We start from the raw sequence: 71282 nt of genomic DNA, 5'->3' as shown, positions 1-71282 counted from the left end.
AAGGAATCCCTGTTCTTGTGTCCCCAGAAAAGGTCAGGATCTGGCCATAGTAGAGGGAAGGTATACCTGGGCAGGTGCTCAGAGGCTGCTCGCCTTATACCATCCTCAGTGTCATTACTGGCCAGGGTTCCCAGACTCTATCACTATGGGACCTCCTCCAGAGTGAAAGCAACTTGTTCAAAACAGGCATTTTAGCCTTTTCCTTCCTCTCAGACCCTGGTCCACTGAGTAACGATAAACTGAACCAGTGCCTTACCTCCACCTATGCTAATTCATGTCCCCTCCTAGTTTTACCAGAACTAGAAATATTTTCTATTAATCCCCAGAGCAACTTCAAACATTAAGCAGATTGATGACTACTTAAGAGGATTTGTCCTAACAAAGATTAAGAGCTTACCCAAAGAAAACCTCTTCGTGTCTTTCCACATTGCCACGGACACAGTTTTCCCAGGACTGAGTAGACCCAGCTTCAAGCCAGGAATTCGGGGCTCCCCTTTCCACTTTTAATCATGTTCCTGCTTAATTTCCTCTGTAGGCATTAGGAGGGGTTAAGACAAAGGAGAACATAGGATATCTGCGTAGAATTCCTTTTCTTATGGGGCTTGTTGTTTGACCTTGGCTGAATTATTTCACTTCTCATGGCCTCAAACACCCCAGTTATGACATGAGGAGTGTGGACTGAGGCTCTCCAAGATCCATTACACTAGTAGCTCTGAAAAAAACTGTGTCTTTTGTCCCAGGGAGTTCTCAGTCTCATGAGGGAAGGTGGTCTTTGTACAGACAGCTCCTAGAATGAGCCATGACCAGTGTATACTAAGACTCTGTTAATATTTGTTGAATGAATGAGGGCATAACTATTACCCTCAGAACATCATCGTTTTGAGCAGGCACAGCTCTGACACTCAGAAAGCTCCTAGGAGTTACAGAGCCAGGGGTGGGGGCACATAGCAGCCAGCAAGAGCTCCAGGTGTTGGGGCTGGAGTTGGGAGTGGGCGAGGGTGGGGGGATTCATCACTGAGGGCTCCAATGGATGGGCTTGGGCAGGCAGTAAGAAAAGGTTTCCGGGTTTTCAGGTGGGATGGTATAGAGTTGCATTAGGAAGGAGGAAATGGCCATGGCCAGAAGGCTGGGTGGAGTGGAAGGAAAGGTTATCCCAGAAGATGAATTAGCCCTTGAAAATCTCATAAGTAGGAGAGGGGTGAAGGTGTGGTTGGTGAAAGCAAAGCAGGTTTACCCAGATTAGCAACCAGTCATGAAGGAGTGGAGTTAGGGGAGTGTTAATTAATTCTGAATGTGTGTAGTTCAATAGAGTCAGGAGAAAAATGGGGGAAATAGATATAATGGTTCTGAATCCCCCAAACAAGGAGTCTACATTCAGTCAAGTTCATGATCTCTAGCATCTACCTTTACATTGCAGGCAATTTGTACCCACCGCAGCTCCACTGCTCCCCTTCCCTTTCCCACTTGTTCATATGCCCAAATGCATTCTATCCCACAGAATATGAGGAACAAACATCACAAGAAAGAAGAGAGCAGAAAGGTGGCAAGATCACAAAAGGTCTCAGATTTCCCTCTAGGGTTAACTCAAACCCTCCAGGAAGCCTGTGGCTCACCTCTGCCCCAACATAAGCCCTACACTTGGGTCTAAGGGGGAGGAAGGTGGCAGTGGAAATTAGGCCTAGGTGACATCACCATCAGACAGCCAGTGCCAAAGAATACTAAGTGGGTGGTTTTCATCACAAAAGCTGAGCCAACTAGTAATTGAGGGGAGTGGGGTGAATCATGTTCAACAGGTGAGGAAAGAAAACAGAGGGGCCTGGGGCAATTTTATTTTCTTAAGGCAGGGCTCAGTCACCTTATAAAAAGCCAGCTAGACATTGACTTGACACCATACCAGAGCAACCACAAAGCCTGATCTTCTCTGTGTACCAGGTGAGTCTCTGATTAGAACCAATGTGAAATTCTTGTTTATTGTTATCAGAAAGTAGACAGAGGCAAATGTGTAAGAGGGCTGATGAGGGGTATTAGAGAATGAGACTACTGGGATATTTTTATTTTAAATTAAAGTACAGTTTAGGTTTGAAGAGAACTTGGTAGGTGGTTAAGCCAGCCACCTCAGTGGACAACTGTGGAACTGGGGGACAGGGAAGGGCACAGACCTGTGAAAGATCCCACAGTGAGTTAAAAGCAGGCTTACAACTGCAGCTGAGGCCCAGAGCACTCTTGGAAACACTGTTGTCCTCTCTGTTTATGATACTCATTATAAAATTTTTAACTCATATGATAGACCTCTACTGAGCCTTTTATTGTATTTAAGGCACTATGCTAAGCACTTCAAGTAAATCATACCCATATTCATAGGAACTTACTCAGGAAACTCATAACCTAGCAGGGAAGATAATGCATGTACATACATAGATGAAACACAAAGTAGATAGTGACTGGTGTGAGGAGAAGGGACAGGGAAGGGCTGTGGCAATTCTGGGGAGCCACACTCACAGAAAGCTCTCGGTGGTGGCAATGATGTGCACCATGATGGAGGAGCATTTGGACAGCAGAGATGGGAAGAAAAGCATTTCAGAGGGGACCGTGTAAGCAAAGGCTAGAGTGTGGTTGCAGGAGCTTGGATTCATATAGAGTTATAAGTCACAGGTGGTTGTACTATGTAGTACTAGGAGTGAGTAAACTGCAGTCATTTCTAAGACATTGCCTTCCAAAAAACCTAATATGGGTACTTGTCAAAGAGGACTCTGACATTCTTGGGAAAAAAGGAAGCTGAACAATGAATCCCACTGAAATACAATGAACAAATTGCCTTTAAGCTTCTCCTCTGAAAAGGGCCCACAAATTGTCAAAGCATATTTTACTCTCAACTGTAGAAGGATAGCCAGAGCTCACTCCTGTGTAGGGATGAGGCTCACTCTTGTAAAGGGTCATGAAATTAAATTTATTTAGCATTGAATGTGGCTTTTTTCCTAGTTAATCCCTGTTTAAACCATCTGTTCTGATCTCTAGGCCCCGTCTTCTCTGAAATATGAGTTCCCACCAGCAGAAGCAGCCTTGCACCGCACCCCCCCAGCTCCAGCAGCAGCAAGTGAAACAGCCCTGCCAACCTCCACCCCAGGAACCATGTGTTCCCCAAACTAAGGAGCCATGCCACACCAAGGTTCCTGAGCCATGCCACACCAAGGTTCCTGAGCCATGCCACACCAAGGTGCCAGAGCCATGCCACACCAAGGTGCCAGAGCCGTGCCACACCAAGGTTCCTGAGCCATGCCACACCAAGGTTCCTGAGCCATGCCACACCAAGGTTCCTGAGCCATGCCACACCAAGGTGCCAGAGCCGTGCCACACCAAGGTTCCTGAGCCATGCCACACCAAGGTTCCTGAGCCATGCCACACCAAGGTTCTGGAGCCATGTCCTTCAACAGTAATTCCAGCACAAATTCAGCAGACCAAGCAAAAGTAATGTGGTCCACAGCCATGCCCTTGAGGAACCAACCACTGAATGCTGAATCCCCTCCCCTATTCTGCTTATCTGTTCCACTTATAATTAGCATGCTGTCATAACCCTCTGAGTCATAACCCCTCCCTCTTTACGCCCTCTAAAAAGTCCCTCACTTTCAGTCTGAAGAGCTTCTGAGCCCCTGAATAAGGCTGAAAGTCTCACTGGCTGAGCTAGTCTTCTAGCTGCTCAAGGCACATCTGAAGAGTGATTGGGGTGGGGATCAAGTGACTCTTCCCTGCTCTGCCCCCATTAAATCATTTTTAACTCCATAGCTGGCTATGTGCGTCATTGTCCGACTCATCTTTCTTCACTGTTCTCTCAACGCAAAGTAGGTACTGCACACAGCAGGACCGGTGATGAGGGCAGTTGTCAGGAAGTGCCTGACCCAGGCACTAAGGATGTGCAGATGTGTATGTGTGACTATTGTACCCACAGGGTGTTCCTGGGCTGCCAGTGGGAAGGCAGTCAAGGTCACCCAGAGCCTGTTACTTTGGGCAGCCTCAGCTGGAGCTGGACTTTCTTCTTACCCCTGAGTTAAGTCTTATCTAAATATAGATAGCACCTGCTTCAAGCTCTCTCTGACTCTGAGTCCTTGTTCCCAAATCACACTTATCTGTTCAGCTTGTTTATTTACTTTTTTCAAAGAAATAGTGCTTGTACATATTCCAACATGATCATCTGTTCTTCACTCATTCTCTCATCCTGATGATCTAACACATGAAAGCCAAGTACTTAATCACTCACATTCAGACACACACACACACAGGCAAATCCACAGACATTCACACCCACACACTCACCACAGAGACACACACAGGTAGACTCCTATACATCCCCCAAATCACACAACACACATAGGTACATTTAATCACTTTAATCAGTGTTTATTTCTCACTGAATGCCCAACAAGAAGACCTCAGTGCTTCATGGGAGCAGACTCAGCAGTGCCTGCCCCAGTACAAGCCTAAGAGGGGTGATCATTACCTGCTTTCTCATATAAACTTATACTAACAAGAAAAGGCATAGACATAACATGTTCACTCTCTCTCTCCCTCTTACTCTCCTTCTCCCCCCCTACACACACACACACACACACACACACACACACAACACAAGGTTCCTCTCAGAGTACAACATAAAATCAAATGCATCGTAAAGAAAAAACGTTTAGACAGGTTTCAGAGGAAGAGAGGTTAATGCAGGTAAGACAAAAAGTCAGCATAAAGTTGAGGGAGAGCATGTCATTAAGATATAAAATGTTAGAATGAAAGGTTTAGCCCTGGCTGGTGTAGCTCAGTGGATTGAGTGTGGGCCTGCAAACCAGAAGATTGCAGTTCTATTCCCAGTCAGGGCACATGCCTGGGTTTCAGGCCAGTTCCCAGCAGGGGACTCATGAGAGGCAACCATACATTGATATTTCTCTCCCTTTCTCCTTCCCCTTCCTTCTAAAGATAAATAAATAAAATCTTTTTTAAAAGAAAGGTTTAAAGAGCTCATTCGTGTTCCAAATCAACAAACTGATATCCAGAGGTCAACAGTTAGTACCTGCATGATGCACAAGCACTCAGATAAGTTTGGGAAGAATTCCAAGATGTTTGGAGAATATCAGACAAAAATTGCTCACCAAAGCTTTGCAATTTGATGAGTCATTATCAGACTGGCAAGAGAGAATGATGTCACTTGAGCCTGTGAGGTTTGCATACCTTCGGGTGATTTCAAACAACTACACAATGACATGATGGAAAATGTCACCAATACCTACAGGAGCATTCACTTTTAAAGGGGCTGACCACAATTGGGGACACTCACTGGTGACACACAGCTGGAAGGGTGTAAAGTCAAGGAATTATCTTAGGGGGAGTTAAGAAAAATAAATTGAAATCCTTAAACATTTGCATACACTCTTTGTTCCACTGGGAAATATGCATTCATGTATATAAATACTTATTTATAAGGAGAATCACTTCAACACAATATGGGAAAAAAGGATGAGAGGGAAATGAAATAAATTCCCCAAAAGAGAAAATCGATTGAACAAGTTATTGTGTAGTTATGTCATGGATTATACTGAAATCACAAAATAATAATATTTAGTCATGGGGAAATTATTCAGATAATGTTCAGACAGATCTTACAAAATATTATTCCATGTAACACATAGTCATATAATTATTTCTTTGTTGAAATGTATGTATATATGCATAAATCTTTTAAAATCTGACAGTAAATACAGCAAAACATGAAGAGTAGCTATATTTGGCTATAGAGTAAAAGGTATTATATATTTTATTCTTTGAACATTCCTATGTTTTAAACATTTTTCTACCATAAGTTGAAAGTACTTTTATTTATAACACTTCTTTCACATGTTTAAAAAAACTTAAGCAGTCCAAGATGTTGATGAGCTAGAGGAAACATTTTTTCCAGAAACTTCCTGAAGTCCTACAGCTGTTTCCAGGCCAGCAGCCCAAAAGGGAAAAGATGGGCAACAAAAGTCTTTTAAAAAAGAATGATATCCCATATAAAACTCAATTCAATTCTAAAACTTTTTGTCAAAAGTCCCCCAGAATGCCACTTCCTTCAGCCCACTCACAACAAAGGACTCCAGTCTTGCCCACTGCCTTTGAACCTGTGACCACAAGGTTACCTGGCAGAGGTGAGTTCTGCGTCCTGTCTGAGGTCCTCCTCTTCCCTCAGCTCTCTCCTATCCCATAAATATTCATGAATGCCATTTACCCAGCCAACAGTAGAGGGTAGGATAATGCTTCTGTATGAGGAATTTGAGGTACAAACTACACACAGCTGGTAAAGTGCATGTTTCCAGCTTGGGTGCAGATGTTACCTGTGCCAACAAAGAAATGCATATTTGGGTCTCTTTATGGGTAGTCAGACCTGGTTTCTCTGTCCCTGCACTACCATGAGTCTCCATGTGTTCTGAAGAGAACAGAGGATGATAGTAACCTGTTTAGATGAGAACTGTTCGATAAGGGAGTTCCCACTGGGCTGTAGGTGTTTCCTCCTATTTCTGACTCAGAACAATCTTTGGGCAAGGGGTCTATGCCAACCACTTTCCCAGCCAGCTTCCCATACCTCCCTACATAATGTACTCATTTCTCCATTATGTTGCTCCCCTATCCCTCTTTGCCATCTGTCCCTTGTCAGCTGTGTGTTTAGCAATCCCCCCGCACACCCCTGCCAGCCCCACACCTCTGCAGAACCAAATGCCTGCCAAGTGGTGAGAGCTTATTCGATGTTTGCTGAGATATTGAGTAGCCTATACCTTCATTAGATAATGCCTTGGATTTGAGGGGAATGTTCTAAACCTTGCCCTTTAACATAGAATTATAATTTTTGCTTAAAAGTTTACATTTTATCATTAGAAATAAATACTGTTAGTTTTCTATTGTTGTATAAGAAGTCAAAACAAACTTAATGTCTTAAAACAACATCTATTTATTATCTCATAGTTTGCATGGGTTTCAGATTCTGAAGCTCCTACATTTAAATTTAAATAGGCACATGTGGCTAGTGGCTACTCTATTGGACAGCCTAGTTCCAGAGCTTCCAAAGAGAGTCTTTAGTCAATTCCAAGTTTCCTACACTGTTCCATCCTACGATTTTTCTGTCCTAGACCTATGCACTGATTTTCATAAGTGGACAATTTTCTTTCTGTATCTCGTACAGAGTGTGTGTTTTATGGCATGTGCTACCCTGGATTTTCCCAAAACAGAGCCTTATGTGCAACTTATTTCTTTGGAGATATAATTTTAGAGAGGAAATATATGAGATAAAGGAGAAGTGAAACTAGGCAAAAGGAAACCTCTGTATGTTACAAAGAATATGTTATAAAGTAGTCAACTACCAAGGGCATTTCCCAGGCAATTTTTTTGTTTTGCATTTTCCTGATAATCATGTTAAGCAACTTTTTATATACCTGGTGGCCATTTGTAATTCTTGGAGAAATACCTATCAAAGCCCTTTAGTCTTTTTTCCAATCAGGTTATTCCTTATATTTCCTTCTTTTTAAAAAATTTTTATTTATTTATCTTTAGAAGGGAAGGGAAGGAGAGAAGGAGAGAAATATCAATGTATGGTTGCTTCTGGTGCATCCCCTGCTGGGAACTGGCCCCTGATGGGAACTGGCCTGCAACCCAGGAATGTGCCCTGATTGGGAATCGAAACTCGATCTTTTGGTTCACAGGCCTGTGCTCAATCCACTGAGCTACACCAGCCAGGGCTATTTCCTTCTTTTTATTCCCAATGAATTATAGGACTTTCTTATGTATTTTAGAAATTAACCCTTTAGAAGATTTCTTATTTTGAAAATTGACCCCTCATAAAAATGAAAATATTTTCTACCATTCTGTAGGCTGCCTTTTCAACCTGCTAATTGTTTCTTTTGTTGTGCAGAAGCATTTTAGTTTGGTGTAGTCTCACTTGACTATTTTTGCTTTGTTGCCTCTGCTTTTGATTTCATATATATGAAATCATTATCAAGACCAATACTACAAAGATTTTCCTCTGTATTTTTAAAGGACTTTTACATTTTCAGGTCTTAAATCTTTAATCTATTTTGAGCTTGTTTTTATATGGTGGATGGTAGAGGTTCAACTTTTTCTTTCTTTCTTTTTTTTGTTTTTTAGCATGTGGATATCCAGTTTTACCAACACCATCTGTTGAAGATACTATGCTTTCCCCATTATGTGTTCTTATTACCCTTGTCAAAGATTAGTTAACTGTATATGTATGGATTTATTTATAGGCTCTTTCTTCTGTTCCATTGGCCTATATGTCTGTCTTTATGGCAGTACCACATTGTTTTCATCATTATAGCTTTGTAATACAATCTGAAATCAGGATATGATGCCTCTAGCTTTGTTTTTCTTTCTCAAGGTTGTTTTGACTAACCTGGATCTTTTGTGGTTCTATACAGCAATTATTTTTAAAAAACAAAGAATAGGTATTGATAAGGTTATAGAGAAATTTGAACTCTTGTACACTGTCAAAGAGAATGCAAAATAGTACAGTAGCTATAAAGAAAGTGTGAAGATTCCTCAAAATTAAAATAGAACTATGAAAAGATCTAGCTTCTGGGAATATATTCAAAAGAATGAGGTTAGCAGCTCTAAGAAATACCAGCACGCCCATGTTTATTGTAGCACTACTTAAAATGGCCATGATGTGGACACAACACAAGTTGTGAATGAGTAGAGAAAATATGGTATATACACAATAGAATACTATTTGGTCTTTAAAAAGAAAGAAATCCTGCCATTTGCAACAATGTGGGTGAACCTAGAGAATATTATTCTGAGCAAAATAAGCTAATCACAGAAGGACAAATATTGTATTATTTCAATTTTAAAGGTATCTAAAATAATCAAATTCATAAAAGCAGAGAATACAGTAGTGGTTTCAATGGGTGAGGAGAGGTAGGAAGTCATTATTCAGTGGGCATAAAGTTTCAGTTTTATTAGATGAGTAAGTTCTAGAGATCAGTTCTACAACACAATGTTTATAGTTAAAAAATATGGTGTTGTGTGCTTAAATTTAAGGGAGTAGATTTCATGACAAGTTCTTACCACAGACAAACACACAGAAATTCTGGGAGATTTCGATGTCTATTTCTTTGATTATGGTAGTGGTATCATAGGTGTTTGTTTATGTCCAAACTCATCTAATTATACATATTAAATATGAAAAAATTGCATCTTAGAAAGGTTTTCACTGGGAATGAAAGAGAATATCATTACCTATCAGCTCATGTACTCCACTGGCAGAGTATGGCTGCTGAGCATTCACAATTCAAGCCTGCACTTCCACAAATGCCTTAAAAAGTCACACAGATGAACCATGCTGGAACCTAGGGCCAAGAAAGTAAAGTGCAAGGAAAAAATGTGAGAAAGGTCCATACAGTCATGACAAAAGAGTAAGACCCAGAAAATCTGGAGAATGTTTCAAAGTAGCCAGCATCATCTGCATTCAGAAATCAAGCAAGGCCCAGGTGCATGTTTGGCCATTGAGATGGGAAATAAGCAGCCTCTTGACACCAGGAAAGGGGCCAAGAGAGATCAAGGAACCTCTGCAAGTGACACTCTCTATCAGAAGCAATGTGACTCATGCTCTGTACTGGAGGTTAGTCTCTTTACTGCATGCACACTGGTGAACAAACCAAGCTTCTCTGAAGGGCAGAAAGAGCCTTAACACCCAGACACTGGGTATGCTTATCCGAACAAAAAGGAACAACAGGGTTGGGTAATATTAGAAGTCCTGGAGGCTGGTTCCAGAAAGGCTTCTATAAGAGTGCACAAGGTATCAGAATAGGGCAGGAGAAAGCCACTCAAAAGTAAGATGGAAAATGAGAAAAGAATTTTTTCTAGAACCAAAGTCCAGAATCAAGATAGAACACAAGAAACACCCGGATTTGTATAGAAGAGCAGGTACCTCAGAAGATAAGAATCCCAGGTGGACTAACAGACTCTGGTCAAATCTCCCTGGGTCAGGCAGTCAGGAGAGGTGATTTTGAAGAGGAGAGGGACATGGACCCAACCTGAGAGGAGAATAATGTGATTTCAGGAAAAAGAGCTTAGGCATGATGGTGGCACTGGCACCAACCCAGAGGGAGGAGACTAGTCAAACACCAGCAGAAAAGAAGATGGGTGGGAAAGGAAAATGATGACAAACCCTCACCCTCTTCTCAGATTATAACATGAAAACTGTCATAAGAAAGTGAGTCATCTTCAAGTACTTGCCTTACGATTACCAAAGCATTTTATAGACATTTCTCTAAAATAATGCTTTTCTCTATCTCTCTTCCCTTATTCCCTCCCTTTCTACTTCCCTCCCTGGCTTTTCCTCCCTTCCATCCTTCCTTCCTTTCATGAACCTACATCCACCAGAAATAACAATTGCCCTTTGACTGAGCACCTAACAGACAGGTGGATGCATAAGGTGCAACTAAAATTTTTAAGAACTGATGGAAGCAGCTCACAACAGTGGCCTTACCTGAGGCTTATGTTAATGGATGGTAACACAGAGGAAAGGCACTGGCAGGAGAGGAGTAATCCACATACTTGAGTTTTAAGATTGTTAGTATGTTATGAGGGCCACACCATGTAAAAAGTTGTGCATTGATGTTAATTCTGAGTTAGTGAATTCTGTTTTTCTTGATGGGAGGACATGGTGCTGTATGAAAAAAAAGAGAAAAACAGAGAGATGGGGGTGCCTATAAGATGTAATAACCTCAGGACTCTGCACCATGTTGAAAAGATCCAGTGAATCGTGACTCTTATTCACCAGTGACATCAGTATGCTATCCTGGATCTACATGGTGACTTTAGGCTCTCACCAAACTGAAAACAATTCATTTGCAAAGCAAGCATTTAAGCCTCTCCTTCCCTCTTCCAGACCTGAATATAAAAGAACTGGATTATCACATGATTCAATTCTTGTCACTTACTGAATAGTCACTTAACTGAAGATAGGTGATTCACTTACCGTTCTTCAGGGCATCCCAGAAGAACCAGTAGTGCCTATTATTCATCTCCACAGCCACTTAGAAAATTAAAACGCTCAACAGAATTAATCTGAGCTAAAGATTAGGGTACTGTCCAGGAAACATGCTTGTTTCTGGTTTCAGAGCCCAGAACTTCCTCCTGATTTACTCATCACCACCCAGGAATCCTACACTCCACAGCAAACTAAGGATCACCTGGGCTTGGCCCCACAAAGGATGGATAGTGGGGCCAAGCCCACATGACACTTTTGTCAAAGACTAAGTGCCCAAACATGTCAAGCCAGAGATTTTCATTACAAAAGCTAGAATAAAGATACAGTGGCCCCCAAACAATTGGACTTCCTTAAGGCAAGGCTCATATTCTGTATAAAAAGCTAGCTTGCCAGAGACTCTTCACAAGACCTGAAGGCCAGACAGCTTGGACTTTTCTCTGCACCAGGTGAGTCTCTCTACTTGTGATTTCTTAATATTTCTCTCATCCTATTTTCTTTCCTGGACTCTCTCCATCATGCTAAAATATATAAATATATAAACATATATATATAATATATAAATATATATATTTATATTAAATGCAATTGTGATTTGTGGTTAAGGTGACATTACAGATCTTTTTGACTCCCCCCTCAGATTGTAACTATGGAAAATGGTTTCTGTAATGACGACTTGCTCAGTTACAGGATAGGGACTACCAAGTCCAGAGTACATTTAGTGACTTTTATTACTTCTTCTAATCATTACTCAGAATTTGATATATTGAGGCACTGCACTGGCAATTTGTGTGTTCAAAACATAGGTTTTTCTTTGCTTCATGATGCCATCCATCAGAGATCTTAAAATGTGGGAGTAATTCGCAAGCATTATCCATGGGAAATGATTAAGAGAGAGGACAAGCCAGGTACTGTGCTGTGGCAAAGGAGGAAGGTGACTTGAATTTGGCGGAGAGTGCCTGGGAGGGGAGCCATGGTGGGTGAGCCTGTATGGAAGAAGAGAAAGGATGGAAAGCCTTCCAGAAAGCATGCACATGGAGAATGACGTGAACAGAGCACCAGAGGTGGACTCATGTGGGCTCAGGGCAAGTTCCCAAGCAGCTTTCCTATGAGAGCTATGTGGTGGACTTGAGAGAATAGAACCCACTTAAGTTTCTTTTCTTGAATGTACACAGGAATCAAAGAAGTTTCCATTAACCTTAAATTCAGAGAAACAGAAAGGAAAAGAAGACAGTTGGTCACATCTGTAGGGACATGAAATGAGATATATTTATCGTTAAGTTTGTCTTATTCCCTGTTTCAACAAACCTCCTGGTAAACTTTTCTGTCTCTAGGTCCAGCCTCCTTTGAAGCATGAGTTCCTACCAGCAGAAGCAACACAACATCCCACCTCCCCAGCTTCAGCAGCAGCAGGTGAAACAACCCCAACAGCCACCACATCAAGAACCATTTGTTCCCACTCCCAAAGAGCCATGCCACACCAAGGATCCACAGCCTGGCCACACCAAGGATCAACAACCTGGCCACAACAAGGTTCCTCAGCAGCCTGGCCACATCAAGGATCCTCAATATGACCACACCAAGGTTCCCGAGCCCGTTCACCCTCAGGTCCCTCAGCCTGGCCACCCCAAGCATCCACAGCCTGACCAAACCAAGGTTCCTCAACCTGGCCACACCAAGGATCAACAACCTGGTCACAACAAGGATCAACAACATGGCCAAACCAAGGATCCACAACCTGGCCACAGGAAGCTTCCAGAGCCAGTTCACCCTCAGGTCCCTCAGCCTGACCAGCCTAAGATCCCTGAGCCATATTCTCCAATAGTTATTCCAGGCCCATCCCAGCAGAAGACCAAGCATAATTAATATGGTAACAGCCATGCCCTTGAAGAGCCACCAAATGCTGAACACCTTCTTCCCTTCTGCTTCTGTGTTGTAATTATCTTGTCATCAGTATGTTCTCACCATCTATCAGAATCTCTCTCTTAACTGCATTTTAAAATATATTTTCTATGAGGCTTTTGCTGAACACTCTGAAGGGTCCTCTGAGCCTTTGAATTATGCTGAAGGCCTAAGTGGCTTTGCTGGTCCTAAGTTGCTCAGGTCTCATCTGAAGAGTTGATCTGATTGAGAAGAATGCCTGTTTCTGCTCTGCCACCATTAAATGAATTTAACACCACTTTTGACTACTTATGTCATTTGCTATATCTGTCCCTTCCTGGTCTGTCATGAGTAGAGCCTGTAATCAGAAAGCAGTTGGTGTAGACATCATTGATCTGTCCTGGTACTGTGTGCTTAATGAACGTGTGAGTGTGTGATTTCATGTGGGGCATCCTGAAAATGGCCATGGCTCTTGTGTAAGGGAACCCAGAGCCTGTCACTTTGGGCAGCCACACCTGGAGCAGGGCACTCCTCTGACACTGGGCTGAGTCATGCCTCAGTTCCATGGTGCCTGCTCCAAGCCACCTCTGATTCTAAGGGCCCTGTCCTCAAGGCTCCTGCTTAGTCCCATTAAAACATCACTGCTACACACTCGAACCTAATTATTCTGGTTTTCTTCATTCATTTCACCTTCCAGAAAACAAATACATATATTCACATGCTCATAGTGAAGCACATTCATTTAAGTTCACACACATTCTCCTAATTATCCACATAAGCCTTGCTCTCATTAGCCTCAGACAATGTTCTTTTTGCCTCCACCTATCCCGTACAACGAGGTCAGAAACTATCTTTACCAGAAAGAGGGTGAGGAGGATACACAGTGCCTTTCCTTGGAGAATCAGTAGTCTTTTCTGGGAGATACAGTATTCACATCCTTACACAAACATGTACATATACAGCCACAAGCAAACACTCCAAATAATGTCTCTCCCAAAATGAAACACAGAAGCCTGCCTATTCAGTGATTAGAAAACTGAGGTGAGTTTGAAGAAGAGATTAGAAGGAGGAATGTGTCATCCAAGTGAGGTGGGTAACCAGCAGTAACTGGCAGTTCACTGTCGTTTTTAGTTCAATGACAGTGAACAGGTTGTTGAGCTATAAAATGTCAGGGGTGTAATGAGAGTTAAATAGCACCTTGCATAGTCCCTGTGTTTCCAGATAAAAAACTGGTATTCAGAAAGGAGAAGAAGATGAAGTGAGATCAACCAGAAATTGTTTTCAAAAGACACCCAGAGCCCAGGTCTCCAGATTTCTAGATCATCATTTTCTCCTGAAGCTTGATGTTTTTTAATCCCCACCCAAGGACATTTTTTTATTGCTTTTGGAGGGAGAGAGAGGAAGGCAGAGAGTGTTTAGATAGAGATGATAGTTAGAGGAAGCATCGATGTGAGAGACAAACATCGATTAGTTTCCTTTCCTACATGCTTCAACTAGGGACTGAAATCTCAACCAAGACATGTGCCCCGAGTAGGAATCAAACCCATGACCTTTTGGTCTGTGAGATGATGCCCAACTAACTGAGCCACACAGGCCAGAGCACAGCTCGCTTTTGATTTCAAGAATGACCAGCAGGTTTGCACATCTTTGCTTGAGTGGGCCTTGGATTTTGGGGAGCTTTTTTCAAAATCAATGAAGCCAATATAAAATTTCAGAATGGCTACAGTGATTACTGGGAAGTGAACCTCCTCTCTTGGAAAGGTTCATGGTCCATAACACCATGCAGGTGTGGGGCAAGTGACAGGTAGTATCTGAGAGATGCACAAGCACTCCAAATAGAGTTGGCAAAAACTCAGAAATATTTGGACACTGTAAGACAGGAACTGTCCAACAGGTCATTATAAAGTGGTGAGTAGTTGTCAAACAGGTAGAAAGGAATGACTTGTCTTGGGTCTATATGGTGTGCACAGCTGAAGTGACTTCATATTACTGCATGTTGCAAGTGTAAAAGTGTCTAAAGGTTAACTCCAAGCCATTCACAATTATATAGACTGACTCTTAATGAGGAAATGGGCTCTTTACAACACAGACCCTATGAATATAGTTTAAACATCCTAAAGAAGAGTTTGGCAGGAAAGAATCAAAAGGTACAAAGTTCTACCTTACTCTTGAACCATCATCATATTGTACAAATTTATTTTTAGGAAATATTCATACATGTTTATGGATATTTTAGTTTTATTTATTTATTTTTCAATTTATTTTTGTTCGAGTACCATTGTCTCCATTTTTCTGTCACCACTTTCCCCCACCTCCCGCCCTCAATTCTTCTCCCCTTTCATTTTCTCCATGGGTCCTTTATATGTGTTTCGTGACAACCCTTTCCCTTCTTTTCCCCATTTCCCCTCTCCCCGTCCCTTTTGGTTACTGTCAACTGGTTCTTTATTCAATGTCTATGGTTATATTTTTCTTGCTTGTTGTTTTGTTGATTAGGTTCCACTTACAGGTGAGGTCACATGGTATTTGTCTTTCACTGCCTGACTTACTTCACTTAGCATAATGCTCTCTAGTTCCATCTAGGCTGTTGTGAAGGGTAGGAGCTCCTTCTTTCTTTCTACTGTGTAGTATTCTTTTGTGTAAATATACCATGGTTTTTTGACCCATTCATTTACTGATGGGCACCTAAGATGCATGCATACAAATATTTTCCACACAAGGATATTTGTTTCAGCATTGTATCCAATATCAAAGAATTGATAACACTTAAGTGCATATGAATAGACAGTAGGTTCAATAACTGATCAGATGTCTAAGTGTTAGGATAATACTGCAGCCATTAAAATGATTGTTGTAAGAGGAGGATGTCTTACTGGGAAATGTTGAGATTACACTATTACAAAAGGAGATACTAAACAATACAAGCAAAAGCATCTTTTTAATACTGTACGCATATATAAGGGTTTATAAAAAATATCATCACACTACACAAAGCAAACTGAAACTATGACTCTTTCTTCTGCTTATATATCAGTGTTCATTTTCTAAGAGCTCTCTCCCATGCCTCTCTTCTATTCGTAAATACCAACTCAAATTTTCAATAATCTGGTAGGGGCATTGGATATTGCAACTGTCCACACACACTCATAACCCAAGGGCCTCAAGTCCTGCCTACTGACTAGCTGAAGCCAATTAAGTAAGGGGTGAGTGAGGAGTTGTGTCCCATTCTTGCCTCGGTGCTTTGTCATGCCTCAGTTTCTCTCCTCCTCTGTGAGTTGGCAAATGCTCCCCCCACTGGGATAGCCACTTAGAAAGTTGGTACTGTTTCTGTGTAAAGAACTTCTATGCATAGTCTGGCAAACTTCAACCCACTTAACACTTCCAAAGCCTGAGTGTTCATATCAACTTGCGCTGATAAGTTAGTTTTTCTTTATGGTTCTTTCTTGTTTTCCATACCTTCATTTTCTGAAGACCTACCAGGAATGTGATTCCTGTAAAAAAAGTAATTTTTATTCCATAATTCCTCCATAATTTTACTCCATAATTCCTGTAAAAAAGTATTTTTACTTCAGATAGAAATTGACTCAGGGACATCCCTGTATCTTCATATTACTGACTTAGAAAATCGTCATGATTGGATGTTTAAATCAACCACTTTCATCCATTATTCTTTGCCAATTGTTAACATAATTTTCTCAATTCTCTCCCTTCTCTTCTTTCAGTTGTCTGTCATGCTCTATATTCTACACCCCTCCTTATAGCTGCTACACACACTTTCCTGGAACTCAGTGGCCTGCCTGGCCTTTGGGTCTTATTAGGTCCTCTTATTTAAGTCCTTGTTCCAATTATAAGTAATCATTGCCTATGAAAAATATAAAACGATAAAAATAATATGTACTAATGTTTTATACATTGCTTATAGTAAGATAGATGATTCTATGAAAAGTCCAAGATCTCAGTGGAATGGACAACAGAAGTTTAATTTATGCACCTATCATATTGAATTGAAATTGCCAAGCCTTTCTCTTCCACCCAGGCACTTGGGGACTCAGGATCTCTGCCATCTGTATTTCCATTGTCCTCCAGAGTCTCCCTGTACAGCAATGACATATGGACCTGGAAAGTTTGGGTAAAGAGAAGAAAATCTTGATTCTAATTAATTAGACCCAGAGGTCATCTGTATTGCTTCCAGCCATATTCTACTAGGCAAGTACAAATTACATGACCTCATCTCTTTAATGGCACTGTAAAGTATACTTGAAATTTTCTAAGAGAATAGATCATAAGTGTTCTCAACACATACACACACAAAGCTGAGATGGTGAAAGTGTATGTGACAATCACTTCACAATGTGTATGCATATCGAACCATCATATTGTACACATTAAATATATACAATTTTTATTCATCAATCATACCTCAATACACTGGAGGAAAATAAATAAATAATGCTGCCATTAAAAAAACAAAAATAGAAATAAATGCACTGAGCTTTGAAAACTATGTCATGCTTACACCCAGGAAAGTGAGAACACAGATATCTCTGATCCTTCAAATCCTGCCATAACACACACTTTTGATCATCAAGTGTGTAGTTTGTACATACTTGCTTCTTTTTTAAAATTCTTTTGAGATTTTTTAAAAGGTTTTATTTGTTTCTGTTTAGACAGGAGAAAGGAGGGAGAAAGAGAGAGCAAGAAACATGAATGCGGGGTTGCCTCTCCCACAGCCCTACTGGGGACCTGGCCAGCAACCCAGGCATGTGCCCTGACTGGGAATCAAACCAGAAACACTCTGATTCACAGGCTGGCATTCAATCATTGAGCCACACCAGCCAGGGCTGCTTCTCTTTTTCTCATGCCTATAACATATCTCCTCCTGAAGAAATCAGCACAAGGGACTAAAGTCCTCTTATCATCCTCCTCCTCAATATCTGGAATCTCTGAGTGATCTTTAGTCTTACCCATCAGGTACTCATGGATCAAGTCTTCCCAGACCACAAAATTATGACATAAAAAAGAAATAAGCTGCATCCACCCCCATCACCAATGCTATGTGTTGACATGGAACAGGGCAGAAAAACAGCAATGAAAACTTCCACGTGAGAAAAATGGAAGCCACTGGTTAATGGAAAATCTGGAATCCCACCTACAGACATTATAAGGCCTACCCTTCCCATGATTCTGCTATCTGGAAAGCAACCCCTTGCCTACTGGTCTCTGTGTCCTATGCCTATGGCTCTTCTTTGCTCATTAACCTCCATGGCCACATTTGTGAATGCTTAGGATGTCTTAAGACAAGCTATGAACAGAAAGTTCTTCTATAAAAGCTTGGAAATTTTTATTGAAGTTTTCCTGTGTTGTGTTATAACAACTTACTAAAAAAATTTGTTTAGCCACATGAAAAGAATGAAGAATGAATGGAAATATGTACATGTTTGTGTGAGGATGTGAATACTGTATCTCCCAGAAAAGACTACTGATTCTCCAAGGAAAGGCACTGTGTATCCTCCTCACCCTCTTTCTGGTAAAGATAGTTTCTGACCTCGTTGTACGGGATAGGTGGAGGCAAAAAGAACATTGTCTGAGGCTAATGAGAGCAAGGCTTATGTGGATAATTAGGAGAATGTGTGTGAACTTAAATGCATGTGCTTCACTGTGAGCATGGGACTGTATGTATTCATTTTCTGGAAGGTGAAATGAGTGAAGAAAACCAGAATAATTGGGTTTGAGTGTGTACCAGTGATGTTTTAATGGGACTAAGCAGGAGCCTTGGGGACAGGGCCCTTAGGATCAGAGGTGGCTTGGAGCAGGCACCATGGAACTGAGGCATGACTCAGCCCAGTGTCAGAGGAGTGCCCTGCTCCAGGTGTGGCTGCCCAAAGTGACAGGCTCTGGGTTCCCTTACACAAGAGCCATGGCCATTTTCAGGATGCCCCATATGAAATCACACACTCACACATTCATGAAGCACACAGTACCAGGACAGATCAATGATGTCTACACCAACTGCTTTCTGATTACAGGCTCTACTCATGACAGACCAGGAAGGGACAGATATAGCAAATGACATAAGTAGTCAAAAGTGGTGTTAAATTCATTTAATGGTGGCAGAGCAGAAACAGGCATTCTTCTCAATCAGATCAACTCTTCAGATGAGACCTGAGCAACTTAGGACCAGCAAAGCCACTTAGGCCTTCAGCATAATTCAAAGGCTCAGAGGACCCTTCAGAGTGTTCAGCACTCATAGAAAATATATTTTAAAATGCAGTTAAGAGAGAGATTCTGATAGATGGTGAGAACATACTGATGACAAGATAATTACAACACAGAAGCAGAAGGGAAGAAGGTGTTCAGCATTTGGTGGCTCTTCAAGGGCATGGCTGTTACCATATTAATTATGCTTGGTCTTCTGCTGGGATGGGCCTGGAATAACTATTGGAGAATATGGCTCAGGGATCTTAGGCTGGTCAGGCTGAGGGACCTGAGGGTGAACTGGCTCTGGAAGCTTCCTGTGGCCAGGTTGTGGATCCTTGGTTTGGCCATGTTGTTGATCCTTGTTGTGACCAGGTTGTTGATCCTTGGTGTGGCCAGGTTGAGGAACCTTGGTTTGGTCAGGCTGTGGATGCTTGGGGTGGCCAGGCTGAGGGACCTGAGGGTGAACAGGCTCGGGAACCTTGGTGTGGTCATATTGAGGATCCTTGATGTGGCCAGGCTGCTGAGGAACCTTGTTGTGGCCAGGTTGTTGATCCTTGGTGTGGCCAGGCTGTGGATCCTTGGTGTGGCATGGCTCTTTGGGAGTGGGAACAAGTGGTTCTTGATGTGGTGGCTGTTGGGGTTGTTTCACCTGCTGCTGCTGAAGCTGGGGAGGTGGGATGTTGTGTTGCTTCTGCTGGTAGGAACTCATGCTTCAAAGGAGGCTGGACCTAGAGACTGAAAAGTTTACCAGGAGGTTTGTTGAAACAGGGAATAAGACAAACTTAACAATAAATATATCTCATTTCATGTCCCTACATATGTGACCAACTGTCTTCTTTTCCTTTCTGTTTCTCTGAATTTAAGGTTAATGGAAACTTCTTTGATTCCTGTGCACATTCAAGAAAAGAAACTTAAGTGTGCTTTATTCTGCACCACATAGAGTGGAGTGCTGACCTTTAGCCTTCCTGTCTTTTTGGTGGTTCTGGAAACCTATATCAGCAACACAACACAATGCCCATCTCAGGATTCACTGAATCTCCAGGTTGTTAATAACTTGGAAAGGGCATAAGGTCAGAAGTCTCAAGTCTATTCTCTCAAGTCCACCACATAGCTCTCATAGGAAAGCTGCTTGGGAACTTGCCCTGAGCCCACATGAGTCCACCTCTGGTGCTCTGTTCACGTCATTCTCCATGTGCATGCTTTCTGGAAGGCTTTCCATCCTTTCTCTTCTTCCATACAGGCTCACCCACCATGGCTCTCCTCCCAGGCACTCTCTGCCAAATTCAAGTCACCTTCCTCCTTTGCCACAGCACAAGTACCTGCCTTGTCCTCTCCCTTAATCATTTCCCATGGATTATGCTTGCAAATTACTCCCACATTTTAAGATCTCTGATGGATGGCATCATGAAGCAAAGAAAAACCTATGTTTTGAGCACACAGATTGCCAGTGCAGTGCCTCAATATATCAAATTTTGAGTAATGATTAGAAGAAGTAATAAAAGTCACTAAATGTACTCTGGACTTGGTAGTCCCTATCCTGTAACTGAGCAAGTCATCATCACACAGACCATTCTCCATAGTTACAATCTGAGGGGGGGAGTCAAAAAGATCTGTAATGTCACCTTAACCACAAATCACAATTGCATTTAATATAAATATATATATATTTTAGCATGATGGAGAGAGTCCAGGAAATAAAATAAGATTAGACAAATATTAAGAAATCACAAGTAGAGAGACTCACCTGGTGCAGAGAAAAGTCCAAGCTGTCTGGCCTTCAGGTCTTGTGAAGAGTCTCTGGCAAGCTAGCTTTTTATACAGAATATGAGCCTTGCCTTAAGGAAGTCCAATTGTTTGGGGGCCACTGTATCTTTATTCTAGCTTTTGTAATGAAAATCTCTGGCTTGACATGTTTGGGCACTTAGTCCTTGACAAAAGTGTCATGTGGGCTTGGCCCCACTCCCCATCCTTTGTGGGGCCAAGCCCAGGTGATCCTTAGTTTGCTGTGGAGTGTAGGGGGGTGGTGATGAGTAAATCAGGAGGAAGTTCTGGGCTCTGAAACCAGAAACAAGTATGTTTCCTGGACAGAACCCTAATCTTTAGCTCAGATTAATTCTGTTGAGCGTTTTAATTTTCTAAGTGGCTGTGGAGATGAATAATAGGCACTACTGGTTCTTCTGGGATGCCCTGAAGATGGTAAGTGAATCATCTATCTTCACTTACATGACTATTCTGTAAGTGACAAGAAGTGAGTGAATCATGTGATATTCCAGTTCTTTTATATTCAAGTCTGGGAGAGGAAAGGAGAGGCTTAAATGCTTGCTTTGCAAATGAATTGTTTTCAGTCTGGTGAGAGCCTTAAGTCACCATGTAGACCCAGGATAGCATACTGATGTCACTGGTGAATAAGAGTCAGGATTCACTGGATCTTTTCAAAAAAGTGCAGAGTCCTGAAGTCTTTGCCTGTCACGGATTCTCCTTTTTTTTCCATACACGAGCCATATCTTCTGATCTTATTAAGAAGAAACAGAAGTCATTAACCAAGAATTGACTTTCACACACAATCTCTTACTAGGCATTGCCCTTGGGAAGTTAAAACATCCTTAGAACTCAAATATGTGGATGCTCCTTTCTTCCAACTGCTTTACCCCTGTCTTACTATCCATCAACATAAGCCTCAGGCATGGTCACTGCTGTGAACTACTTCCACCAGTTCCCAAAATCGAGTTGTATTTCATCCCTCCCTGTTTGGTAGGTGCTCAGTCAGTGGGCAATTGCTAAAAGAAGGAGGGATTCAGATTGTATCTCACAATGCCTATATTGACACCTATGTCCCCTAAAGCAAAGGTCCCTAAATTCCTGGTCATGGACCAGTACCAGTCTGCACCTGTTAGGAATGGGGTAGTGTAGCAGGAAGTGAGACTGAATGTAATGTTCCTGAATCATCCTGAAGCCATATCCCCCATCCTGGTGTGTTAATAAACTGTCTTAAATGGAACTGGTCCCTGCTGTCAAAAAGGTTGAGGACCACTACCTTAAATCATGTCTCTGTCTTGTGGGCAAACATTGTTTAATCCACTATGCTTATTATTGCCATTGGGTATTAACAACCTGAGTGAAGTTAGGATACATGTTTTGTACTTCCAAATGTTGGAGCCCTTATATTAGGTTGAGATGAGTGGTAGTCACACCTATTTGTAATTTAGTCTGGGTATACCATACAGAGTTCTGTATCCTCTTTTGTTTCAAGGTAGGGTAATTCTCTAGGGTTAATTTGAATCCACTGTGATATGCCTACTTCTTTAAATCCCAGTAAAAACCCAAGGTCATTTCCTATTCTGCTTAATAGCTTTCCATCCATAAAAAGAAGGTGATAATTTTACTTCTGTATTTTGTCTATTATAACCAGGAAGTGTTCTAAGTCTTAGATCATCAAGGTTTATAGTCACACAATGATCATTCTCCTGGGAGTTGTATACCGCATTTTAGACAGCCCTGCAGACAGTAGTTCCCAGAAATTTCATCTGAAATAATATCTTTTGTAGTAGATACATCTTGAAAAACATAGTGAAATATTCTGACATATTGCTAGAGTTCCTTTTAGTCATTAACAATTGGTGCAGTTCATCATCATTTTATATGAGTAAATGTCTTTTCAGAATAATGCTACTTGGGTTTTAAAAAGTATACTTAACCTTAAAAGTTTCCAAGAGCAGGTGTGGTTTCAACAAACAAATGGCTTCATCCTCTTGGACATCTGGTGTAATTGTGCTAAGAGACAGCCTCATCCTTTATTTTTTAGTATCTTTCAAGGAACTAATGCAATGTCGGATTTCATTCTTTGCGTGTACCATTTGTTAATTTTTGCCCTTAGTGACTATCTCTCTTTCTCTTCATTTGTCAGTGACTTTAACCCCAACATTTCAACCTCTGGAAGGGTTAAGTTCGCCTATTGTGGTAATCTAGATTGCCAAGAGTGTTACTGGTCTACCAAGTTCCTTCTCCTCAGTTCATTCCCATTCAGAGTAGGGTTATATAGGGTTCATTCAGAGTAGGGTTACATAGGTAGGGAATTAGTGGATTAGTTCAAACACTAGGTTATACAGCCAAACGCACCATCAACCTTGATTTTAACAGATGGACTGTGTGAAAGCACAGTCCATTCCAGAGAGTGAATCAAATGTCTGTCTTGGGACAAACAAAAGCTGTATGTACTCAGGCCAGAAGGATGCTGCTACTTCCAGCAAAATGTACAGACCTCACTGCAAACTCTGGTTTTGGCTTGGGGTGACATTCCAAATGATGTGCCCCTTGATTCTTAGAACATATTCATGTAGCTTCAGGCCAGTGTCAAGTAGCATGGCCCAAAATGGAGTTTTATAAAAGGCTGGTGAAATGGCCCAGCAAATAAGGGGGTATACCATAGTCAGCACCCAACCAGATGGTTTGGAAATGTCAGGAGAAAGATACACAAAGAAGGGAGTTTGGACAACCTTGTATTGTTCGGAATGTATATGTAGGAAGAGCATGGGGCAAAAGCCTTGACTGAGTGTATGAGACTCTAATGAGTATTATTTACAGTTAGAACTGGGCAGATTAGGAAGGACTAGAGTAGAAGTGTTAATTATATGAGGCCTATGTGTCAAATCACCCAGGCAGTCCCTGAATTGATCAGTCTGCTTCAGCTTTTATTTCTTCCCTTTGTGAACAGGGGCTGGGAAGGAGGAAGGTGATCTGTGAAAAAGGAAAGGATGTTTTCCAGGTGCCATTTCCATAAATGTTACAGGCTCAGAGCAAAGGTCCTATCCAGGCTCAGAGGAGAGAGGACAGTAAACAACAGTTCCCTATGACTGCCATGGGTTCAAGGAGGAGGAGTGGTCAGGGTTGGTGATTTGCAAACAGTGTGGGGTTCTAACTTTCCTCTGTAACTCCTCTGTGAAGTCAGATTTCTGTATAAAAACTTACATGTAAGCAGCCAATTAATAAATCATGTGATCCTTGTACATAAAAGTGTGTGCTAACTTGGATTTTCTCTTATTAGATACTCATATTGGTCTTATTCTACAAAATCTCAGTGTACCTCTTAGACCTCCTTCCAAATACCTTTTGTAGAGAAGCAGGGATGAATGGAGGGAAAAGCTGAGAAGAGACAGGAGCAGAATTCTGTCCTCTACTTGTCCTCTGTTGCCTGAGATTCCTTGGTATTAGCTTTCCACAAGGTCTGTTGAACCATTTATCTCCATCGACACCCTTTGGACTTCTCAGTCTGCAAGAGCAATTTCCTCAGAGTGAAGTGTATTAAGGGATGCCTCTTTGAGTGCCCAGAAATTACCCCTGTAATCCTCAGGTCTTGTGATTTTGAGATATTTGGTCCTATGGAGAAAAGATTACCAGTTAAGTGTGTATTAGAGTCATATGTAAGCATCCTTTGTAGACATTAAAAGGATTTACCCGGGATATGTTTTATTAGCAGACATCATTTCTAATATGGTAGGAGTTTTATTAATTGATAAATATTGACATAATTTTTACTATACAAATATTTTAGCCAACATTTATTACAATAATTTCAAATTATGTCAAAGATATCATTTCATAGAATTTTTTTACATGAGGCTAAACAAATTTTTTTAGTAAGTTGTTATAACACAACACAGGAAAACTTCAATAAAAATTTCCAAGCTTTTTATAGAAGAACTTTCTGTTCATAGCTTGTCTTAAGACATCCTAAGCATTCACAAATGTGGCCATGGAGCTTAATGAGCAAAGAAGAGCCATAGGCATAGGACACAGAGACCAGTAGGCAAGGGGTTGCTTTCCAGATAGCAGAATCATGGGAAGGGTAGGCCTTATAATGTCTGTAGGTGGGATTCCAGATTTTCCATGAACCAGTGGCTTCCATTTTTCTCACGTGGAAGTTTTCATTGCTGGTTTTCTGCCCTGTTCCATGTCAACACATAGCATTGGTGATGGGGGTGGATGCAGCTTATTTCTTTTTTATGTCATAATTTTGTGGTCTGGGAAGACTTGATCCATGAGTACCTGATGGGTAAGACTAAAGATCACTCAGAGATTCCAGATATTGAGGAGGAGGATGATAAGAGGACTTTAGTCCCTTGTGCTGATTTCTTCAGGAGGAGATATGTTATAGGCATGAGAAAAAGAGAAGCAGCCCTGGCTGGTGTGGCTCAATGATTGAATGCCAGCCTGTGAATCAGAGTGTTTCTGGTTTGATTCCCAGTCAGGGCACATGCCTGGTTTGCTGGCCAGGTCCCCAGTAGGGCTGTGGGAGAGGCAACCCCACATTGATGTTTCTTTTTAAAAAAAATATTATTTAGTTATTTTTCAAGTACATTTTTTATTTTTTATTTTATTTAGTTACTTTTCAAGTACAGTTTTTTGTCTATTTCTCCCATCCCAGCCTCCCCTGCCCCGTGCTTTCCAGCTCCCTCCCGTTTCCAACCCCCTTATTTCTCATCCCTGTGTTTTTCCTATTTGTTCCTCTAGATCCCTCCCCCATTTTTCCCTTAAATTCCCTTCCCTCTCCCCTCTGGTCACTCTCCCCTTGTTCTCTATTTCAGTGTCTTTGTTTTTTTCTGCTTGCTTGTTTGTTTTGTTGTTTAGCTTCCTCTTAAAGGTGAGATCATATGGTATTTGTCTTTCACCAACTGGCTTATTTCACTCAGCATAATGCTTTGCAGTTCCATCCATGTTGTTGCATAGGGTAGTAGCTCCTTTTTTCTCTCTGCTGCATAGAATTCCATTGTGTATATGTACCACAGTTTTTTGATCCATTCATTTACTGATGGGCACCTAGGTTGCTTCCAGCTCTTGGCTATTGTAAATTGTGCTGCTATGAACATTGTGGTCCATAGGTTGTTTGAAATTGGTGTTTTAGGGTTCTTAGGATATAATCTAGCAGTGGAATTGCTAGGTCAAAAGGCAGGTCGATTTTTTTGTTTTTCTGAGAAAATTCCATACTATTTTCCATTAAACAGTTGTACCAGTCTACAATCCCACCAACAGTGAACTAAGAACCCCTTTTCCCCACAACCTCTCCAACATTTGTTGTTTGTTGCTTTGTTTATGATAGCCATCCTGACTGGTGTAAGGTGGTATCTCATTGTGGTTTTAATTTGCATCTCTCTGATAGCTAACGATATTGAGCATCTCTTCATGTGTCTCTGGATGTTCTGTATGTCCTCCTTGGAGAAGTGTCTGTTCAAGTTCTTTTCCCATTTTTTGATTGGGTTGGTTGTCTTCTTAGAGTGGAGTCATGTAAGTTCTTTGTATATTTTGGAGATTAAACCCTTGTCTGAGGTATCATTGGCAAATATGTTTTCCCATACAGTTGGTTCTCTTTTTATTTTAATACTATTTTCTTTAGCCATGCAGAAGCTTTTTATTTTGATGAGATTCCACTTGTTTATTCTTTCCTATATATTCCTTGCTCTAGGGGACATATCAGTAAAAATGTTGTTGTGTGAAATATCTGAGATTTTCTTGCTGATGTTCTCCTCTAGGACTTTAATGGTGTCATGCTTATATTTAAGTCTTTTATTCACCTTGAATTTATTTTGGTGTATGGTATAAGTTGGTGCTCAAGTTTCATTTTTTTTTTTTTGCATGTAGCTGTCCAGTTCTCCCAACACCATTTGTTGAAGAGGCTATCTTTACTCCATTTTATGTTACTGCCCCCTTTGTCAAATATTAATTGACTGTAGAGAGTTGGGTTTATTTCTGGGCTCTCTGTTCTGTTCCATTGGTCTATGTGCCTGTTTTTATGCCAGTATCAGGCTGTTTTGATTACAGTGGCCTTGTGATACAATTTCATATCAGGTATTGTGATCCTTTTTACTTTGTTCTTTTATCTCAAAAGTGCAGCTGCTATTTGGGGTCGTTTATGGTTCCATATAAATTTTTGAATGTTTGTTCTATGTCTGTGAGATATGCCGTTGGTACTTTAATAGGGATTGCATTGAATCTGTAAATTACTTTGGGTAGTATGGACATTCTGATGTTGTTAACTCTTCCAATCCATGAACAAGGTATATGTTTCCATTTGTTTGCGTCTTCCTTGATTTCTTGCTTCAGGGTTGTGTAGTTTTCTGAATACAGGTTTTTTTTACCTCCTTGGTTAGGTTTATTCCCAGATATTTTATTTTTCTTTTTGCTATATCGAATGGGATTTTTTCCTTGATTTCTGCTTCTGCTGATTCATTGTTGGTATACAAAAATGCCTTTGATTTCTGAATATTGACTTTGTATCCTGCTGTTTTGTCAAATTCATTAATTAGTGCAAGCAGTTTTTTGGTAGAGTCTATAGGATTTTCCATGTACACTATCATGTCATCTGCAAACAGTGACAGTTTTGCTTCCTTCTTTCCTATTTTGATGCCTTTTATTTACTTTTCTTGCCTGATTGCTGTGGCTAAAACTTCCAATACTTTATTGAATAGAAGTGGTGAAAGTGGACATCCTTGTCTTGTTCCTGATCTTAGTGGAAAAGCTTTTAGTTTTTGACCATTGAGTATGATGTTGGTTGTAGGTCTCTCATATATGGCCTTTATTATATTGAGGAATGCTTTCTCTACTCCCACTTTGCTGAGTGTTTTTATCATAAATTGGTGTTGTATCTTATCAGAAGCTTTTTCTGCGTCTATTGATATGATCATGTGGTTTTTGTGTTTGCTTTTATTTATGTGATATATTACATTTACTGTTTTGCGAATATTGAACCATCCTTACATCCCTGGGATGAATCCCACTTGGTCACGGTGTATGATCTTTTTGATGTATTGTTGGATGCGATTTGCCAATATTTTGTTGAGGATTTTAGCATATATGTTCATCAGCGATATTGGCCTGAAGTTTTCTTTCTCTGTTGTGTCTCTATCTTATTTTGTAATTAAGATGATGCTGGCTTCATAAAAAGAATTTGGGAGTTTTCTATCCTTCTGGATTTTTTGGAATAGTCTGTGGAGAATAGGGGTTAGCTCTTCCTTATTGCTTTGTAGAATTCTCCTGTGAAACCATCTGGTCCAGGGCTTTTGTGTGATGGGAGTTTTTTTATTACTGCTTCAATTTCTTTTGCTGTTATTGGTTTGTTTAGATTTTCTGCTTCTTTTTCATTGAGTTTTGGAAGATTGTATTTTTCTAGAAATGTGTCCATTTCCCCTAGATTTTCAAATTTCTTGACATACAGTTCTTCATAGTAATTTCTTACAATTTCTTCTATTTCTGTGGTATCAGTTGTAATCTCTCCTCTTTCATTTCTGATTGTGTTTATTTGTGTCTTCTCTCTTCTTTTCTTGATGAGCCTACTTAAAGGCTTGTCTATTTTGTTTATCTTCTCTAGGAACCAACTCCTGGATTCACTGATCCTTAGAATTGTGCTTTTAGTCTCTATGTCATTTAATTCTGTTCTAATCTTGGTTATTTCCTTCCTTCTCCTTGCTCTGGGCTGTCTTTGGTGTTGTTCCTCGAGTTCTTGCAGGCATAGGGTTAGGTTGTTTGTTTGAAATGTTTCTATCTTCTTTAGGTATGCCTTTATTGCTATAAACTTCCCTCTCAGGACTGACTTTGCTGTGTCCCATAAGTTTTGGTTTGTTGTGAGATTGTTTTCATTTATTTCCAGAAACGTTTTGATTTTTTACTTAATTTCATTCTTGACCCATTCGTTGTTCAATAGCATACCATTCAGTCTCCATGATTTTGGGTGCTTTGGGTTTTTTTCTTTCGGGTTGGTTTCCAATTTCAGTTCCTTGTGGTCAGAGAAGATGCTTGGTATGATTTCAATTTTCTTGAATTTTTTGAGGCTCGTTTTGTGTCCTATCATGTGGTCTATGTTTGAAAATGTTCCATGTGCATTTGAAAAGAATGTGTATTTAGCTTCTTTGGGATGAAGGGCTCTATATATATCAGTTAAGTCCATTTCCTCTAGGGTATTGTTTAATGCCACAATATTTTTGTTTATGTTTTGTTTGGAAAATCTGTCCATTTTTGATAGTGGGGTGTTAAAATCCCCTACTATAATTGTGTTGCTGTCAATATCTTTCTTGAAGTCCTCTAACATTATCTTGATATATTTGGGTGCACCTATGTTTGGTGCATATATGTTTACGATGTTAATGTCTTCTTGGTGGATTCTTCCCTTGAGTATAATGAAGTGACCTTCTGGGTCTCTCTTTATGGCCCTTTTTTGGAAGTTTATTTTGTCCAATATGAGAATTGCTACCCTGGCTTTTTTTTCTTGTCCGTTTGCTTGGAAAACTTGTTTCCAGCCTTTCACTTTTAGTCTGTGATGGTCTTTTGTCCTGAGGTGGGTCTCTTGTAGGCAGCATATGTGTGGGTCATGCTTTCTTATCCATTGAGCTATTCTGTGTGTTTTGATGGGAGCATTTAATCCATTTACATTTAAGGTTATTATTGATAGGTATTTATTCATTGCCATTTTTGCACCTGTGTTCCTCTCTGTCTTCCTCTTTTCCTTCCTTTCCCTAAAGCAGTCCTTTTAGTATTTCTTGTAGAGCTGGTTTGGTGGCGGTGTATTCTTTTAGACTTCTTTTGTTTTGGAAGCTCTTTATTTGGCCTTCTATCTTGATTGAGAGCCTTGCTGGGTAAAGTGTCCTTGGTTGTAGGGCTCTGGTTCTCATTACTTGGAATATTTTTTGCCAATTCTCTTCTTGCTTGGAGTGTTTCCATTGAGAAGTCAGTAGCTAACCTTATTGGGGCTCCCTTGTATGTTACTTCCTTTTTCTCCCTTGCTGCCTTTAAGATTCTCTCTTTCTCTTGGAATTTTGCCATTTTGATGATGATGTGTCTTGAAGTGGGCCTCTTTGGGTTCCTCTTGATTGGAACTGTCTGTGATTCCTGGATTTGTGTGACTTTTTCTCTCATCAAATTAGGAAAGTTTTCCCTCATTACTTTTTCAAATAAGTTTTCTATCCCTTATTCTTCTTGTTCTTCTTCTGGTATCCCTATTATTCGGACATTATTATGTTTCATATTATCTTGCATTTCTCTTAATCCCTCTTCATTCTTTCTGAGCCTCTTCCTTTTCTTGTTCTTTCTGGAAGTTTTTTTCTACTTTGTCCTCCAACTCAGTGATCTGATCTTCTGCTTCATCAATCCCGCTTTTGATTTCTTTTACTGTGTTCTTCAGTTCAGAAATTTTATTCTTCATTTCCTCTTGTCCCTTGCTGATAGTTTCTATTTACTTTTTCATGTTGATGTAGTTTGCAGAGAGATCATTGTAGTTCCCCTGTAGTTTCTGATAGCTCACTGTGAGCGCTTTGAACTTCATAATAACCAGTGCTTTGATTTCACTATCTGATAGTTGATTAGCCTCTATTTCATCTAACATTCTTTCTGAAGTTTCTGCTTTTTCTTTCATTTGGGGATTGTTTCTTTGTCTTCCCATTGTTTGAGACTCTTCTTGTTAGTCTCAGCTTCTAAAATTGATCTGTTCTGACACCCTGGGTTTATGGTGGGAACTTCTGTGGTATGATACCTGTGAAGTGCAGTGATACAGACTCCTTCAAGTATCTTGATGTTCTCTGTCTCCACCTACTCTGACGCTGGTCCTCGCGCTGGTCCCCGCACTGGTCGCCTACCACTGCTGAGTGTCCCGGCTCCAGTAGCTGACTCCTCCAGCACCCAGGCCCATTGCTACAGCAGCAGCACAGGGGCCAAGAATGTCCCAGCTCCTGTAGCTGACTCCTCTGGTGCCCAGGTCCATCACAGGGACTTGGGGTGTCCGGCTCCTGTAGCTGACTCCCCGGGCCCAGGCCTGTCGCTATGGCAGCAGCACAGGGGGCACATGTGTCCCAGCTCCCGTAGATGACTCTGTCGCTGTCTGGTGTTTCAGCGTTGGCCACAATCTCTGGTCTTTTAATTTCATACATGCTGGGTAACGGATGGTTTATTGTGCTGTTTCTCTATAGATCTGCCAGGATTTTCACCCACAAGTACAGGAGCTAGAATCCGCTCCGTCCTACTCTATCGCCATCTTCCCAGCATCCCCCTGATGTTTCTTGCTCTCTCTTTCTCTCTCCCTTCCCCTGTATAAAATAGAAACAAATAAAACCTTTTAAAAAAATCTCGAGGACTTCCGCCAAGATGGAGGCATAGGTGGAGACGCTGTGCTTTCTCACACAACCAAGTTTAGAGACAACAAAATATTAGCAACAGAAAACATAGCCAGAACACAGAAAAGTGAACTTTTTGGAAGTCCAATAACAACGAATTCTTTAGCCTGACCAGTAAGAGGGGGGATACCAGCAGCTGGCGGAGCGGGGTTGCAGAGGAAAACTTGGTCAGACAGACTCAGGCGTGTGGATCCAAGGCGTGGGGTTGCAAAGGGCCAACCCAGAGAGTGACCGGCGGATCCGGAGAGGGTGAAGGGTGGCGGGTTGACTGTGCTGGCACATTCCTGTGCAGATAGACCAGCGAGGGAGTGGGCAGTGAGACTGGACCAAGCAGGTCCCAGTGTCGGGAGGCAGCAGAGACAGCCGCCATTTCCCAGCTCTGGCCCTGCCCCCACATACAGCATCACAACCCAGTGACCTAGGGGACCCTGCCCTGGTGAACACCTGAGGCTTTGCTCCTCACCCAGCAGCAGGAGCAGGAGAGGGGGACGCCATTTCCCTACTCTGACCCCGCTACCACATACAGCATCACAACCCAGTGACCCCACCCTGGAGGCCGTGCCCTGTCCCCAAGGCTCCACTCCTCATACTTAATGGATGCAAATAGACCAAAAATGGCTCAAGAAGATCTCAAAGCCCCAGAGCCATAAATCTAAGTGACAAAGAAATAACAAAACTTTCAGATGCACAGTACAAAACACTGGTCATCAGGATGCTCACAGAACTGGTTGATTTTATTCGCAAATTAGAGGAACATATGAAGGCTAAACTAATTGAAATGAATGGCAATGCACAGGAAACCAATAGTAATGGAAAGGAAACTGGGACTCAAATCAATGGAGTGGACCAGAAGGAGGATACAAATGATCAACCAGAAAAGAATGAAGAAACAAGAATTAAAAAATATGAGGAGAGACTTAGGAACTTCCAGGACATCTTTAAATGCTCCAACATCTGAATTATAGGGGTACAAGAAGGGGGAAAGGAACAGCCACCAGTGGAAAACTTATTTGAACAAATAATAAAAAAGAACTTCCCCAATCTGGCAAAGGAAATAGATTTCCAGGAAATCCAGGAAGCTCAGAGAGTTCCAAAGAAGTTGGACAAAAGAAGAAACACACCAAGGCACATCATCATTACATTAGCCAAGATTAAAATGAAAGAGAGAATGCTAGAAGCAGCAAGAGCTAAGGGGACAGTCACCTACAAAGGAGTTCCCATCAGACTGTCAGTGGATTTCTCAAAAGAGACCTTACAGGCAAGAAGGGGCTGGAAAGAAGTATTCCAAGTCATGAAATCCAAAGATCTATAAGCAAGATTGCTCTACCCAGCAAAACTTTCATTTAGAATGGAAGGACAGATAAAAATGCTTCTCAGATAAGATCAAATTCAAGGAGTTCATCATCACCAAGCCCTTATTATATGAAATGTTAAAGGGACTTATTTAAGAAAAAGAAAAATAAAAAATATGAATAGTGAAAGGACAGTGAATGCACAGTTATTAACAACCACATCTAAAACAAAAGCAAGCTAAAAGGGCAGCTAGATCACCAGAACCATAGAAATGAAGATCTCATGGAGGGTTAGCAACAGGGGAGTGGGAGGAGGGGAAGGGGGGAGAATGAACAGAAAATAAGTAGCATAGATGGTAGGTAGAAAATAGATGGAGAGGGCAGGAATAGTATGGGAAATATAGAATGAAAAGAACTTGAGACACATGGTCATAAACTAAAGGGGAGGATGGTAGGGGTGGGGGGTACAGTGTGGAGGGGAATGAAGGGGGGAATAGAACTGTAATGGCATAATCAATAAAATAAAAATTAAAATAAATAAATAAATAAGTCCTAAGAGAATTTTAAAAAAGAAGCAAGTATATACAAACTACACACTTGATGATCAAAAGTGTGTGTTATGGCAGGATTTGAAGGATCAGAGATATCTGTGTTCTCACTTTCCTGGGTGTAAGCATGACAGTTTTTGAAGCTCAGTGCATTTATTTCTATTTTTGTTTTTTTAATGGCAGCATTATTTATTTATTTCCCTCCAGTATATTGAGGTATAATTGATGAATAAAAATTGTGTATATTTAATGTGTACAATATGATGGTTCGATATGCATACACATTGTGAAGTGATTGTCACATACACTTTCACCACCTCAGCTTTGTATGTGTTTGTGCTGAGAACACTTATGATCTATTCTCTTAGAAAATTTCAAGTATACTTTACAGTGCCATTAAAGAGATGAGGTCATGTAATTTGTACTTGCCTAGTAGAATATGGCTGGAAGCAATACAGATGACCTCTGGGTCTAATTAATTAGAATCAAGATTTTCTTCTCTTTACCCAAACTTTCCAGGTCCATATGTCATTGCTGTACAGGGAGACTCTGGAGGACAATGGAAATACAGATGGCAGAGATCCTGAGTCCCCAAGTGCCTGGGTGGAAGAGAAAGGCTTGGCAATTTCAATTCAATATGATAGGTGCATAAATTAAACTTCTGTTGTCCATTCCACTGAGATCTTGGACTTTTCATGGAATCATCTATCTTACTATAAGCAATGTCTAAAATATTATTACATATTATTTTTATCATTTTATCTTTTTCATAGGCAATGATTACTTATAATTGGAACAAGGACTTAAATAAGAGGGCCTAATAAGACCCAAAGGCCAGGCAGGCCACTGAGTTCCAGGAAAGTGTGTGTAGCAGCTATAAGGAGGGGTGTAGAATATAGAGCATGATAGACAACTGAAAGAAGAGAAGGGAGAGAATTGAGAAAATTATGTTAACAATTGGCAAAGAGTAATGGATGAAAGTGGTTGATTTAAACATCCAATCATGACGATTTTCTAAGTCAGTAATATGAAGATACAGGGATGTCCCTGAGTCAATTTCTATCTGAAGTAAAAATACTTTTTTACAGGAATTATGGAGGTCATATTTCTGGTAGGTCTTCAGAAAATGAAGGTATGGAAAACAAGAAAGAACCATAAAGAAAAACTAACTTATCAGCGCAAGTTGATATGAACACTCAGGCTTTGGAAGGGTTAAGTGGGTTGAAGTTTGCCAAACTATGCATAGAAGTTCTTTACACAGAAACAGTACCAACTTTCTAAGTGGCTATCCCAGTGGGGGGAGCATTTGCCAACTCACAGAGGAGGAGAGAAATTGAGGCATGACAAAGCACCGAGGCAAGAATGGGACACAACTCCTCACTCACCCCTTACTTAATTGGCTTCAGCTAGTCAGCAGGCAGAATTTGAGGCCCTTGGGCTATGAGTGTGTGTGGACAGTTGGAATATCCAATGCCCCTACCAGGTTATTGGAAATTAGAATTGCGATATGTGAAGAGAAGAGAAGCATTGGAGAGAGCTCTTAGAAAATGAACACTGATATATAAGCAGCAAGAAAGAGTCATAGTTTCAGTTTGCTTTCTTTAGTGTGAGGATATTTTTCCTATAAACCCCTAAATGTGCATACACTATTAAAAAGATGCTTTTGCTTGTATTGTTTAGTATCTCCTTTTGTAATAGTGTAATCTCAACATTTCCCAATAAGACATCCTTCTCTTACAACAATCTTTTTAATGGCTGCAGTATTATCCTAACACATAGACATCTGATCAGTTATTGAACCTACTATCTATTCATATGCACTTAAGTGCATCAATTCTTCGATATTGGATACAATGCTGAAACAAATATCCTTGTGTAGAAAATATTTGTATGAATGCATCTTTGGTGCCCATCAGTAAATGAGTGGGTCAAAAAACCATGGTATATTTACACAATGAAATACTACACAGAAAGAAAGACGTCTTTCTTTCTGCTGTGTAGAAAGACACAGCAGAAGATGGAACTGGAGAGCCTAGATGGACAGCCTAGATGGAACTGGAGAGCATTATGCTAAGTGAATTAAGTCAGGCAGTGAAAGACACATACCATGTGACCTCACCTGTAAGTGGAACCTAATCAACAGAAGAACAAGCAAGAAAAATATAACCATAGACATTGAATAAAGAATCAATTGACAGTAACCAAAAGGGAAGGGGGAGGGGAGAAATGGGAAAAAGAAGGGAAAGGGTTGTCAAGGAACATATATAAAGGGCCCATGGAGAAAATGAAAGGGGAGAAGAATTGAGGGTGGGAGGTGTTGGAAAGTGGTGACAGAAAAATGGAGACAATGGTACTCGAACAAAAATAAATTGAAAAATAAATAAATAAAACTAAAATATTCATAAACATGGATATTTTTTCTTCGCAAAGAATGAAATCCGACATTGCATTAGTTCCTTGAAAGATACTAAAAAATAAAGGATGAGGCTGTCTCTTAGCACAATTACACCAGATGTCCAAGAGGATGAAGCCATTTGTTTGTTGAAACCACACCTGCTCTTGGAAACTTTTAAGGTTAAGTATACTTTTTAAAACCCAAGTAGCATTATTCTGAAAAGACATTTACTCATATAAAATGATGATGAACTGCACCAATTGTTAATGACTAAAAGGAACTCTAGCAATATGTCAGAATATTTCACTATGTTTTTCAAGATGTATCTACTACAAAAGATATTATTTCAGATGAAATTTCTGGGAACTACTGTCTGCAGGGCTGTCTAAAATGCGGTATACAACTCCCAGGAGAATGATCATTGTGTGACTATAAACCTTGATGATCTAAGACTTAGAACACTTCCTGGTTATAATAGACAAAATACAGAAGTAAAATTATCACCTTCTTTTTATGGATGGAAAGCTATTAAGCAGAATAGGAAATGACCTTGGGTTTTTACTGGGATTTAAAGAAGTAGGCATATCACAGTGGATTCAAATTAACCCTGGAGAATTACCCTACCTTGAAACAAAAGAGGATACAGAAGTCTGTATGGTATACCCAGACTAAATTACAAATAGGTGTGACTACCACTCATCTCAACCTACTATAAGGGCTCCAACATTTGGAAGTACAAAACATGTATCCTAACTCCACTCAGGTTGTTAATACCCAATGGCAATAATAAGCATGGTGGATTAAACAATGTTTGCCCACAAGACAGAGACATGATTTAAGGTAGTGGTCCTCAACATTTTTGACACCAGGGACCAGTTCCATCTAAGACAATTTATTAACAGACCAAGATGGGGGAAATGGCTTCAGGATGATTCAGGAACATTACATTCAGTCTCACTTCCTGCTACACTACCCCATTCCTAACAGGTGCAGACTGGTACTGGATCATGGCCAGGAGTGTAGAGACCTTTGCTTTAGGGGACATAGGTGTCAATATAGGCATTATGAGATACAATCTGAATTCCTCCTTCTTTTAGCAATTGCCCACTGACTGAGAACCTACCAAACAGGGAGGGATGAAATACAACTCGATTTTGGGAACTGGTGGCAGTAGTTCACAGCAGTGACTATGCCTGCTCACACCCTGGGGTAGAGCAGTGGGAAGAAAGGAGGCATCCACATAATTGAGTTCTAAGGATGTTTTAACTTCCCAAGGGCAATGCCTAGTAAGAGATTGTGTGTGAAAGTCAATTCTTGGTTAATGACTTCTGTTTCTTCTTAATAAGATCAGAAGATATGGCTCGTGTATGGGGAAAAAAGGAGAATCCGTGACAGGCAAAGACTTCAGGACTCTGCACTTTTTTGAAAAGATCCAGTGAATCCTGACTCTTATTCACCAGTGACATCAGTATGCTATCCTGGATCTACATGGTGACTTTAGGCTCTCACCAGACTGAAAACAATTCATTTGCAAAGCAAGCATTTAAGCCTCTCCTTTCCTTCCCAGACCTGAATATAAAAGAACTGGATTATCACATGATTCAATTCTTGTCACTTACTGAATAGTCCCTTAACTGAAGATAGGTGATTCACTTACCGTTCTTCAGGGCATCCCAGAAGAACCAGTAGTGCCTATTATTCATCTCCACAGCCACTTAGAAAATTAAAACGCTCAATAGAATTAATCTGAGCTAAAGATTAGGGTTCTGTCCAGGAAACATGCTTGTTTCTGGTTTCAGAGCCCAGAACTTCCTCCTGATTTACTCATCACCACCCCCCTACACTCCACAGCAAACTAAGGATCACCTGGGCTTGGCCCCACAAAGGATGGGGAGTGGGGCCAAGCCCACATGACACTTTTGTCAAGGACTAAGTGCCCAAACATGTCAAGCCAGAGATTTTCATTACAAAAGCTAGAATAAAGATACAGTGGCCCCCAAACAATTGGACTTCCTTAAGGCAAGGCTCATATTCTGTATAAAAAGCCAGCTTGCCAGAGACTCTTCACAAGACCTGAAGGCCAGACAGCTTGGACTTTTCTCTGCACCAGGTGAGTCTCTCTACTTGTGATTTCTTAATATTTGTCTAATCTTATTTTATTTCCTGGACTCTCTCCATCATGCTAATATATATATATATATTTATATTAAATGCAATTGTGATTTGTGGTTAAGGTGACATTACAGATCTTTTTGACTCCCCCCTCAGATTGTAACTATGGAGAATGGTCTGTGTGATGATGACTTGCTCAGTTACAGGATAGGGACTACCAAGTCCAGAGTACATTTAGTGACTTTTATTACTTCTTCTAACCATTACTCAAAATTTGATATATTGAGGCACTGCACTGGCAATTTGTGTGTTCAAAACATAGGTTTTTCTTTGCTTCATGATGCCATCCATCAGAGATCTTAAAATGTGGGAGTAATTTGCAAGCATAATCCATGGGAAATGATTAAGGGAGAGGACAAGGCAGGTACTTGTGCTGTGGCAAAGGAGGAAGGTGACTTGAATTTGGCAGAGAGTGCCTGGGAGGAGAGCCATGGTGGGTGAGCCTGTATGGAAGAAGAGAAAGGATGGAAAGCCTTCCAGAAAGCATGCACATGGAGAATGACGTGAACAGAGCACCAGAGGTGGACTCATGTGGGCTCAGGGCAAGTTCCCAAGCAGCTTTCCTATGAGAGCTATGTGGTGGACTTGAGAGAATAGACTTGAGACTTCTGACCTTATGCCCTTTCCAAGTTATTAACAACCTGGAGATTCAGTGAATCCTGAGATGGGCATTGTGTTGTGTTGCTGATATAGGTTTCCAGAACCACCAAAAAGACAGGAAGGCTAAAGGTCAGCACTCCACTCTATGTGGTGCAGAATAAAGCACACTTAAGTTTCTTTTCTTGAATGTGCACAGGAATCAAAGAAGTTTCCATTAACCTTAAATTCAGAGAAACAGAAAGGAAAAGAAGACAGTTGGTCACATATGTAGGGACATGAAATGAGATATATTTATTGTTAAGTTTGTCTTATTCCCTGTTTCAACAAACCTCCTGGTAAACTTTTCAGTCTCTAGGTCCAGCCTCCTTTGAAGCATGAGTTCCTACCAGCAGAAGCAACACAACATCCCACCTCCCCAGCTTCAGCAGCAGCAGGTGAAACAACCCCAACAGCCACCACATCAAGAACCACTTGTTCCCACTCCCAAAGAGCCATGCCACACCAAGGATCCACAGCCTGGCCACACCAAGGATCAACAACCTGGCCACAACAAGGTTCCTCAGCAGCCTGGCCACATCAAGGATCCTCAATATGACCACACCAAGGTTCCCGAGCCCGTTCACCCTCAGGTCCCTCAGCCTGGCCACCCCAAGCATCCACAGCCTGACCAAACCAAGGTTCCTCAACCTGGCCACACCAAGGATCAACAACCTGGTCACAACAAGGATCAACAACCTGGCCAAACCAAGGATCCACAACCTGGCCACAGGAAGCTTCCAGAGCCAGTTCACCCTCAGGTCCCTCAGCCTGACCAGCCTAAGATCCCTGAGCCATATTCTCCAATAGTTATTCCAGGCCCATCCCAGCAGAAGACCAAGCATAATTAATATGGTAACAGCCATGCCCTTGAAGAGCCACCAAATGCTGAACACCTTCTTCCCTTCTGCTTCTGTGTTGTAATTATCTTGTCATCAGTATGTTCTCACCATCTATCAGAATCTCTCTCTTAACTGCATTTTAAAATATATTTTCTATGAGGCTTTTGCTGAACACTCTGAAGGGTCCTCTGAGCCTTTGAATTATGCTGAAGGCCTAAGTGGCTTTGCTGGTCCTAAGTTGCTCAGGTCTCATCTGAAGAGTTGATCTGATTGAGAAGAATGCCTGTTTCTGCTCTGCCACCATTAAATGAATTTAACACCACTTTTGACTACTTATGTCATTTGCTATATCTGTCCCTTCCTGGTCTGTCATGAGTAGAGCCTGTAATCAGAAAGCAGTTGGTGTAGACATCATTGATCTGTCCTGGTACTGTGTGCTTCATGAATGTGTGAGTGTGTGATTTCATATGGGACAACCTTAAAATGGCCATGGCTATTGTGTAAGGGAACCCAGAGCCTGTCACTTTGGGCAGCCACACCTGGAGCAGGGCACTCCTCTGACACTGGGCTGAGTCATGCCTCAGTTCCATGGTGCCTGCTCCAAGCCACCTCTGATCCTAAGGGCCCTGTCCCCAAGGATCCTGCTTAGTCTCATTATAACATCACTGCTACACACTCGAACCTAATTATTCTGGTTTTCTTCACTCATTTCACCTTCCAGAAAACAAATACATACATTCACATGCTCACAGTGAAGCACATTCATTTAAGTTCACACACATTCTCCTAATTATCCACATAAGCCTTGCTCTCATTAGCTCAGATAATGTTCTTTTTGCCTCCACCTATCCTGTACAACGAGGTCAGAAACTATCTTTACCAGAAAGAGGGTGAGGAGGATACACAGTGCCTTTCATTGGAGAATTAGTAGTCTTTTCTGGGAGATACAGTATTCACATCCTCACACAAACATGTACATATACAGCCACAAGCAAACACTCCAAATAATGTCTCTCCCAAAATGAAACACAGAAGCCTGCCTATTCAGTGATTAGAAAACTGAGGTGAGTTTGAAGAAGAGATTAGAAGGAGGAATGTGTCATCCAAGTGAGGTGGGTAACCAGCAGTAACTGGCAGTTCACCATCGTTTATAGTTCAATGACAGTGAACAGGTTGTTGAGCTATAAAATGTCAGGGGTGTAATGAGAGTTAAATAGCACCTTGCATAGTCCCTGTGTTTCCAGATAAAAAACTGGTATTCAGAAAGGAGAAGAAGATGAAGTGAGATCAACCAGAAATTGTTTTCAAAAGACACCCAGAGCCCAGGTCTCCAGATTTCTAGATCATCATTTTCTCCTGAAGCTTGATGTTTTTTAATCCTCACCCAAGGACATTTTTTTATTGCTTCTGGAGAGAGATAGGAAGGCAGAGAGTGTTTAGATAGAGAGGATGGTTAGAAGAAGAATTGATGTGATAGACAAGCATCGATTAGTTTCCTTTCCTACGTGCTCCAACTAGGGACTGAATCCTCAACCAAGGCCCTGAGTAGAAATCAAACCTATGACCTTTTGGTCTGTGAGATGATGCCCAACTAACTGAGCCACACAGGCCAGAGCACAGCTCGCTTTTGATTTCAAGAATGACCAGCAGGTTTGCACATCTTTGCTTGAGTGGGCCTCGGATTTGGGGAGCTTCTTTCAAAATCAATGAAGCCAGTATAAAATTTGATAACAGCTTCAGTGATTACTGGGAAGTGAACCCCCTCTCTTGGAAAGGTTCATAGTCCATAACACCATGCAGGTGTGAGGCAAGTGACAGGTAATATCTGATAGATGCACAAGCGCTTCAAATAGAGTTGGCAAAAACTCAGAATTATTTGGACACTGTAAGATAGGAACTGTCCAACAGGTCATTATAAAGTGGTGAGTAGTTGTCAAGCAGGTAGAAAAGAATGACTTGTCTTCGGTCTATATGGTATGTACAGCTGAAGTGGCTTCGTATTACTGCATGTTGCAATTGTAAAAGTGTCTAAAGGTTAACTCCAAGCCATTCACAATTAAATAGACTGACTCTTAATGAGGAAATGGGCTCTTTAAGACACAGACTCAAGCCCTGACAGGTGTAGGTCAGTGGATTGAGCACGGGCCTGTGAACCAGAGGATAGAGGTTAGATTCCCAGTCAGGGCACATGCCTGGGTTGCAGGCAGGTTTCCCTGAAGGCTACTTCCCTGCAGCGATGCACCAGAAGCAACCATACATTGATGTTTTTTTCCCTCTCTCCTTCCCCTCTAAAGATAAATAAATAAAATCTTAAAAAAAAAAAAAAGGACACACACTCTTTGAATGTAGTTTAAACATCCTAAAGAAGAGTTTGGCAGGAAAAGAATCAAAAGTTACAAAGTTCTACCTTACTCTTGAACCATCATTATATTATACAAATTTATTTTTAGGAAATATTCAAACATGTTTATTGATATTTTAGTTTTATTTTTTTACTTTTGAATTTATTTTTGTTCGAGTACCATTGTCTCCATTTTTCTGTCACCACTTTCCCCCACCTCTCACCTTCAATTCTTCTCCCATTTCATTTTCTTCATGGGCCCTTTATATATGTTCCTTGACAACCCTTTCCCTCTTTTCCCCATTTCCCCTCTCCCCATCCCTTTTGGTTACTGTCAATTGGTTCTTTATTCAATGTCTATGGTTATATTTTTTCTTGCTTGTTGTTTTATTGATTAGGTTCCACTTACAGGTGAGGTCACATGCTATGTGTCTTTCACTGCCTGACTTACTTCACTTAGCATAATGCTCTCTAGTTCCATCTAGGCTGTTGTGAGGGGTAGGAGCTCCTTCTTTCTTTCTACTGTGTAGTATTCTTTTGTGTAAATATACCATGGTTTTTTGACCCACTCATTTACTGATGGGCACCTAAGATGCATGCATACAAATATTTTCTACACAAGGATATTTGTTTCAGCATTGTATCCAATATCAAAGAATTGATACACTTAAGTGCATATGAATAGACAGTAGATTCAATAACTGATCAGATGTCTAAGTGTTAGGATAATACTGCAGCCATTAAAATGATTGTTGGAGGAGAAGGATGTCTTATTGGGAAATGTTGAGATTACACTATTACAAAAGGAGATACTAAACAATACAAGCAAAAGCATCTTTTCAATAGTGTATGCATATGTAAGGGTTTATAGAAAAAATATCATCACACTATACAAAGCAAACTGAAACTGATGCTTTCTTCTGCTTATATATCAGTGTTCATTTTCTAAGAGCTCTCTCCCATGCCTCTCTTCTCTTCATATATACCAACTCTAATTTTCAATAATCTGGTAGGGGCATTGGATATTCCCACTGTCCACACACTCATAACCCAAGGGCCTCAAGTCCTGCCTACTGACTAGCTGAAGCCAATTAAGTAAGGGGTGAGTGAGGAGTTGTGTCCCATTCTTGTCTCAGTGCTTTGTCATGCCTCAGTTTCACTCCTCCTCTGTGACTTGGCAAATGCTCCCCCCACTGGGATAGCCACTTAGAAAGTTGGTACTGTTTCTGTGTGAAGAACTTCTATGCATAGTTTGGCAAACTTCAACCCACTTAACCCTTCCAAAGCCTGAGTGTTCATGTCAACTTGCGATGATAAGTTAGTTTTTCTTTATGGTTCTTTCTTGTTTTCCATACCTTCATTTTCTGAAGACCTACCAGAAATATGACCTCCATAATTCCTGTAAAAAAGTATTTTTACTTCAGATAGAAATTGACTCAGGGACATCCCTGTATCTTCATATTACTGACTTAGAAAATCGTCATGATTGGATGTTTAAATCAACCACTTTCATCCATTACTCTTTGCCAATTGTTAACATAATTTTCTCAATTCTCTCCCTTCTCTTCTTTCAGTTGTCTATCATGCTCTATATTCTACACCCCTCCTTATAGCTGCTACACACACTTTCCTGGAACTCAGTGGCCTGCCTGGCCTTTGGGTCTTATTAGGCCCTCTTATTTAAGTCCTTGTTCCAATTATAAGTAATCATTGCCTATGAAAAAGATAAAATGATAAAAATAATATGTAATAATATTTTAGACATTGCTTATAGTAAGATAGATGATTCCATGAAAAGTCCAAGATCTCAGTGGAATGGACAACAGAAGTTTAATTTATGCACCTATCATATTGAATTGAAATTGCCAAGCCTTTCTCTTCCACCCAGGCACTTGGGGACTCAGGATCTCTGCCATCTGTATTTCCATTGTCCTCCAGAGTCTCCCTGTACAGCAATGACATATGGACCTGGAAAGTTTGGGTAAAGAGAAGAAAATCTTGATTCTAATTAATTAGACCCAGAGGTCATCTGTATTGCTTCCAGCCATATTCTACTAGGCAAGTACAAATTACATGACCTCATCTCTTTAATGGCACTGTAAAGTATACTTGAAATTTCCTAAGAGAATAGATCATAAGTGTTCTCAGCACATACACATACAAAGCTGAGGTGGTGAAAGTGTATGTGACAATCACTTCACAATGTGTATGCATATCGAACCATCATATTGTACACATTAAATATACACAATTTTTATTCATCAATTATACCTCAATATACTGGAGGGAAATAAATAAATAATGCTGCCATTAAAAAAACAAAAATAGAAATAAATGCACTGAGCTTCAAAAACTATGTCATGCTTACACCCAGGAAAGTGAGAACACAGATATCTCTGATCCTTCAAATCCTGCCATAACACACACTTTTGATCATCAAGTGTGTAGTTTGTATATACTTGCTTCTTTTTTTAAATTCTCTTGAGATTTTTTAAAAGGTTTTATTTGTTTCTGTTTTAGACAGGAGAAAGGAGGGAGAAAGAGAGAGCAAGAAACATCAATGCGGGGTTGCCTCTCCCACAGCCCTACTGGGGACCTGGCCAGCAACCCAGGCATGTGCCCTGACTGGGAATCAAACCAGAAACACTCTGATTCACAGGCTGGCATTCAATCATTGAGCCACACCAGCCAGGGCTGCTTCTCTTTTTCTCATGCCTATAGCATATCTCCTCCTGAAGAAATCAGCACAAGGGACTAAAGTCCTCTTATCATCCTCCTCCTCAATATCTGGAATCTCTGAGTGATCTTTAGTCTTACCCATCAGGTACTCATGGATCAAGTCTTCCCAGACCACAAAATTATGACATAAAAAAGAAATAAGCTGCATCCACCCCCATCACCAATGCTATGTGTTGACATGGAACAGGGCAGAAAAACAGCAATGAAAACTTCCACGTGAGAAAAATGGAAGCCACTGGTTAATGGAAAATCTGGAATCCCACCTACAGACATTATAAGGCCTACCCTTCCCATGATTCTGCTATCTGGAAAGCAACCCCTTGCCTACTGGTCTCTGTGTCCTATGCCTATGGCTCTTCTTTGCTCATTAAGCTCCATGGCCACATTTGTGAATGCTTAGGATGTCTTAAGACAAGCTATGAACAGGAAGTTCTTCTATAAAAGCTTGGAAATTTTTATTGAAGTTTTCCTGTGTTGTGTTATAACAACTTACTAAAAAAATTTGTTTAGCCTCATGTAAAAAAATTCTATGAAATGATATCTTTGACATAATTTGAAATTATTGTAATAAATGTTGGCTAAAATATTTGTATAGTAAAAATTATGTCAATATTTATCAATTAATAAAACTCCTACCATATTAGAAATGATGTCTGCTAATAAAACATATCCCGGGTAAATCCTTTTAATGTCTGCAAAGGATGCTTACATATGACTCTAATACACACTTAACTGGTAATCTTTTCTCCATAGGACCAAATATCTCAAAATCACAAGACCTGAGGATTACAGGGGTAATTTCTGGGCACTCAAAGAGGCATCCCTTAATACACTTCACTCTGAGGAAATTGCTCTTGCAGACTGAGAAGTCCAAAGGGTGTCGATGGAGATAAATGGTTCAACAGACCTTGTGGAAAGCTAATACCAAAGAATCTCAGGCAACAGAGGACAAGTAGAGGACAGAATTCTGCTCCTGTCTCTTCTCAGCTTTTCCCTCCATTCATCCCTGCTTCTCTACAAAAGGTATTTGGAAGGAGGTCTAAGAGGTACACTGAGATTTTGTAGAATAAGACCAATATGAGTATCTAATAAGAGAAAATCCAAGTTAGCACACACTTTTATGTACAAGGATCACATGATTTATTAATTGGCTGCTTACATGTAAGTTTTTATACAGAAATCTGACTTCACAGAGGAGTTACAGAGGAAAGTTAGAACCCCACACTGTTTGCAAATCACCAACCCTGACCACTCCTCCTCCTTGAACCCATGGCAGTCATAGGGAACTGTTGTTTACTGTCCTCTCTCCTCTGAGCCTGGATAGGACCTTTGCTCTGAGCCTGTAACATTTATGGAAATGGCACCTGGAAAACATCCTTTCCTTTTTCACAGATCACCTTCCTCCTTCCCAGCCCCTGTTCACAAAGGAAGAAATAAAAGCTGAAGCAGACTGATCAATTCAGGGACTGCCTGGGTGATTTGACACATAGGCCTCATATAATTAACACTTCTACTCTAGTCCTTCCTAATCTGCCCAGTTCTAACTGTAAATAATACTCATTAGAGTCTCATACACTCAGTCAAGGCTTTTGCCCCATGCTCTTCCTACATATACATTCCGAACAATACAAGGTTGTCCAAACTCCCTTCTTTGTGTATCTTTCTCCTGACATTTCCAAACCATCTGGTTGGGTGCTGACTATGGTATACCCCCCTTATTTGCTGGGCCATTTCACCAGCCTTTTATAAAACTCCATTTTGGGCCATGCTACTTGACACTGGCCTGAAGCTACATGAATATGTTCTAAGAATCAAGGGGCACATCATTTGGAATGTCACCCCAAGCCAAAACCAGAGTTTGCAGTGAGGTCTGTACATTTTGCTGGAAGTAGCAGCATCCTTCTGGCCTGAGTACATACAGCTTTTGTTTGTCCCAAGACAGACATTTGATTCACTCTCTGGAATGGACTGTGCTTTCACACAGTCCATCTGTTAAAATCAAGGTTGATGGTGCGTTTGGCTGTATAACCTAGTGTTTGAACTAATCCACTAATTCCCTACCTATGTAACCCTACTCTGAATGAACCCTATATAACCCTACTCTGAATGGGAATGAACTGAGGAGAAGGAACTTGGTAGACCAGTAACACTCTTGGCAATCTAGATTACCACAATAGGCGAACTTAACCCTTCCAGAGGTTGAAATGTTGGGGTTAAAGTCACTGACAAATGAAGAGAAAGAGAGATAGTCACTAAGGGCAAAAATTAACAAATGGTACACGCAAAGAACGAAATCCAACATTGCATTAGTTCCTTGAAAGATACTAAAAAATAAAGGATGAGGCTGTCTCTTAGCAGAATTACACCAGATGTCCAAGAGGATGATGACATTTGTTTGTTGAAACCATACCTGCTCTTGGAAACTTTTAAGGTTAAGTATAATTTTTTAAACAAATCGCATCCAACAATACATTAAAAAGATCATACACCATGACCAAGCAGGATTTATCCCAGGGATGCAAGGATGGTTCAATGTTCGCAAATCAGTAAGTGTAATACATCACATAAACAAAAGCAAAGAAAAAATCACATGATCATATCAAGAGACACAGAAAAAGCTTTTGATAAGATACAACACCCAGGACTTCCGCCAAGATGGAGACATAGGTGGAGGAACGACCTCGCCTCTGTGCACAACCAAATCTAAGAACAACTATTTTTAACAGCAGTCACAACCAGGCCACACGAAAAATCAACAATACGGAGTCCAAAGGACAACTAGATACTCAGCTGGACTGGTATGAGGAGCGAGGCCAGCAGCGGAGCAGGTTAGCAAGAAAAAATTCCCTGGGTGGTGCGCGGTGCGCGCGGGCGGCAACCGAGGGCGCTGATCGCGAGCACACAGGGAAGAGGCTCGGTGGGTCGGTCGGTCGCGCACATTTACGTGTGGAGAAACCAGTGAGAAGGGAAGCTGGCGCGGGGCAGCAGGCTCGCACAATTCCGATCGGATAAACAAGCCCCAGTGTGGAGTGACTGGATGCGCTGGGCTAGCGGAGGGGACCGCCATTGCTCCCTCTCTGACCACGCCCCCACACACAGCGTCACAAACCAGCGACCTGGGTCTCCCCGTCCTGGTAAACAACGAAGGCTTCGCTCCGCTCACTTAACAGCACGAATAGACCAAAAATGGCTCTAGGACAACTCAGAGTCCAGAACTGATAGACCTAAGTGATGAAGAAATAGCCAGTCTTTCAGATGCACAGTTCAAAACACTGATTATCAGGATCCTTACAGAACTGGTGGATTTTAGTCACAAATTTTAGAAACATATGGAAGCTAAACTAATTGAAATGAATGGTGATACAAAGAATACCAATAGTAATGGAAAGAAAATTGGGACTCAAATCAAGGGAGTGGACCAGAAGGAAGAAAAAAATGATCAAACAGAAAGGAATGAAGAAATAAGAATTCAGAAAAATGAGGAGAAGCTTAGGAACCTCCAGGACATCGTTAAACGTTCCAACATCCGAATTATAGGGGTACCAGAAGGGGGGAAAGGAACAGCCACCAGTGGAAAACTTATTTGAACAAATAATAAAGGAGAATTTCCCCAAGATGGCAAAGGAAATAGACTTCCAAGAAATCCAGGAAGCTCAGAGAGTCCCAAAGAAGTTGGACTCAAGAAGAAACACACCAAGGCACATCATAATTACATTAGCCGAGATTAAAATGAAAGAGAGAATCCTAGAGGCAGCAAGAGCTAAGGGGACAGTCACCTACAAAGGAGTTCCCATCAGACTGTCAGCGGATTTCTCAAAAGAGACCTTACAGGCAAGAAGGGGCTGGAAAGAAGTATTCCAAGTCATGAAATCCAAAGATCTATAACCAAGATTGCTCTACCCAGCAAAACTTTCATTTAGAATGGAAGGACAGATAAAATGCTTCTCAGATAAGATCAAATTCAAGGAGTTCATCATCACCAAGCCCTTATTATATGAAATGTTAAAGGGACTTACCTAAGAAAAAGAAGATAAAAAAGATGAACAGTGAAAGGACAGCAAACTCACAGTTATTAAGAACCACACCTAAAACAAAAGCGAACTAAGAGGACAGCTAGATCAGGAGCAGAACCATAGAAATGAAGATCTCATGGAGGGTTAGCAACAGGGGAGTGGGAGGAGGAGAAGGGGGGGAGAAGGTACAGAAAATAAGTAGCATAGACAGTAGATAGAAAATAGATAGGGGGGAGGGTAAGAATAGTAGGGGAAATACAGAATCTAAAGAATTTGAGACACGTGTTCATGAACTAAAGGGGGGGGGGGGGGGGGGGGGAAATGGTGGGGGAGGTGTATGCAGGGTGGAGGGGAATGGAGGGGGGAATAGAGCACATGTAATGGCATAATCAATTTAAAAAAGTTTAAAAAAAAGATACAACACCCATTTTTGATGAAAACATTCAGCAAAGTGGGAATAGAGGGAGCATTCCTCAATATAATAAAGGTCTTATATGAGAGGCCTACAGCCAACATCATACTATATGGGCAAAAATTAAAATCTTCTCCACTAAGATCAGGAACAAGACAAGGATGTCCACTTTCACCACTTCTATTCAGTATAGTACTGGAAGTTTTAGCCATGGTGATTAGACAAGAAAAGAAAATAAAAGGCATCCAAATTGGAAAGAAGGAGACTAAACTGTCAAGTTTGCAGATGACATGATAGTGTACATGGAAATTCCTATAGACTCTACTCAAAAACTGCTCGAACTAATAAATCAATTTGGTAAAACAGAGGGTTACAAAGTCAGTATCCAGAAATCTAAGGCATTTTCGTATACTAACAATAAATCAGCAGAAGCAGAAATCAAGAAAAAAAATCCCATTAGATATAGTGAAAAAAATAATAAAATATCTGGGAATAAACCTAACCAAGGAAGTAAAAGACCTGTATGCAGAAAACTACACAGCACTGAAGAAAGAAATCAAGGAAGACACAAACAAATGGAAACATATACCCTGTTCATGGATTGGAAGAATTAACATCAAAATGTTCATACTACCCGAAGCAATTTACAGATTCAATGCAATCCCTATTAAAGTACCAATGGCATATTTCACAGACATAGAACAAACAATTCAAAAATTTATATGGAACCATAAATGACCCCGAATAGCTGCTGCAATTTTGAAAAAGAAGAACAAAGTAGGAGGAATCACAATACCTGATATCAAATTGTATCACAAGGCCACTGTAATCAAAACAGCCTGGTACTGGCATAAAAACAGGCACATAGACCAATGGAACAGAACAGAAAGCTCAGAAATAAACCCAACTCTCTACAGTCAATTAATATTTGACAAAGGGGAGAGTAACATAAAATGGACTACAAATAGCCCCTTCAACAAATGGTGTGGAGAACTGGACAACTATGTGCAAAAAAATGAAACTCGAGCACCAACTTACACCATACACCAAAATAAGTTCAAGGTGGATAAAAGACCTAAATATAAGCTGTGAAACCATTAAAGTCCTAGAGTAGAACATTGGCGAGAAAATCTCAGATATTTCATGCAGCAACTTTTTTACTGATATGTCCCCTAGAGCAAGAGACATAAAGGAAAAAATAAAGAAATGGGATCTCATCAAAATAAAAAGCTTCTGCATGGCTAAAGAAAGTAATATTAAAATAAAAAGAGAACCAACTGTATGGGAAAACATAATTGCCAATGATACCTCAGACAAGGGTTTAATCTCCAAAATATACAAAGAACTTACATGACTCCACTCTAAGAAGACACCCAACCCAATTAGAAAATGGGAAAAGTACTTGAACAGACACTTCTCCAAGGAGGACATACAGAACATCCAGAGACACATGAAGAGATGCTCAATATCGCTAGCCATCAGAGAGATGCAAATTAAAACCACAATAAGATACCACTTTACACCAGTCGGAATGGCTATCATAAACAAAGCAACAAACAACAAATGTTGGAGAGGTTGTATGGAAAAGGGGTCCCTAGTTCACTGTTGGTGGGAATGCAGACTGGTACAACCATTATGGAAAACAGTATGGAATTTTCTCAGAAAACTAAAAATGGACCTGCCTTTTGACCCAGCAATTCCACTGCTGGGATTATATCCTAAGAACCCTAAAACACCAATCCAAAAGAATCTATGCACACCAATGTTCATAGCAGCACAATTTACAATAGCCAAGAGTTGGAAGCAACCTGGATAGCCATCAGTAAATGAATGGATCAAAAAATTATGGTACATTTACACAATGAAATTCTATGCAGCAGAAAGAAAGAAGGAGCTCCTATCCTTTGAAACAGCTTGGATGGAACTGGAAAGCATTATGCTGAGTGAAATAAGCCAGCTAGTGAAAGACAAATACCATATTATCTCACCTTTAACAGGAAGCTAAACAACAAAACAAACACTGACACTGAAATAGAGAACAGGGGGACGGTGCCCAGAAGGGAGAGGGGAGGGAATTTCAGGGAGAAAAGGGGAGGGATTTAGAGGAACTAGTATAAAGGATACATGGACAAAACTACGGGGGGTAGAAACGGGAGGGAGGTGGGGGCACTGGGTGGGGGCTGGGATGGGAGTAAAAGACAAAATACTGTAGTTGAAAAATAATTAAATGAAAAATTAAAAAATAAAATAAATAATAAATAAAACCTGAGTAGCATTATTCTGAAAAAACATTTACTCATACAACGCGATGATGAACTGCACCAATTAGTAATGACTAAAAGGAACTCTAGCAATATGTCAGAATATTTGACTATGTTTTTTTCAGGATGTATCTACTACAAAAGATATTATTTCAGATGAAATTTCTGGGAACTACTATTCTCAGAAAGGGGAACAGGGCTTTCTAAAAATGTGGTGTACAACTCCGGGGTGAACGATCAATGTGTGACTATAAACCTTGATGATCTAAGACTTAGAACACTTCCTGGTTATAATAGACAAGATACAGTAGTAAAAATATCACTTTCTTTTTATGGATGGAAGCTATTAAGCAGAATAGGAAATGACCTTGGGTTTTTACTGGGATTTAAAGAAGTAGGCATATCACAGTGGATTCAAATTAACCCTAGAGAATTACCCTACCTTGAAACAAAAAAGGATACAGAAGTCTGTATGGTATACCCAGACTAAATTACAAGTAGATGTGACTACCACTCATCTCAACCTAATATAAGGGCTCCAACATTTGGAGGTACAAAACATGTATCCTAACTTCACTCAGGTTGTTAATACCCAATGGCAATAATAAGCATGGTGGATTAAACAATGTTTGCCCACAAGACAGAGACAGGCTTTAAGGTAGTGGTCCTCAACCTTTTTGGCACCAGGGACCAGTTCCATTTAAGACCATTTTTTTAACAGACCAGAATGAGGATAATGGCTTCAGTATTATTCAAGAACATTACATTCAGTCTCACCTCCTGCTGCACGACCCCATTCCTAACAGGTGCTGACTGATACTAAATCATGGCCAGGAGTTTGGGGACTTTTGCTTTAGGGGACATAGGTGTCAATATAGGCACTGTGAGATACAATCTGAATTCCTCCTTCTTTTAGCAATTGCCCACTGACTGAGCACCTACCAAACAGGGAGGGATGAAATACAACTCGATTTTGGGAACTGGTGGCAGTAGTTCACAGCAGTGGCTATGCCTGAGGCTTATGTTGATGGATGGTAACACAGGGGTAGAGCAGTGGGAAGGGAGGAGACATCCACATATTTGAGTTCTAAGGACGTTTTAATTTCCCAAGGGCAATGCCTAGTAAGAGATTTTGTGTGAAAGTCAACTTCTGGTTAACGTCTTCTGCTTTTTCTTAATATGATCAGAAGATATTGCTGGTGTATGAAAAAAAAGGAGAATCCGTGACAGGCAAAGACTTCAGGACTCTGCACTTTTTTGAAAAGATCCAGTGAATCCTGACTCTTATTCACCAGTGACATCTGTATGCTATCCTGGGTCTACATGGTGACTTAAGGCTCTCACCAAACTGAAAACAATTCATTTGCAAAGCAAGCATTTAAGCCTCTCCTTTCCTCTCCCAGACCTGGATATAGAACTGGAATATCACATGATTCACTTATTGTCACTTACTGATTCACTTACTGTCCTTCAGGGCATCCCAGAAGAACCAGTAGTGCCTATTATTCATCTCCACAGCCACTTAGAAATTAAAATGCTCAATAGAACTAATCTGAGCTAAAGATTAGGGTTCTGTCTAGGAAACATACTTATTTCTGGTTTCAGAGCCCAGAGCTTCCTCCTGATTTACTCATCACCACCCAGGAATCCTACACTCCACAGCAAACTAAGGATCACCTGGGCTTGGCCCCACAAAGGATGGACAGTGGCACATGACACTTTTGTCAAAGACTAAGTGCCCAAACATGTCAATCCAGAGATTCTCATTACAAAAGCTAGAATAAAAATAGAGTGGCCCCAAACAATTACACTTCCTTAAGGCAAGGCTCATATTCTGTATAAAAAGCCAGCTTGCCAGAGACTCTTCACAAGACCTGAAGACGAGACAGCTTGGACTTTTCTCTGCACCAGGTGAGTCTCTCTACTTGTGATTTCTTAATATTTGTCTAATCCTATTTTATTTGCTGGACTCTCTCCATCATGCTAAAAAATATATATTTATATTAAATGCAATCATGATTTGTGGTTAAGGTGACATTACAGATCTTTTTGACTCTCCCCTCAGATTGTACCTATAAAGAATGGTTTCTGTAATGATGACTTGCTCAGTTACAAGATAGGGACTACCAAGTCCAGATAAGTGACTAAAAGTCCTACAGTGACTTTTATTACTTCTTCTAATCATTACTCAAAATTTGATATATTGAGGCACTGCACTGGCAATCTGTGTGCTCAAAACATAGGCTTTCCTTTGCTTCATGATGCCATCCATCAGAGATCTTAAAATGTGGGAGTAATTTGCAAGCATAATCCATGGGAAATGATTAAGAGAGAGGACAAGGCAGGTACTTGTGCTGTGGCAAAGGAGGAAGGTGACTTGAATCTGGCAGAGAGTGTCTGGGAGGAGAGCCATGGTGGGTGAGCCTGTATGGAAGAAGAGAAAGGATGGAAAGCCTTCCAGAAAGCATGCACATGGAGAATGATGTGAACAGAGCACCAGAGGTGGACTCATGTGGGCTCAGGGCAAGTTCCCAAGCAGCTTTCCTATGAGAGCTATGTGGTGGACTTGAGAGAATAGACTTGAGACTTCTGACCTTATGCCCTTTCCAAGTTATTAACAACCTGGAGATTCAGTGAATCCTGAGATGGGCATTGTGTTGTGTTGCTCTTGTAGGGTTGCAGAATGACCAAACAGAAAGGAAGGCTAGATCAGCAATCCACTCTATGTGGCACAAATAAAGTACATTTAAGTTTCTTTTCTTGAATGTGCACAGGAATCAAAGAAGTTTCCATTAACCTTAAATTCAGAGAAACAGAAAGGAAAAGAAGACAGTTGGTCACATCTGTAGGGACATGAAATGAGATATTTATTGTTAAGTTTGTCTTACTCCTTGTTTCAACAAACTTCCTGGTAAACTTTTCAGTCTCTAGGTCCAGCCTCCTTTGAAGCATGAGTTCCTACCAGCAGAAGCAATACAACATCTCAGCTCCCCAGCTTCAGCAGCAGCAGGTGAAACATCCCCAACAGCCTCCACATCAAGAACCATTTGCTCCCAAAGAGCCATGCCACACCAAGGATCCACAGCCTGGTCACACCAACGATCCACAACATGACCATACCAAGGTTCCCGAACCTGTTCACCCTCAGGTCCCTCAGCCTGGCCACCCCAAGCATCCACAACCTGACCAAATCAAGGTTCCTCAACCTGGCCACACCAAGGATCAACAACCTGGCCTCAACAAGATTTCTCAGCCTGGTCACATCAAGGATCCTCAACATAACCACACCAAAGTTCTTGAGCCAGTTGACCCTCAGGTCCCTCAGCCTGGTTACCCCAAACATCCACAACCTGGCCAAACCAAGGATCAACAACCTGGCCACAACAAGATTCCTCAGCCTGGCCACAACAAGGATCCTCAACATGACCACATCAAGGACCCTCAACATGACCACACCAAGGTTCCTGAGCCTGTTAACCCTCAGGTCCCTCAGCCTGGTCACCCCAAGCATCCACAACCTGGCCAAACCAAGGATCCACAAGCTGACCAAATCAAGGTTCCTCAGCCTGGCCACAACAAGCATCCACACCCTGGCCAAACCAACGATCAACAACATGGCCACACAAAGCATCAACAACATGGCCACACCAAGGATCAACAACCTGGCCACAACAAGATTCCTCAGCCTGGCCACATCAAGGACCCTCAACATGACCACACCAAGGTTCCTGAGCCTGTTAACCCTCAGGTCCCTCAGCCTGGTCACCCCAAGCATCCACAACCTGGCCAAACCAAGGATCCACAACCTGACCAAATCAAGGTTCCTCAGCCTGGCCACACCAAGCATCCACACCCCGGCCAAACCAACGATCAACAACATGGCCACACAAAGCATCAACAACATGGCCACACCAAGGATCAACAACCTAGTCACAAGATTCCTCAGCCTGGCCACAACAAGGATCCTCAACATGACCACATCAAGGACCCTCAACATGACCACACCAAGGTTCCTGGCCTAACACTAAGGTCCATCAGCCTGGCCACCCCAAGCATCAACAACATGGCCACACCAAGGATCCACAACCTGACCAAATCAAGGTTCCTCAGCCTGGCCACAACAAGCATCCACACCCTGGCCAAACCAACGATCAACAACATGGCCACACAAAGCATCAACAACATGGCCAAACCAATGATCAACAACATGGCCACATCAAGGATCAACATCATGGCCACACCGAGGATCCACAACCTGACCAAATCAAGGTTCCTCAACCTGGCCACACTAAGGATCAACAACCTGGCCACACTAAGGATCAACAACATGGCCACACCAAGGATCAACAACATGGCCACATCAAGGATCAACATCATGGCCACACCGAGGATCCACAACCTGACCAAATCAAGGTTCCTCAACCTGGCCACACTAAGGATCAACAACCTGGCCACACTAAGGATCAACAACATGGCCACACCAAGGATCAAAAACATGGCCACATCAAGGATCAACATCATGGCCACACCAAGGATCCACAACCTCACCAAATCAAGGTTCCTCAGCCTGGCCACACCAAGGATCCACAGCCTGGCCACACCAAGGATCAACAACCTGGCCACAACAAGGTTCCTCAGCAGCCTGGCCACATCAAGGATCCTCAACATGACCACACCAAGGTTCCCGAGCCTGTTCACCCTCAGGTCCCTCAGCCTGGCCATCCCAAGCACCCACAACCTGACCAAACCAAGGTTCCTCAACCTGGCCACACCAAGGATCAACAACCTGGCCAAACCAAGGATCCACAACCTGGCCACAGGAAGCTTCCAGAGCCAGTTCACCCTCAGGTCCCTCAGCCTGACCAGCCTAAGATCCCTGAGCCATATTCTCCAATAGTTATTCCAGGCCCATCCCAGCAGAAGACCAAGCATAATTAATATGGTAACAGCCATGCCCTTGAAGAGCCACCAAATGCTGAACACCTTCTTCCCTTCTGCTTCTGTGTTGTAATTATCTTGTCATCAGTATGTTCTCACCATCTATCAGAATCTCTCTCTTAACTGCATTTTAATATATATTTTCTATGAGGCTTTTGCTGATCACTCTGAAGGGTCCTCTGAGCCTTTGAATTATGCTGAAGGCCTAAGTGGCTTTGCTGGTCCTAAGTTGCTCAGGTCTCATCTGAAGAGTTGATCTGATTGAGAAGAATGCCTGTTTCTGCTCTGCCACCATTAAATGAATTTAACACCACTTTTGACTACTTATGTCATTTGCTATATCTGTCCCTTCCTGGTCTGTCATGAGTAGGGCCTGTAATCAGAAAGCAGTTGGTGTAGACATCATTGATCTGTCCTGGTACTGTGTGCTTCAAGAACGTGTGAGTGTGTGATTTCATGTGGGGCATCCTGAAAATGGCCATGGCTATTGTGTAAGGGAACCCAGAGCCTGTCACTTCGGGCAGTCACACCTGGAGCAGGGCACTCCTCTGACACTGGGCTGAGTCATGCCTCAGTTCCATGGTGCCTGCTCCAAGCCACCTCTGATCCTAAGGGCCCTGTCCCCAAGGCTCCTGCTTAGTCCCATTAAAACATCACTGCTACACACTCGAACCTAATTATTCTGGTTTTCTTCACTCATTTCACCTTCCAGAAAATGAATACATACAGTCCCATGCTCACAATGAAGCACATTCATTTAAGTTCACACACATTCTCCTAATTATCCACATAAGCCTTGCTCTCATTAGCTCAGACAATGTTCTTTTTGCCTCCACCTATCCTGTACAAGGGTGAGGAGGATACACAGTGCCTTTCCTTGGAGAATCAGTAGTCTTTTCTGGGAGATACAGTATTCACATCCTCACACAAACATGTACATATACAGCCACAAGCAAACACTCCAAATAATGTCTCTCCCAAAATGAAACACAGAAGCCTGCCTATTCAGTGATTAGAAAACTGAGGTGAGTCTGAAGAAGAGATTAGGAGGAGGAATGTGTGATCCAAGTGAGGTGGTAACCAGCAGTAACTGGCAATTCACCGTTGTTTATAGTTCAATGACAGTGAACAGGTTGTTGAGCTATAAAATGTCAGGGGTGTAATGAGAGTTAAATAGCACCTTGCATAGTCCCTGTGTTTCCAGATAAAAAACTGGTATTCAGAAAGGAGAAGAAGACAAAGTGAGATCAACCAGAAATTGTTTTCAAATGACATCCAGAGCCCAGGTTTCCAGATTTCTAGATCATCATTTTCTCCTTCAGCCTGCTTTTGTTTCCAAGGATGACTATCAGGTTTGCAGGTTTTTGTTGAATGGGTCTTGGATTTTAGGGAGCTTGTTCCCAAATCAGTGAAGCAAACAGAAAACATCAGAATAACTGTAGTGGTCCCTGGAAGTATACCCCCTTTCCTGCAAGAGATTCATGGTGTCTAACACCACATAAAGTGAGGCAGGTGTCAGGTGGTATCTGAGGGACACAAAAGCACTCCAAATAGTGTTGGCAAAAGCTAAAAAATATTTGGAAACTTTAAGACAGAAACTGTCCGACAGGTTATTACAAAATGATGAATAGTCAAATTATGTTTCCAGGGTCTGTACAGTATGCACATTTGAAGTGACTTCATTATTCTGCTGGTTTCTTTTGTAAAAATATTTAATAATATATCCAGGCCATTTATAATTAAAGGGGTTAACTCTTAATGAAGAAATGGGCTTCATAATACACAAAGGGTATGAATATGGTTTAAGCATCTTAAAGAAGAGTTTGGCAGGAATGAATCAAAAGGTATAAAGTTCTACCTTATTCTTGAACTATCATTTTATTCTGGAAATTTATTTTTATGAAATATTTATGATCGTATACAAATATTTTATACACAAGGATAAATTTCAGCATTCTATCCAGTATCAAAAAGTTGATAACATGTAAGTGCATATCAATAGATAATGGGTTCAATAACTATATGTTAGGGTTATACAGCACCCATTAACAAGATTGTTGTAGGAAAATGATGTCTTATTGGGAAATGTTCAGATTATATTATTACAAAAGCATCTAGTACCTGCTTTTGTGGCTAAGTGGCTCAGTTGATTGAACATCATCCTGTTCAAGAAAAGATCACAGGTTCAATCCCCAGTCATGTCATATTCCTAGGTTGTGGGTTCAATAAGCATATCCTTGGAAGAGGAAAAAAGAGTAGACACTAAACAATTTAAGTAAAAGACATCTTTTCAATAAGGTATGCATTTGTGTGTGTTTATAGAAAAAAATATCCTGACATTAAATGAAGCAACCTGTAACTATGGCTAGTTCTGTATGCTTATTCATTAGTGTTCGTTATTTATATAGCTTTGTCTTCCATTTACGCATTATATAAATGTTATTTGATTTCTGTATAACTTTTATTCATTATATTAGAAAATACAGAAATCAGTGAAAATGCTGCTGACTAGTAAAATATAAGTTCTGCCCATACAAAATTCCTGAGGCTCTGCAGCAGATTCCATAGCAGCAATCTAAGGGTGGGGGATTCCACACCCTGGTGGGGCAGCCCATGTGTCTCTTTTCTCTACACAGCTCCATCTCATTTCTTGATCTTCTGGTAAGGACAATGGATGTTCCAACTACTCCACTCACACTCACAGCTCAAGGGCCCCAGATCCTATCCACTGACTGACAACTGAAATCATCTAAGAAGTAAATGACAAGTTATCTTCTTCTTGTCTCAGCTCCTGTGTTGCTTCAGTCCCTTTCCTCCTTTGTGACTTGGCAAAACTGTACCCTATTGGGATAACTATTTTGAGAGTTGTTACTACTTCTAGGTGAAGAACTTTCAGTCCAAACTATGAACAGTTTGGCAAACTTCAGGTCCACAGTCTAATTGTTCATGTCAACTTGTGCCAACAAGTTAGTATCTCTTTATGGTTTTTTTCCTTATCTCCACTTTCCTAAGTCCTACCAGAACTATGACCTCTATAATTCCTGAATAAATCTTTCTGGTTGACACAGAAATTGATTCAAGGACTTTCCTGTACTTCCATATTTCTGACTTAGAAAATTGTCATTATTGGATGTTAATGTCAACCATTTTCTTCAGCTATTCTTTGCCAATCCTCAACTTAATTTCCTCCCCTCTCTTCTGTCTGTTCTCTGTAATGCTCTATATTCTACACTACTCCCCACTCCTGCCACCCACACTTCCCTGGAACCCAGTGGCCTGTCTGGACTTTGGATCTTATTAGGCCACCAGGCCCTTGACACATTTGCAGATACAGTTGTCAGGCAGGCTGCTGCTTTCACCAGATGCCCTTTGTGTCCTGTACCATGACATTGGTGGTTATTGGATCACATCTGACTTCACACTGTAAGCATCCTGAGGGCAGAAGTCCTCTTGTTCTGGGCTGTAGACTCAGAATTCAGCCCACCAGCTATCAAATAGTGGGAGTTTATCTAATGTCTCCTGAGATGCTAAGCACTTTATACCTTCACCAAATCATTCCATGGGTTTGAAGGAAACATTCTGAACCTCACTCTGAATCCAGATCACTCCTGCCTACTGCTGAGGCCTTAAGCCTCATCCTTTCCACCCCATTCTGCTCTCTCCACATCTAAAGCAGCAGTACTCAGAACTGCAAACAACCTTCTCTGTCCTGTTTGTACATGAAATACCCAGAGAGGTCTTCATCTCCCAGAAGACAGAGAGCTTCCTGAGGGCAGGGTTACATGTCCTCAGCTTCACTGAGGCCCACAAGTTGGATATTGTCCATTCTCCCATCTACGAGGTGGTGATCATGAGGGCAGGTAGGAGAACCCAACCTTCATTAATCTTCTGAGAGGGAAGTATAAACATAATATATAATTATGTCCATCTATAAAATATCATGAATACTGTTCTATATAAATTATTAAATATATTTCTATTTCTTCCATACTAGTGTAAAAAAATTTTATTTGGTTCTAACTAACATCATTTAAGAAATACTAAATTCTCTTTAAAAAACATTAAACCAAAAAAATAAGTAAATAAAAATAAATAAAAAATAAAAAACATTAAACCTAAAATTTCTATCACCTTTTTGGCTCACTTATTTAGGCCCTTGTACCAATTATAAGTAGTCATTGCCCTAGAAGAAAGATAATAATTATATATATAATGTTTTATATATTACTTACAGTAAGATAAATGATTCACTAAAAAGCCCAAGACTTCAGTAGCTTAGGGCAACAGAAGTTTAATTTATGCATCTATGATATTGAATTTGGACTGTAAAGGGAGTTCTATTCTACCCAGTCACACAGGGACTCTGTCTCTGCCATGTGTAATTCTATCATCTTCCAGAGTCTCTCGAAATATACCACAATGCTATGAGAACCAGGAATTTGGGGTGTAGATAAGAAAATTTTGTTCCTAATTAACAAGGCCAGAGGTGATCTTCATCACTTCTGCCCATATTCTCCTAGGCAAGTACAGATTACATGATTCTATCTAGTTAATAACACTGCAATGTATACTTGAAATTTGCTAAGAAAGTAGATCATAAGTGTTCTTAGCACACACACATAAAAAAAATTAACTATGTGAGGTGATGAATGTGTTTGTGAGAATTATTTCACAATATGTATATATATGAAAGCATCATGGTATACACAGTAAAAATGTACAATTTAAATTCTATTATATAACTTATAATAGAATATAACTTATAACTTAATAAACTGGAGGAAAGTAAATAAAATAAATAATGCTGTCATTAAAAAACAAAAATAGAAATAAATGTACTGAGCTTTGAAAACTATGACGTGCTTGCACACAGGAAAGTAAGAACACAGATATCACTGATTCCTCAAATCCTGCCATAGCACATTCCTTTGATCATCCAGTATATATTTCCTATATGCTTGCTTCCTTTTTTCTCATACATAAATGGGGAAAAAAAAAAGCACTAGGGGCTAAATTCTTCTTATCATCATCCTTCTCAATGTCTGGAATCTCTGAGTGATTGAGTGATGTTTAGTTTTACCTACATGATAAAGCAATGGAAAGGGAGGAACTATCCACATATCTGAGTTTTAAGGTTATTTGAATTTCCCAAGGGCAATGCCTAGTAAGAGACTGCGTGTTCAACTCAATTCGGGGTTAGTGACTTCCGTTTCTTCTTACCATGATCAGAGGACATGGCTGGCATGTGAAATCAGGGGCTCAGAGCTCTCTTGTTTCTGTGTTGCCCCCAGAAAAGAGAGACTTCATGAGAGGCAGGTTCTTCAGGGCTGTAACATCAGTTCTGACACATGCAATCAATCCTGATGGTCCATCCCCAGTGACATCTGCTATCCCTGGTTCACATGACATCTTGAGGCTTCCTCCAAAGTCAAAACAACTCATTTTTAAAGAACGAATTTTAGCCTTTCCTTTCCTCTCCCAATCTCAGATCCACTGACAGATGAAAATCAGATGGGTCACTTATTGTCACCATCTGCATCAATTCCCAGAAAAAAACGTAATGCCTTTTGTTAATCTCCCCATCCACTTAGGAAACTAAAATGTTCAAAATAATTCATCTGAGCTAAAGATTAGGGTCTTGTCAAAGAGGCATGGTTTTTCTATTCCCAGAATCTCGGAAGTTCCCCTTGATTTAATTCATAACCATCCAGAAAGCCTCTTTGTTGTTCATAGCTACACTAACTCAACACAAAGGATGGACAGTGGGGACAGGCCCAGATGACATCATTATCAAACACTAAGTCTCAAAAAAAAGTTAAGCCAGAGATTTTTATTACAAATGCTGGAAGTAAGCTAGCATTAAATCTAAAACTCCAACTTTTTAAAGGTAGGACACGTTTTCTGATGAAAATTCAGCTGGCAAAGATTTTCCACTGACCTACAGATCAAACTTTTCTGTACACCAAGTTAGACTCCCTACTTGGAACTATTCACCCAATGGCATTTTATTTGGGATCTCTTAACATTATAACAATATATCTAAAATGTGTTTGCAGTTTGTGCTTAAGGGTACTAAAGTACATAATTTGTACTTCCCATTTAGAGTACACCTGTGGAAATTGGTTCAGAAAAAGAAAATAATTTCTGTAAAGATAGCTATAAAGTTGCCAGGAGGATATGAACTAGCTATTATGTCTGGGGTACTTTTAGTGACATTTTAATTATTACTCTAATTTTATTAAGAATTTTGATATCAAATGCATTGAACTAGATAATTTGATGATCAAAAGTTAAATTCTTTACTTCATGACCCTATGACCCTATGATCTATAGAACATAAAACATGAGAGTAATTTGCAAACATACTTCACAGAAAGTGATTTCTAGAGAGGGCAAGGCAGGTACTATGCTGTGGCAAAGGAGGAAGGTGACTTGGATCTGACAGAGTCTCTGGGAGGACAGCCTTGGTGGGTGAGCATGTGGGGAAGCAGCAATAGGATAGAAAGCCTTCCAGAAAGCATGCACACATGTGGAGCAGAATAAAGCATCTTTAAGCTTCTTTTATTGAAAGTGCACAGGAATCACCAAAGTTTCCATTTATCTTAAATTCAGGGAAACAGAAAGAAAGAGAAGGAAGTATCTTGCCTATGAAGAGACATTAAATGAGACATAGTTATCATTAAGTTTGTCCTTTTCTTTGTTTCGCCAAACCACTGAGTCAACTTTTCTGTCTCTAGGTCCAGCCTCCTTTAAAGCATAAGTTCCCACCAGCAGAAACAAGTGAAACAGCCCTGCCAGCCTCCACCCTAAGAAACATTTGTTCCCATAACCAAGGAGCCGTGCCACACCAACATTTCTCAGCCTGGCCACACCAAGGTACAAGAGCTGAGTCACCCTAAGTTTCCAAACCATACATCCCAACTATTTCCACAAGCCCATCCCAGGAGAAGATGAAGCAGAAGTAATGTGGTCCATAGCCATGTCCTTGAGCTGACCACTGGATGCTGAACCCCTTCTTTCCTTCTGCTTCTGTGTATTTATTGTCTGTAGATTTTATAATCAGTATATTTTCACCCTGAGTCACATTCTTACTTGCATCTAAAAACATTTGCTATGGAGCCTTCCTTATATTCACTTTAGAGGTCCCCTGAGCCTCTACATTAAGCAGGAGTCTTAGTGGTTCTGTGAGTCTTCAGCTGCTCAGGGTTCATCTGAAGAGGAAATATAAATGGGAAGAAATGCATGTTTCCTGCTCTGCCTCCATTAAATCACTTCTAAGTTCACTCCTGACTGTATGTGTCATTGAGTGACTCTGCCCCATTCACTGCTATTCCATCATGAGTAGGGCCTGTAATCAGAAATGAGTTGGTGCAGACGTCATCTATTTGTCCTGGTACAGTGTATTCCCATGAGTGTGTGTGTAACTGCATTTAGGGGGCATCCCGAGAATGGCAATGGCTATTGTGTAATGAAACCCAGAGCCTGTCATTTTGGGCAGTCACACCTGGAGCAGGGCGCTCCTCTGACACTGGATTGAGTCATGCCTCAGTCCATGGTGACTGCTCCAAACTACCTCTGATTCTGAGGGCCCTACCCCCAAGGCCCCTGCTTATTCCCAAAAACATCACTGCTACATACTTGAACCTAATCATTCTGGTTTTCTTTACTGATTTAACCCACAAATACAGATTTATCCAGTGACTTAAAACTAGAAGTGAATTTCAGGTAGCGATTAGGAGCATATGATCCAGGTGAGGTGTGTAATTAGCCACAGTGCTGGGGAAAAGCTGGTCATTAAGTTGTAAAATATCAGGTGAGAAAAGAGACTTAAGAGTATCTGGTACAGCCATTCTGTTTTTCAAGTAAAGAAAATGATAACCAAAACATTAATTAGAGTAACCCAGAAATTGATTTTGCATCATACCCAGAGCCCAGTTCTCCAGACACCTGCTTCTCACTCTCTTCTGCAGCCTAGTCTGGTTGATTTCACGGGGGAGCAGCAGGGTGTAGATCTGTGTTGAGTGGGTCGGGATATTAGAGAGCTGCTTCCAGCAGTAGAGAAGACATCATAAATTTTTAGAAGGGCTACAGTAGTCCTTAAGGAACTAACCTCACTTTATGTTAGGATGCATGGTCCATAATATCCAGGTGTAAGACAGGTGACAGGAATAAGAAATCTAAGTAAGTTTAGCAAGAATTCCACATATTTGGAAGCTTGTAAGACAGAAATTTTCCAACAGCTCATGACGAGGTTGATGAGTAGTTGTCAAACCAGCAGGAAAAAATGATGCGTCTTGGGTCTATACATTCTGCACATGTGACATGGCTTCATGCTGGTTTCAATAGTAGAAGAGTCTAGATAGAACTTCAGGCCACTCGCAATTAAATAGGCTGATCCTAAATGGGGAAATGAGCTCTATGATACATTACCATTACAAATGTAAAATAATGTTACTCCTATCCTTTGGAGCCTGATTTTTAAAAAATATGTATCTTATTGTGATATAAAATTTATCATTTTAATCATTTTAAGTGTATAATTCCCTGGCATTAAATACATTTACAATGTTGTGTGCTTTTGTTAAAGTGTATGAAAGCATATGAGTTTATGGAAAATAAAAAATTCTGACATTAAACACACCAAAATACAGGGGTGGGCAAAAGTAGTTTCACAGTTGTGAGTACACAAAACACAGAGTTTATCTACCTATTGTAATGATCATAACCTGCATGTCTTTTTCCATACAAACAATTATAAACCTACTTTTGCCCACCCCTGTATAAATAGTGATTATTTCTGGCTGCTTTTTGTTAGCACTCATTTTTGAAAAGCTTTATGTTTTCTACATTACATATGATATATTATTTCTTTTTTATAACTTTTAATCAAAATATCTTAAAAATACAGAAGTCAGTGAAGAAATATATGTCCTGCCCATCCAGAACATTCCTGAGACTCTGCAGCAGGTCCCATAGCAGCAGCCCAAGGGTGCGGTGTTGGGGACCACTCTGCCTGGTTTCAGGAATTGTAACTACGCCCATGGCTAAGGATGAGCGAATGACCTTTGGAATTCGAGCCACAGGAGACAAAAGCTTATCTCTGGTAGCAAAGGCTGCCTCAGTTTCCTCTCCCTGCCCCCAAACCATGGTCAGAAGTCAGAGATGGGTAAGACTCCTCACAGCAAGGGGCAACCTAAGCCAGCCACAATCACTTGAGAGACCATCATGGAAGGACTCAGGGGGCTGCAACAAAGAGCAAGCAATAGACCCTTGCCCCCTGGCTACATGACATAGCCTGAGTCCCCATGTCCTCTGGAAGAAGCACTCTCTGGCTCTAATCCACTTAAGCCTGAAAACCTGATGGGGAGAGGTGCAGCTCCTTGCCTTGCTAGAGCAGATCTGGATCCGGGGAAATCTGACATAAGAAAGAATTCCTAAAAAATCCTGCTTTGCTAAGAGTGCTTTCATTCATATGTTAAGGGTCTGAGCAGGAAACCCTAAAGTTTCTGAAAAACTCCCTTCCTGACAGACTCTGACTCAGACTAAGCCCTCAGCTTTCTTTGAAATGTTATCTACTGTTTGATCCTTGCTGCCCTGTATTCCTGTGTATCACAACCCAATAAAAGCCCCTGGAGGAAGGGGATCCTGGCCTTTTTCCTCTGAGAAACTGCCCACCTCTACTCCCCAAGCAGATCATGTCTTGGTATTGTTTACTTTCATCCATGGTGGATGGAGGCACTTGAGGGCAAAATTGCCCTCACATTTTACCACGTGGGGAAGTTCATACAATCATGCCCTTGGCCTCCCAGGAAAATCAGAAACAATTTTTTATCTCCACATCCACTTCCAATACTAAACAGTTCAACAAGCCCGGTCAGTGCCAAGGATTAGGAAACAGGAATTAGGCCTCCAGGAAACAGGGCTGTTTCTGGTTGCAGCAGCCCTAGGACTTACTCCTCTCACCTGTTGTCCTACACCACCCTTACACTTTGCACCCAAGTGTTGTGTAAACACTACACTTGGGTGCAAAGGACCCTCAGTGGGGATAAGTCTTAGGTGACATCATTGTCAGACAGCAAGTGCCAAAAATATGTCGAGTGGGTGACTTCATCACAAAAACTGAACTAACAGGTAGATGAGGGGACTGGGATGAATCACGTTTGGCAGCAAATAATTAAGACACAGCAGTTTGAAAAAAATCTCCTTTCCTTGAGAGAGGTATCAGTCACTATAAAAAGCCAGTTGTCTGGGGACACCACAGCAGATCTGAGTGACCACACAGCCTACTCTTCTCTGCACACCAGGTGAGTCTCTTTCCTTGGAACTTTTTACCATTCACTGAAAGTTTTTTTAATTTTTATTGAAAACCCTTGTTATTTTTGCTATCTTTTACCCTACTATTGAAATTCAACTATCAGAGTTATAGCCTCTAGAAATAGCTTGGTTTTAAAAGTTTTCATAGTTTGAGCTTGAAAGGACTTAAGATGTTATCAATTCTGCCCCATCAGTTCTTGCCAGAGAGAAGAGGATTGTGTAAGACTCTCAGCAGGATAAGTCCTGCTAACTTACACTTAGTAGAACTTACAGTGACATTATAATTCTTTCTTTATTCATAATTTAACACAGAGAAATGTATTCTTTTACCAAATTGTTTTATGAGAATTTATTATGTTGGCATATCATTTGCTAAAAACAATTTAGACAACAGGGAATTTATTCCACAAAACTACAATTTATAAAGAAAAAATGGGCAGGAAAATGAAATACTATGTAGAAAGTCACATGCATGAAGCAACAAGGATAAGTAAAGGGCTGTGGTAGTTTGGGGATAGAAGTGATTTCTAGAATACTTACTCTAGAAATTCCTCCCAAAGGTATCATATGAGATGATCTGTAATCCATGGTGGCTGGGTATTTCTGGACAAACAGAATGAGGGAAATATTTGAGGCAGAGTAGGGTGTGAGTGACACTAGAGGGGGATAATGTGGGTTTCTAGAAAAGTCAGTAATTATCTTATAGGTGATAAATCATTCTATTATCAGAAATGTGTGGGGTGCTGAAGTTACTGGGTTTTTTTCAAATATCACATTTCCATGTGATCCCAATATTGTGCTCTCACATTTCTGCCAAGAGCCTGCAGTTGTGTTGTTTTGCTAATTGGGTTTTAAGATGTGCCAGGAGGAAAGAGAGCACTGGGAGATGCCCTGAGTGGAGCAGAACCAACTGCCTTTCTGTTCCCCCTGTTCAAAGGCTCAGAAATCATTAAGGTGTAGGGAGAGAAAGGAGAACCTTTGCTTCTTAGGAGATCTGAAGTGGCATTGAACATGGCTTCTTCCCTAGTTAATCCCTATTTAAACCATCCATTCTGATCTCTAGGTCCAGCCTTCTTTGAAGCATGAGTTCCCACCAGCAGAAGCAGCCTTGCACCACACCCCCCCAGCTCCAGCAGCAGCAAGTGAAACAGCCCTGCCAACCTCCACCCCAGGAACCACGTATCCCCCAAACCAAGGAGCCGTGCCACACCAAGGTTCCTGAGCCATGCCACCCCAAGATGCCAGAGCCCTGCCACCCGAAGGCTCCTGAGCCATGCCACCCAAAGGTGCCAGAGCCCTGCCACCCAAAGGCTCCTGAGCCATGCCACCCAAAGGTGCCAGAGCCCTGCCACCCAAAGGCTCCTGAGCCCTGCCACCCAAAGATGCCAGAGCCCTGCCACCCAAAGGCTCCTGAGCCATGCCACCCCAAGGTGCCAGAGCCCTGCCACCCTAAAGTTCCGAAGCCATGCCCAGAGCCAGCAGTCATTCCAGCACCAGTTCAACAGACCAAGCAGAAGTAATGTGGCCCATGCGCTTGAGGCCACCACCACCGAATACTGAATACCCTCTCCCATTCTGCTTAACTACCCCATTTGCCTTGCAACTAGCACACAGTCACCCATAGTCAAAATCTTCACTCATCTGTACCCTAAAAATATGTGCCATAAAGCTTTCTTTCTCAAACACTCTGGGCCTCTGAGCTTCTGAATGAGGCTGACAGTCTTTGTACCTTAGAACTTTAGTTTTCAGCTGCTCAGAATTCATCTGAAGAGGAACTTAAGGTGAAAACTGATGGATCAGCTCTGTTTTGCCCCCATTAAATGCACTTTCAATTTCACTCCTGACTCTGTGTGTTGTGTTCTGATTCAATGACTTCATTCCTTCTTCTCATGAAGTAGGACCTGTTCACAGACAGGTTGGTGAGAAAGGGCATCATTCAGAGACTTCAGATCCTGGTCCTTGGTGGGTGTGGGGTTTTCCCCACTGACTTTTCCTGGGCTGGCAATGGAGGTTGTGTAATGCCACCCAGAGGCTGTTGCTTGAGCATCCAGGGCTGGAGCAGGGCTCTCCTCTTACAACTCCTTACAACTCAGTGAGTCACGCTGGAATCTAGTTAGTGCCTGTCTTCTCTGACTCTGACTCTGACTGACTTTCTAAGCTTGAGTGCCTTGCCCCTAAACCTGGCTTTCAGACTGCTGACTTAACCAGCTAATTTCTGTTTATTTCAAGGGATGTTGTTCCTACATATGTGATTCTGCTCCTCTCCACTCATTTCTTTCTGATACCTGTGACTCAGTTTCTCAAACATACACAAGGATTCACAGCCTCCACATTTGTTATCTCAATCAATCCTCTCCCACTCTCTGAGTGCCCACTCTGCCAGGAAGAGAATGAGGATTCACAGTTCTTGCCTTAGGGCATTTACAGTTGTTTAGAGTGATGTACTTCACTCCTCACCGGACTCCTCATACAAACAAACATACACACCCATGCATGCTAGATTAAGAGTTTTTCCAGAGTACCACATATAAGCTGATCCACTGCATCCCAAGTTGTAAACTGCTTACTTCACATATAAGGTTGCAGGAAGCACAGAAAATGAGAACTGGAAAGCCCACCACTCCATCCTAGAGTATAAAAATGTTTACAGTGAAATGAAACATGGTAGAATTGTCAACCATGCATTCATATATATGTGTATTTATTCATATTCAGATTTACATCAGAAGTATGTTTCTTGTCCTGGCCAGGTGGCTCAAGTAGTTGGAGTGTCATCCCATGTACTAAAATGGTTGCGGGTTCAATTTCCTGTCTGGGCACATACTGGTCAGAGTGCATACAGGATGTTTCTCTCTCACACTGATGCCTCTCTCCTCTCACCTCTTCTCCTCTCCCCTCCCTTCCCCTCCCCTTCCCTCTGCTCCTCTTTTCTCTCTCTCTCTCTCTCTCTCTCCCCCTTCCTCCCTCCCCCTCTCCCTCTAGAACAGAGGTGTCCAACCTTTTGGCATCTCTGGGCCACACTGGAAAAAGAAGAGTTTTCTCAGGGCACTCATTAAATACACAAACACTAATGAAAACTGATGAGCAAAAAAAAAGATCTGTGTATAATTTTCATGACATCACCACCAAAAATAAGAAAAAAAGTCTTCATATAATAACCCTAATTGTGCAGCACCCTTTTTGATAATCTTTTAAAATCATTGAGTGGGTCCCAAGTTTGTGATCATTAATATAGGAAATGTACATACCTAACAATAAAACATCATTGATAGTTTTTTATATTTTTTATTATAAAAGGAAAGAGGGCAACATACAACTAGTGGTATATTTGACATTGTATTTGAGAAACCAGTGCATCAGTATCTGGTTTGATAGAAGTAGTTGTAATTCTAAGAGAGTTCTCCACATGATCATCAGATATTTGAGTTCTAATTTTACTGTTAATGTGTTTCATTCTTGAAAATGGTTGCTCATAAATGTAGGTGCCACCAAATAGTGACGCCATGAATAAGGCTTGATTGTGCACCCATGGGTACAAATAGGGAGAGCATACATACATTTCTTTTATGTAACATTGCAACACATAATCACAAAAAAAATCTCATAATGTTTTAAGTAAATTTACAATTTTGTGTTGGGCTGTATTCATAGCCATCCTGAGTCTCATGCAGCCTGCATGCAGGCCACAGGTTGAACACCCCTGCTCTTGAAGCAATAAAGAAACATATCCTCAGGTGAGAATTTTTTTTAAGTGTGTTTCTTTTTATATTACTGGAAGACAAAGAAAACTTTCCTGCAGCAGTATAAAAAGAGACATATTTTCCCTTAGATTGTAAAATGAAATAATGAAAAAAATCACAAGCATTTGTATATAACATAAGCAATTGTGATAGTTTTGATCATACTGTTTTTACCTAACTTCATTCCTTAAAGCCTATTTGAAAAATGTTTACCTAAAAGTCTTATTATCTTAAACATCTTTTTGTTTAGTTAGTAGATAAGGTCCACTGTCATAACAGAGTAAATAGTGCCACCTAGCACCAACTCAATTAGTCAAAACAAACAGAAAATAATGTGTCTTAACCATACTATTTATTAGTCAACTATAACAAACACCACCTAAATTTTTGTGGCTCAGTCCAGAAAGTATTTCTTACTTGTGTCCAAGTCCAATGTGGACTGGCAATGATTTTGCTGCATGCAGTCATAAAGGGAGCCAGGTTCCTTTCTTCACATGGTCTCACCATCATTGAATGTCTTGTCCTCCTCTGGATGCAGGTCCAAGAACAAGGAAATAGAGTATATTCAGGGAAATAGACTGAAAATAAAGAATACGCCCTTCTCTCATCCATTTGGAATAAGGGATGACAAATCCTTTCTGTCCTTACTGGCTTGAGTAGAATTAGGTCATATGGCCCCATATACCTACAAAGTCAAAAATGTAGTTTCTTGGTAGGACCATGGTGAGCTCTTCAATTTCTGCCACTGCCTACCCTTCTGGTCCTCACCTATCCATTTACTTCTTTTGCCTCATAAACAGAATATAGTCCCCCCAGGGAACAACCCCTTATCCCCATCCAGCTTCAAGTACATTCTCTGGTGACATAGCATTCTCCCTATCATGTCTTTCTATAGCTCCTATTAGTTTAACAATCTAGGAAATAAACAAATGAACCTTTTTTTTCCTGTTACCCAGAATTCAATGATGAGATCCTGGAAAACTAAATAGAAACTGCCATATGCAAGAAAAAATAATGGAGAACAAATCACTGTAACTTAGCCTTAGTTTTCTAAAATACAGCTGGGATTGCATTGTCAAGCCATATTTTCCCCGCATCTCAACATCCAGAAGTGATAGAAATTCTGTGTTAACATCTTGATTCGGTTCAGTGGAAGGAACTCCTTTTTCCTTTTTTATTCATAACTCTGCCATTGTTAGGATTATTTCATTTACATGATTAAAGCTCAAGTGTGTGTTGCAGATCAAGATCTCCTAATTAGTTCACTTTCGACGCTCCCTTTCTAAGCAAGTGTGGTTTTAAGGCTCTTGGAAACATGTTTTGTTTTGTTTTGTTTTGTTTTGTTTTGTTTTGTTTTGTTTTGTTTTGTTTTGTTTTGTTTAAAATCTAGGCTATGGTTA

The 71282-nt window shown here is 40.9% G+C and overlaps 7 protein-coding genes across 9 annotated transcripts; 6 read left to right on the top strand and 1 right to left on the bottom strand.

The window, feature by feature from the left end:
* Positions 1–1899: 1899 nt before the first annotated feature.
* LOC119065093 (cornifin alpha-like) lies at positions 1900–3765 on the top strand. Its single transcript, XM_037167025.2, has 2 exons — positions 1900–1932; positions 3016–3765. Exon 2 carries the CDS (start codon positions 3035–3037, stop codon positions 3467–3469), a length of 435 nt encoding a protein of 144 aa, XP_037022920.2. The 5' UTR covers positions 1900–1932; positions 3016–3034; the 3' UTR covers positions 3470–3765.
* Positions 3766–11372: 7607 nt separating this feature from the next.
* Positions 11373–13193, top strand: LOC119065070 (small proline-rich protein 3-like). Its single transcript, XM_037167004.2, has 2 exons — positions 11373–11463; positions 12349–13193. Exon 2 carries the CDS (start codon positions 12368–12370, stop codon positions 12878–12880), a length of 513 nt encoding a protein of 170 aa, XP_037022899.1. The 5' UTR covers positions 11373–11463; positions 12349–12367; the 3' UTR covers positions 12881–13193.
* Positions 13194–19141: 5948 nt separating this feature from the next.
* Positions 19142–21077, bottom strand: LOC128628204 (small proline-rich protein 3-like). Of its 2 annotated transcripts, none has more exons than XM_053670531.1 (2): positions 20835–21077; positions 19142–19818 (listed from the first exon to the last, which is right to left on the bottom strand). In XM_053670531.1, the coding sequence occupies exon 2, from the start codon at positions 19797–19799 to the stop codon at positions 19287–19289; it is 513 nt and encodes a 170-aa protein (XP_053526506.1). In that variant the 5' UTR covers positions 19800–19818; positions 20835–21077; the 3' UTR covers positions 19142–19286. The 2 variants fall into 2 exon arrangements, with proteins under 2 accessions (XP_053526506.1, XP_053526504.1); XM_053670529.1 differs by having other exon boundaries at positions 19142–19825; positions 20835–21074.
* Positions 21078–37523: 16446 nt separating this feature from the next.
* On the top strand, positions 37524–39446 carry LOC128628205 (small proline-rich protein 3-like). 2 transcript variants are annotated; one of them, XM_053670540.1, is made up of 2 exons: positions 37524–37584; positions 38595–39446. In XM_053670540.1, the coding sequence occupies exon 2, from the start codon at positions 38621–38623 to the stop codon at positions 39131–39133; it is 513 nt and encodes a 170-aa protein (XP_053526515.1). In that variant the 5' UTR covers positions 37524–37584; positions 38595–38620; the 3' UTR covers positions 39134–39446. The 2 variants fall into 2 exon arrangements, with proteins under 2 accessions (XP_053526515.1, XP_053526523.1); XM_053670548.1 differs by having other exon boundaries at positions 37537–37584; positions 38602–39446.
* Positions 39447–52743: 13297 nt separating this feature from the next.
* Positions 52744–54912, top strand: LOC128628126 (uncharacterized). The gene is made up of 2 exons (XM_053670031.1): positions 52744–52801; positions 53815–54912. The coding sequence occupies exon 2, from the start codon at positions 54001–54003 to the stop codon at positions 54910–54912; it is 912 nt and encodes a 303-aa protein (XP_053526006.1). The 5' UTR covers positions 52744–52801; positions 53815–54000.
* Positions 54913–54953: 41 nt separating this feature from the next.
* On the top strand, positions 54954–56141 carry LOC128628125 (cornifin-B-like). Its single transcript, XM_053670029.1, has 2 exons — positions 54954–55268; positions 55352–56141. The coding sequence occupies exons 1-2, from the start codon at positions 54954–54956 to the stop codon at positions 55826–55828; spliced, it is 792 nt and encodes a 263-aa protein (XP_053526004.1). The 3' UTR covers positions 55829–56141.
* A 9924-nt stretch (positions 56142–66065) lies between these two features.
* Positions 66066–67979, top strand: SPRR1B (small proline rich protein 1B). Its single transcript, XM_037166992.2, has 2 exons — positions 66066–66132; positions 67206–67979. The coding sequence occupies exon 2, from the start codon at positions 67225–67227 to the stop codon at positions 67660–67662; it is 438 nt and encodes a 145-aa protein (XP_037022887.2). The 5' UTR covers positions 66066–66132; positions 67206–67224; the 3' UTR covers positions 67663–67979.
* Positions 67980–71282: the final 3303 nt, after the last annotated feature.

Source organism: Artibeus jamaicensis, unplaced genomic scaffold (genome assembly GCF_021234435.1).
Source record: "Artibeus jamaicensis isolate MK-2021 breed Jamaican fruit bat unplaced genomic scaffold, CSHL_Jam_final contig_1715, whole genome shotgun sequence".
NCBI lineage: Eukaryota > Metazoa > Chordata > Mammalia > Chiroptera > Phyllostomidae > Artibeus > Artibeus jamaicensis.
The sequence above is the reverse complement of the archived record's forward strand: the minus strand, read 5'-3'. Positions and strand labels throughout refer to the sequence as shown.

Bases quoted from the DNA above. Each gene is read 5' to 3' on its own strand.
- LOC119065093 (XM_037167025.2), top strand. From the start codon at position 3,035: ATGAGTTCCCACCAGCAGAAGCAGCCTTGCACCGCACCCCCCCAGCTC.
- LOC119065070 (XM_037167004.2), top strand. From the start codon at position 12,368: ATGAGTTCCTACCAGCAGAAGCAACACAACATCCCACCTCCCCAGCTT.
- LOC128628204 (XM_053670531.1), bottom strand. From the start codon at position 19,799: ATGAGTTCCTACCAGCAGAAGCAACACAACATCCCACCTCCCCAGCTT.
- LOC128628205 (XM_053670540.1), top strand. From the start codon at position 38,621: ATGAGTTCCTACCAGCAGAAGCAACACAACATCCCACCTCCCCAGCTT.
- LOC128628126 (XM_053670031.1), top strand. From the start codon at position 54,001: ATGACCATACCAAGGTTCCCGAACCTGTTCACCCTCAGGTCCCTCAGC.
- LOC128628125 (XM_053670029.1), top strand. From the start codon at position 54,954: ATGGCCACACCAAGGATCCACAACCTGACCAAATCAAGGTTCCTCAGC. The intron at 55,269-55,351 runs GCCACACCGAGG...GGCCACACTAAG, and splicing joins CATCAAGGATCAACATCATG to GATCAACAACATGGCCACAC.
- SPRR1B (XM_037166992.2), top strand. From the start codon at position 67,225: ATGAGTTCCCACCAGCAGAAGCAGCCTTGCACCACACCCCCCCAGCTC.